General features: G+C 54.5%; 2 protein-coding genes across 2 annotated transcripts; one reads left to right on the forward strand and one right to left on the reverse strand.

Annotated features, from left to right (window-relative positions):
- Positions 1-6,014: 6,014 nt before the first annotated feature.
- On the reverse strand, positions 6,015-46,527 carry HS1BP3 (HCLS1 binding protein 3). Its single transcript, XM_032652972.1, has 7 exons — positions 46,441-46,527; positions 41,566-41,731; positions 33,060-33,267; positions 30,633-30,852; positions 18,850-19,013; positions 17,289-17,424; positions 6,015-13,279 (listed from the first exon to the last, which is right to left on the reverse strand). The coding sequence occupies exons 1-7, from the start codon at positions 46,470-46,472 to the stop codon at positions 13,015-13,017; spliced, it is 1,191 nt and encodes a 396-aa protein (XP_032508863.1). The 5' UTR covers positions 46,473-46,527; the 3' UTR covers positions 6,015-13,014.
- A 17,593-nt stretch (positions 46,528-64,120) lies between these two features.
- Positions 64,121-68,218, forward strand: GDF7 (growth differentiation factor 7). The gene is made up of 2 exons (XM_032653381.1): positions 64,121-64,511; positions 67,260-68,218. The coding sequence occupies exons 1-2, from the start codon at positions 64,121-64,123 to the stop codon at positions 68,216-68,218; spliced, it is 1,350 nt and encodes a 449-aa protein (XP_032509272.1).
- Positions 68,219-70,061: the final 1,843 nt, after the last annotated feature.

Genomic DNA, 70,061 nt, shown 5'->3' on the forward strand with positions numbered 1-70,061 from the left:
TAACAAATTAATGAATAAAAACCATATGATCATCTCAATAGATGCAGAAAAAGCTTTTGACAAAATTCAACACCCATTTATAATAAAAACTCTCCAGAAAGTGGGCATAGAGGGAACTATTTCAACATAATAAAGGTCTTATATGACAAACCCACAGCAAACATCATACTCAATCGTGAAAAACTGAAAGCATTTCCACTAAGATCAGGGATATGACAAGGATGTCCACTCTTGCCACTCTTATTCAACATAGTTTTGGAAGTCCACAGCAATCAGAGAAGAAAAAGAAATAAAAGGAATTCAAATTGGAAAAGAAGAAGTGAAACTGTCACTGTTTGCAGATGACATGATACTATACATAGAAAATCCTAAGGAAACCACCAGAAAACTACTAGAACTAATCAGTGAATTTGGTAAGGTTGCAGGATACAAAATTAATGCACAGAGATCTTTGGTATTCCTATACACTAGCAACGAAAAATCAGAAAGAGAAATTAAGGAAACAATCCCATTTACCATCGCAACATAAAGAATAAAATATCTAGGAATAAACCTACCTAAGGAGGCAAAAGACTTGTACTCAGAAAACTATAAAACACTGATGAAAGAAATCAAAGATGACATAAACAGATGGAGAAATATACCACGTTCTTGGATTGGAAGAATCAATATTGTGAAAATGAATATACTACCCAAAGCAATATACAGATTCAGTGCAATCCCTATCAAACTACCAGTGACATTCTTCACAGAATTAGAACAATAAATTTTGCAATTCATATGGAAGCACAAAAGAGCCTGAATAGCCAAAGCAATCTTGAGAAAGAAAAATGGAGCTGGAGCAATCAGGCTCCCTGACTTCAAATTATACTACAAAGCTACAGCAATCAAGACAGTATGGTAATGGCACAAAAACAGAAATATAGATCAATGGTACAGGATAGAAAGCCCAGAGATAATCCACGCACATATGATCATCTAATTTACAACAAAGGAGGCAAAAACATACAGTGGAGAAAAGACGGCCTCTTCAGTAAGTGGTGCTGGGAAAACTGGACAGCTACATGTAAAAGAATGAAGTTAGAACAATCCCTAACACCATACACAAAAATAAAGTCAAAATGGATTAGAGACCTAAATGTAAGACTAGACACTATAAAACTCTTAGAGGAAAACATAGGAAAAACACTCTTTGACATAAACCACAGCAAGATCTTTTTTGCCCCACCTCCTAGAGTAATGGAAATAAAAACAAAAATAAACAAATGGAACATAATGAAACTTCAAAGTTTTTGCACAGCAAAGGAAACCATAAACAAGACGAAAAGACAACCCTCAGAATGGGTGAAAATATTTGCAAATGAAACAATGGACTAAGGATTAATCTCCAAAATATACAAACAGCTCATGGAGCTTAATATCAAAAAAACAAACAATTCAATTAAAAAATGGGCAGAAGACCTAAATAGACAATTCACCAATGAAGACATATGGATGGCCAAGAGGCACAGGAAAAGATGCTCAGCATCACTAATTATTAGAGAAATGCAAATCAAAATTACAATGAGGCCTTTCTTACCTCACACCGGTCAGAATGGCCATTATCAAAAAAATCTAGAAACATTAAATGCTGGAAAGGGTGTGCTGAAAAGGGAATCCTCCTGCACTGTTGGTGGGAATGTAAGTTGATACAGCCACTATGGAGAACAGTATGGAGGTTCCTTAAAAAACTAAAAATAGAATTACCATATTACCCAGCAATCCCACTACTGGGCATATACCCTGAGAAGACGATAGTTCAAAAAGAGTCATGTACCACAATGCTCACTGCAGCTCTATTTACAATAGCCAGGACATGGAAGCAACCTAAGCGTCCATACACAGATGCATGGATAAAGAAGATGTGGCACGTATACACAATGGAATATTACTCAGTCATAAAAAGAAAGGAAGTTGAGTTATTTGTAGTGAGGTGGATGGACCTAGAGTCTGTCATACAGAGTGAAGTCAGAAAGAGAAAAACAAATACCGTATGCTAACACCTATATATGGAATCTAAAAACAAAACAAAAAGGTACTGATGAACCTAGTGGCAGGGCAGGAATAAAGACGCAGACATAGAGAATGGACTTGAGGACACGGGGAGGGGGAAGGGTAAGCTGGGACAAAGTGAGAGAGTGGCATGGACATATATACACTACCAAATGTAAAACCGATAGCTGCACAGGGAGATCAGCTCCGGGCTTTGCGATGACCTAGAGGGGTGGGATAGGGAGGGTGGGAGGGAGGCTCAAGAGGGAGGGGATATGGGGATATATGTATGCATATGGCCGATTCACTTTGTTCTACAACAGAAACTAACAAAGTATTGTGAAGCAATTATACTCCAATAAAGATCTATTAAAACATAATTAACTTAAAAAAATTACAAAAACCTGTGCAGATGAATATTCATAGAAGAAACAGAAATAATTATCAATGAGCTAAGTCCCTCCAAAGACCAGGCCCAGGAAGGATTACCTTTGAGTGGCAGGTGAAGATGAAGCCCCCGAGGGGGAGGAGGGGGAGGGGCAGGCTGGGGGAGCTGGCTGGAGAGCTTGTCTCCCAGCTCTGTCTTTATTATGGTTGGTCTGCTGTCCTGTTCTCCACATGAGCCTGGAGCCCCAGTTCTTGGATTCAGGCTCTGGGATCCCTCCTCTTCCCTCCCTAAACTTGGAACCCTTGAACCTCAGGTTGAAGGGGGTCCTCCTCAAGCCCAACCCAAAGGCACCAATGTCAAGAAAAAAGTTACTTCAAGAATAGGGAGGTGAATCAGCAGGACTGCTTCTCATTTATTAGCACTAATAACGCTTTAGGCTTAGATTAAGAAGAAATGAGGTGCCGTGTGTAAAGCTCCTAGCAGGTAACCATGCAGGGTGTCTATTCTCATGTCACCATGGGACAACACAGAACAACTCCCCCATCTCTGATCAAAGCCTGCAGCCGGATGAGCCCCTGCCCCACACCAGGACCCCGATCTGCTGCTCTAACAGGGCTGCGTGAGCAGTCTTCCGCTCTCTAGCCCCTGAGAACCCTGCAACAGCACTTCCTTATTCCCAGTAAGCAAGGATCTGTGCACTTTCCAACCCAAAGGGAGAGCTGGTGGACAGCTTTGGCAGCACTGAGACTTCAAAGCTGCTCCAGGGGTCCAGGTGGACCATTGGGTCTCCTCCCAGGAAGGCTCGTTCTCTTCAGAGCCCTTGTATCCCAAGCCCCTGGAGCTTGATGAGGCCTTTGGGAGCACCCTGGGTGTGTTTTCCTGATCCTGAGGCCCTCAGCCTTGTTCCACGAGGGAAGGGAAGAGGGAATCCATGGATCTGTGGAGGCCATCTCACCTACCCCCAAAAGGTACCACCTTGCAATAAGTCCTCTGCATCTGCCTGCCCAGGACAACACAAGGCAACTACAGGAAAGAAAAAGGAAAGTTGGAAATCATGCAGTGGAGGAGAGAGAAGTTTTCGATGAACCAAGGCCAGTCAATGCCTGGGGTTTCCAGGACTTGAGGATTTGGACCTTTCATTTCCCCAGAGGACTCGGGGGCAGGTCCTCCTTTTCATCAGGTGCCCCCTGCTCCTTCCCTCCGTTTTGCCCTTCTGCTGGACCAGAAACTCCTTCCACCACCAAATGTTTGCTGAGCCCCAGCTGGAGCCCAGGGCACCTGAAGGCTATGCGGGGAGCTCACTGAAAATAGGGCATGGTCTGGTGAGGCAGGGCTGGCCTCCTGGTGTGCTGAGTATCTTCTGGGCTAAGGAACTTCCTCACTGTGGCTCCTTTTTAAAAAATAGATTTTATGTTTATCTGTTATAAAAGCAGCAAAGAGTAAAATTGAACAGAAAATGCAGAGTCCCATGTACCTGCTGTCCGCGAACACTCCCAGCTTCCCCCACGATCAACATCCTCCACCAGAAAGCGCATTTGTTATAACTGATGAACATACACTGATACATCATTGTTATCCAAAGTCCATAGTTTACATCAGGGTTCACTCCTGGTGTTGCACATTCCATGGGTTTGGACAAATGTATGATGACATGTATCCACATTATAGAATCATACACAGTATTTTTACTGCCCTAAAAATCTTCTCTGCTCCACTTACTCATTCCCTACCTCCCAGCCCCTGGCAACCAGTGATCCTTTTACTGTCTCTGTAGTTTTACCTTTTCCAGAATTTCATAAATTTAGTATCATAGAATAAGCCATCTTTTCAGGCTGGCTTCCTTTACTTAGCAATGTGCATTTAAGGGCATGTTATGTTTTTTTTCATGGCTTGATAGCTCATATATTTTTAGTGCTGAATAACATTCCATTGTCTGGATGTACCATTGTTTATTCATCCATTCATATACTGAGGGACATCTTGGTTGCTTCCCAGTTTTGGAAATTATGAATAAAGCTGCTATAAACACCTCTGTGCAGGTTTTTGTGTGGACGTAAGTTTTCAACTCATTTTGGTAAATACTAAGGAGCATGATTGCTGAATTGAATGGTAGAAGTATATTTACTTTTGTACTGTGGTTCCTTTTTCAACAGCTTTATTTACGTAGAATTTACAATAAAATCTCCCCATTTTAAGGGTACAGTTCAATGAGTGTTTTTTATAGTCATACTCAAATTTTAGAATATTTCTGTCACCTCAGAATGTCTCCTTGGCGTCACACTTCCCTCTCCCCTACCCAGCCCCAGCCCCTGGCAACCGTTGATCTGCTATAGTTTTGCCTTTGCTAGAATTTCATATAAATGGACTCATACAGTATGTAGTAACCATGTTTTGAGATCCATCTGTGTCATTATATCTACTAGTAGTCTCCTCCCCATTTGCTGAGTACTGTTGCACCGTATGGATGTAACTGCTGGTCTATCCGTTGCCTAGTTGATGGATATTTGGGTTGTTTCCTTTGGCTGGGGGTGAGGGCTGTTTTGAATAACGCTGCTATGAACATTTGTGTATAAGCCTTTGTGGGCGTGGCTTCTTTTCAAAGCGGGTGCTGGACACCCTCTGCCCCACTGCGGCCCGGAGTGAACAGGGGATGATGAGAAGTTGGAGTAGGCCCAAGGCGAAAAGAGGAAGGGGCATGAGTGCTGAGGCACCTCAGTCAGTCCAGTCAGGCCACAAGGCTGCCAGAAAACTCTCCTTGACCTTCCCTTCCCAGCTCCGCCCCACCAGTTGCTCTGAACAAAAGGTCAGGGGCCAGGAGAGGGAAGCCAGTGGTGTTTATTTCCTTGTCTCCATGGTGCTGGGAGAGCTGCACCAAGTCTGGAGTGTGGGGGGCTGCTGGGATGAGCTCCCTGGGGCCACAGCCCCACTGGTGTTATTAGGAATATTCATCAGAATGACATCTTTTTCAGCAGCTCGTTTCCGGCTATTTCCATCTTCCTTAACCTTCCATGGCCCATCCAGATCTAGGACCCTGGTCACCTCCCTGGGGCCCCAGACACCAGGCCCCTCAGCGCCAGGGCCCTTTAGTGGGTCTCCGATGGTTTTGCATGTGTCATCTCTCGTGATCCCCACCCTGTGAGGCACCAGGAGCAGGCTGTGCTCGCTCTCTCTGCACACCTCCGCTCAGAGAGGCCGAGAGGTTGACATAGAGTGACCCACCCTCACACATGATCCCCCCGGCGGCTTCCCTTTCTACCCAAAGGTCTGGTTCTCAGTCTTAGATCACGAGAGGAATCCTAGAATTCCTTACAGCACAATAAGCAACTAACAACTCAATGGAATTTTGATTATTCACATATAATGTGTACCAGGTACTGATCAAAGAACTTTACAAATATTAATTTTCTCCCTATAACTACCCTAATGAAGCAGGTACAATTATTACCCTCATTTTATAGGTGAGGAAACTGAGGCACAGAGAGAGTAAGTAACTGGCCTGGAGCCACACAGCGAGGAGGCTGGAGAGCCAGGGGTTGGCCCACCCTTCCAGCTGCTGCCCAAGGATTTTTTATTTGTTTGTTTCATTTTCCAGTCATTAATTTTCTTAACAGTTTTATTGGGGTAGAATTTAATGGTATAATTTAAAATTCACCCACGTAAAGTGTACAATTAAGTGATTTCAGTAAATTTACAGAATTGTGCAACTATTACAACAAACCAATTTTAGAACAGTTCCCCATCCCCTCCCCAGCCCCAAAAAAGATCCTTTGTGTCCATTGGCCACTGCGTCAACCTCCAACCGAAGGCAACTGCTAATCTACTTTCTGTCTCTGTAGATTTGTCTTCTGGAAATTTCATATGAATAGAATTATGCAATATGTGGTCTTCTGAGTCTGGCTTCTTTCACTCAGTGTAATGTTTTTGAGGTTGACCCGTGTTGTAGCATGTGTCAGCACGTCGTCCCTTTTTGTTGCTGCATAATATTCCATTGTGTGCCTATTCCACATTTTATTTATCCAGTCACTAGCTGATGGACTTTGTGGGTGTTTCCACGTTTGGGCCATGGCGAATAAAGCTGCTGTATTTGTGTACAAGTCTTTGTGTGGACATGTTTCCCTTTCTCTTTGGGTACATTCCTAGTGGGGGAGATGCTGGGTTGTATTGTAAATCTATGTTCAGCTTTTTAAAAAACTGCCAAACCTTTTACGCAAGGTGCTGCAGCATTTTCCATTCCCATGCCTGTGGCTTATGTTATACAGAGAGTGAGGCCAGGGTTCCAATCCTAGGGCCACCCATACAACCAGACCGAGCCTAACTACAGCCCTCAACTGTCTGGTCAGTAGAAGGAAGCCCTCAGACCAGCACCGGGTTGAGCTGCGCCTCTGCTGCTCGGGATGGTCCGAGAGACTGGTAGACAAGAAGTTAGCTGTGCTACTTTCTACTCTAAAAATTGCCCTCTGGGACCGAGAGCATTTCTTAGCGGGAAATGAGCCGAGTGGCTATTAAACCAAAAGAAAAAACAGAAACACACGAACGGAGAAGCCAAGAGCAATCTTGCCAAGGGAAGAAAACCAACTTGAGAAGGCCGAGGCCTTGGGACACCCCCTCGGGCGCCTGGGAGTTGGCCCACAGGTCTCACTCTCTGGAAGCCTTTTCCATCTTCCTCAGGGGCTCAGAGAGAGGATGGTGGGTGTCAGGGGGAGGGCAGACACCTGGGAAAGCCATCAGGCCACTCCTGAGCCAGGGCTCCGAGCAGGAGGCAATGTGGCTCCCCAGAAAGACCTCTAGAGCCCTGCAACCCTCCAGGGAGGGAGTCACAGCCCCCTGTCAGCCAGGACGGCTCTGAGCCCTGCTGAATCTCCATCTTGTGCTACGTGTTGCTCTAAAGAGTCATTCTTACTAAGATTTGAAGTGAAGCGGTTTGGGCATTTCTGGGGGCAGCTGCAAATGAGAGGAATCTAACCCTGGCGCCGGGTAAGTGTCCAACAAAGGTACCTCCCTCCCAGCTCCCTCCCCGACCTGTCCCCTCCTCAGACAGGGTGTGGGGATGACAGGGTATTGCTGAAATACAAGCCCAAGGAGGCACCACAGAGGCCATGGCGTGGACAGGACAGAATGGGACGCTGCCTGCCTCGGCTTACCCGTGAATCTCATCCACTCAGAACACGGGTAATCAGACCTGTTTGGAGCCTACCATTGCCCTGGGGAAGGGTGTATAATGGCCCAGAGGTGTCAGGCCCTGGGGCTCCACTGGTCACATACTCGGTGTGTCCTGCTCCCGCCACTGGACACAAGCAATGTACAAAGTCCCGGGAGGGTTGTTAGCGGTGGGGTGATTTTCCCAAATTTTGTATGATAACAAGGCCCCAAGACCACATGGTACCAGATGGCACCCAATAAGCCCGGAAGATGATACAGGAGATATGAAAGTCATCACTTCTGCACTCAAGTAGCTCAGCCTCAGACCCTGAGGCACTGAACTGGGTGGAACAGTGTCCCCCCAAAATTCTTGTCCACATGGAACCTGTGAATGGGACCTTATTTGGAAATAGGGTCTTTGCAGATGTAATTAAGGGAAAATGAGGTAATACTGGATTTGGGTGGTCCTAATCTAATGACTGGTTTACTTCCAAGAACAGGGAAATTTGGACACAGGCACAGAAAGGACACAGAGGAGATGACTGTGTGAAGACAGAGGCAGAGGCTGCAGTGAAGCAGCTACAAGCCAAGGAACTCTCAGGATTGCCAGCAAGCACCAGAAGCTGGAAGGAGCAAGTGAGGATTCGCCCCAGAGCCTTCAGAGCGAACGCGGCCCCGCCAACATCTTGATTTTAGACTTCTGGCCTCCGGAAATGGGAATAAATTCCTGCTGTTCAAAGCCACCCAGTTTGTGGTACTTGCTACAGCTGCCTTAGGAAATTAACACAGTGACTAAGAGCTGGGGTCACCTTGCATGTAACACTGCATTGCTGGGGGGGGGGCAGAGGGGGAGGGGCAGAGAGGGCTGCGTGGGAGGAGGTGCTTTTCCTAGTTGTGTCTGCTGCTTGGGCAGGAGGCCCAAAGAACAGAACAGAACCTACAGTTCAGCGTGGCTCACGGTAGACCCGGCTTTGATGACTCATGGTTTATCATCTTTGTGTCCTCCATCGTGCCTAGAACAGGTACTGCACCCAGAGGTGCTCAGGAAACATTCATCGGCCAGGCTGGCCTGGTCTCTCTTGCTCTGTTTCTCTTGAGCACCAGAGCTGTGCCGCCTACACAGTCCTTGCCACCCGCCGCTCTGCCCTGTATTTCTCATGCACTTTTCTTGTTCCTTGTATGCACTTATTCATCAAACTGATTGATGCCCAAGCACGATGGGGAGCTTCTAGACCAGAAGGGCTGACCTGCATTTTTCACTACGCCTCACCCACCTGATTCCCCATGTTCCACATGTCATGGTGCCTGCACACAGTAGGTGCCATTAAATGCTTAGTGTTTTCAGATGCGTTCGGCATGTGAGGAAACAGACGGGATTGGCTGGCTGGGCTGGAGAAAGCTACCCCAGCTTTACTCAAAAAGGAATTTAGAGGCTGCTGCTCTTTGCCAAATTAGCAGAGAAGCATCGGCACCTCTGAAAGTTGTCAACAGGGATTCCTGCTTACTGAGGCCATGCGCTGAGCCCATGATCCCCGCTCCAGGAGTGCGGCTTTATCCTGAGTGTGACCTGAGAAATGAAATCCCTCAGCTCTCACCGGCGGCCAGCGCCGTGTTAAACCAGAACCAGAGGTTCAGCCATGAGAGGGATGAGCATCTGTGCTGCACACCTGGGTCCCCTTCACCATGTCTTACGTAGCACAATACCTGGAAGTCAATGTCAGTGCCCGGGGCTGTGGGCGAGGCTGGGTGGAAGCTGGCAGTGCCTTCTAACCAGCCATCCTCAGCCTGCCCCATCTCACTAGCGTGCAGCTGGTCCTGGGCAGGGGTCCCTCTGGGATGAACTGTAGTGACCAGCCCAAGGAAAGTCCTTCAGGCATGAATAGGACGTTACAGCCTACCCGGCCCTTCACATGAACCCAGGGAAGTCTCTTCACTCGGCACTGCAGGGTGAGGGGACATCGGATAGCCCAGCTGGACCGGAACCTAGATCCCTCCAGGCCCACAGAGCCTGGTCCTTTGGTCGGCTACCCCCAACCGTGAGGCCTCAAGGGAATTGTTTAAGTGATGAGGGTTTGCACTGAATGGCACCATCCACAACTTGACACTGAAAGATCATCCACTCAAAGGGGCTCTGAGTGTCGACCACGCCTGCTCTGGGTGGCCTTCAACCCACACAAAGACCCGGCAGCACTGGGGGGTGCCTGCTGCCCAGCCAGGGCCACCATCCAAGTGCCGTGTTGGTGGTTCTTCTCCCTTCTCCCGTCCGCAGGATATGCTCATCTGGGCAGCTGGTGAGCTGGAGAGCCGAACGTGACCTTCCACGCCGGGTCTCCCCAGAGACAAAGGAAAGCCTACCACCACACGGACTGTATCGGCACCAAGCTGGCAGCTGGGCATGACGGCCGTAGGGCCCCCAAATCACCTGGACCCCTGCGGCCTCATCCGCGTCTGCTGTGAGGGCTCGAGCCTCGGGGCAGCCCCAGAGCGCACAGAGGCAGGCTGGGCTCCAGACTTGTGGCACTGATACGGTCACGGGACACCAGAGTGTGGAAGGGTGGGTTCCCCCAGCGGAGCTCGCCTCCCGGCCCGGCCGGGACAGACACTAGGATGGGGACTTTCCAGGAGAAGTGGCTGGAGTTCCCGGCTTCCTGAGAGGAAAAATGGGGGGTGGGAGCGGGGCCCCCAGAGCAGCCGGCACATCCTGTCCACGGGGCTCACACAGCTGCAAAACAAACAAACGCTGCCCCCAGTGAAGTTCACTTTCCTCCCACGGCAAACTCTCCGCTGCAGGCCTGTGGGCTGCGTGGTCCTTCTCAGAATGACCCGGCTGCTTGTCCTTGGGAGCCAAGACCCCCATCTGAGCTTAGCTGCGAGCTCCAAAGCCGAGTGGTGAGGGAGGCCGGCGTGGGCTCGCAGACTGCCCTGCACGGGGCTCCCGGGGACCCATTTCTAGTGCTCTGGGGGACGTCGGCTTGCAGAGTTGTCTGCTAAGAACCTCTGGGTCCCGGGCAGGAAGCAGCATCTCAGAATCTGACCCTGGCAGGAGAGTGGAGGCTAGGACAGGTTTGGAAGCGGATGGACGGGTTTATTCGGCGGGGCTGTCTTGTGTCAAAGCTGAAAGGACTTCAAGGCCAGTTCAAGCCTAGACCAGTCCCTACCCTGAGGAGACAGAGGTGAGGTCTGGAGAAGGGAAAAGTCCTCTTTCCAAACAGGTCCTGGCTGAGCAGTTATTGACGGATGACCCCACCAGGCCGGGGCCTCTGGCCCCTCTGCCTCAGTTCACACAGTGGAATCCTCCCTCTGCCCTCGCCCTGCCCCATCCAGCAGCAGCCTGCGAGGCCTGGCATACCCCAGGTCCTTTGAGGGAAGCGTCCCTTGTTGAGACCCATCAGCCCGGGGCTGTAAAGACAGTGCCCCACACCCATCAGCCCGGGGTCAGAAAAGGTCGCCACTAACAAATGCGGGAATGAGCCACCGACGCGGACTTTGTTGGATGACTGGAGGTCACAGATTGGCTGGTGGGTCACAGACCTGCGGCGCCGCGGAGCATCAGAATCTCTGCTGAGGTGTCCGAGCGCCAGGCCGCCAGGGAGGAGGCCGGGCTAGCAGTGGGCGAAGCCACACCGCAGTGGCAGCTTCCGCCTGTGGCCCCCCACGGGCACCTGCCAGCTGCACCCTCTCCCCTATGTCGCATGCTGGGGGCGGGAGGGAGCGGCCCAGAGGAGAGAACAGGGAGGAGAGAGAGGCCACGGCAGCCCATCGCCTCACCACCTGCTCCTTCCTTCGGAGGCCTTCCTGCAGTCGGCAAGAGTGCGGACCCCAGCGTGACGTGCGGGTGTGAAGGCCTGGCGGCGAAAGAGAAGCGGGGCGGCTCGTGCTGGGGGCTGAGGCTGTCCCGGAGCCAGCTCCGGGCCCCAGGGAGGCTGCCCTCGGGGCTCAGATAAGGCAGAGGGGGAGGAGGAACTAGGCTCTCAGTCCCCGGGGCCGCCTACTTCCTCTCACGCTGGCACCAGTGGAGGGGAAGGGGGACGTGAGACGCGGGACAAACCGGACTGAGCGCCCCCACCTGCCCTGCAGGTCCTGGCACGGGGCAGCAGGTGCTAGAGACTCTGAGGGCAGCCAACACCGGCCTGGCTCCGGCAGAATCCCTGAGGGATCAGGGTTGGCTCCTGGCCCTGATGGGGAACGGCCTGGGGTCCTCATCCCAAATCCTCCTTCCAATCCTCTCTGTCGAGCAGCACAACCCAAGGGACGACAGCGGTTGCATTTTCTTAAAAACCTGTGCTTCCTTAAAAACGAATTCTGAACATGAAGACTGTATCAAAAACAACAACAACGAAAGAGGCATTCTTTGCTGCATTAAACATGCGCCACGCTCAGACCCTGTGCCGGGGCAAGGCGTCGGGGAGAAGCCTAAGGCACTGGCCCTGCCCGGCACAGGGCTCCTTCTCCCGGGAAGGAGGCTCCCACTGGGGGAAGGCCAGTGAGCAAATCCAGACCCTGAGGACAGGGAAGGCCTGGCAGCACCCACCGCTGCACAGACGGGGCCCTTCAAGCAGCAGCCGAAGAGCATCCAGCCCAGGCCTGCCGTGAGAAGGATGGGCACCTCAGCCACAGGCGTCCCTGAAGGATGCAGGGACACCTGTGCTCAAAGCTGTAACGGTGGACATTGGCCCTATGGCCAGAGGCCCAAGGAGGCCGTGGTCTGGCCAGGCCTTCCCTAGGAAAGGAAGAGAGAGGAAGACATGGGGATTGTCAGGCCATCTACACACCAGTCACATACTCGGTGTGTCCGCTGGACAGGGCTGGGCCTGACGTCTCCCTTGAGCTCTGACACTTGGGAAGGCACCGTGCTTAGCACCTGGTAACCGGAGGTGGCTGGGCCACCCCACCTAGCCAGGCTCTCCTGGGCACCCACTCAGCATCCCTCTACTGGGGACCCTGCCAGGGCCTGCAAGCCTCCAGGAGTCATGGTGACTAGAGATTCCCACCCAAACCCCAGGTTGGCCAAGCCCTCCCTCCCGTGCTGGGGCTGGCAGAGCCGGTGGGCACGTGCTGGGGCTGGCAGAGCCAGTGGGCACAAGTGGGCACAAAGTTTCCCGCCCCGAGTGGAGCCTCCCTGGCCCCCCGCGCTCCCAGTCTCATGACATCCTAGGGACTGGGCTCCTGGTTAGCAAGGCATCCCCACAGGCTCTCCCCTCCACATCCACATGGCTGAGACAACTTAGGCTCCACTTCCTATAGTGACCTTGCTCTCTGCATCTTGCAGGATTCCACGAACCCACAGGGCTGAGGAAAAGGAAAAAGGCGGTACAGGGGTCCTATGACCCGGCTTCCACCCTCCCTCTCTTGGGAATAGAGGTTCTGGCCCTACAGGTCCAAGTCTGCACCTCACTACGTGCCTCTCCACAGGAGAGAGGCTGCTGGCTCAGGAAGAGCACAGGGCTTGGGGGCGGTCAGAAGAGGCTGGGGGCAGCCTGGCCAGGCGTGTCGTGGTCCCGGATGTACTGTAAGATGTCCGTCTCGTCCATGGCTTGGATCTGCTGCTGCTGCTTCTGCTGCCTGGCCACAGCCTCAGATGAACCCGCCCTGGGGGGAACAGCTGGTTTTCTGAGTAGCGCTGGCTTAGCTGCCACTGGAGGCTTGGGCTTGGGCTGGGGCTGAAGCTGGGGTTTGGACTCAGCCCCCAGGTTCAGAATCTGGTCCAAGTCCTCTTCGACTCTAGAGAATCAGAGGGAGAAGCCCTGAGCACAATCTCCTGCAAAAGGGACAAGGTGCCCCCTGTCAAGGCAGGCACCCCTGCAGGGCACTGGGCTCGGTCCCCCCGCCTCCCAGACTCGCCCTTCCACCCATCCGCCCCCCCGGGGAGGAACTGAGGGGCAGGGCTCTCCTTCCCCGCAACCCCGCAGCCCAGCGCGAGCAGAGCCGGCCCCCTGGCAGCCTCTGCAGGACTGCTTTTCGGGTGACCCCACTCCAGACAAGCTGGCTCCTTTAGGTGACTTTTCCTTCAACCCTTCAAGAAATAACAGTAACAGCTGTCACATACGGAGCTCCTGCTCTGGGCCACGCACTTTAGACCCATTCTCTTTTGCTATCCTCAACAACCCTTGGGGAGGTACAGCACAATCTTCACCCTGCAGATGCGGACGCTCAAGTCCTAGGAGGCCGAGCCACCTGCCTGAGGTGAAAGCATGTGGCCGGCCTGAGTTGGAAACAGTAAGTCTGACTTGGGATGCTGGGCTCTCATCCAGGCCAAGTTCAGCCAGAGAAAGAATGAATGAGGGGCTCTAAGCCATCGTGGGGTGGGGTCTGCCGGCCCACAGTGTCCCCTGGTGGGCCACCCGGGTGTTCGTTAGACACGGCCCACCGAGGGCTGAAGCCAGCCTCGGCCATCAGCCACCAAGGCTCCGCCACGCCCCGGACCTGACAGCCTGTTGGTGCAACTGAAGGCCGCAGCAGTGCGACGGTCACTCAGGACCAGCCCAAGTCCTGAACAGCAGGAAAGAAAGGCAGCCCCGCTCTGCCCTCTGCCCGAGGGAGCTCTTGCTGCCAGCTCCTTGTGCAAGGACTCAACTCCTGCAGACCAGATGCACAGCGAAAAGACCCATTCAACCCATCCCCCAACCCGCCCACCCAATCAACGTTGGGCTGGGTACCTACCACAGCCGGCCTTCTCCGCATCCATTAATTCATTGAGTAATCACAAGACACTGTCTGGTAGCAGATGTTAGCTCCATTTTACAGATGTGAAAACTGGGGCACAGAAAGATGAAGGGCCTGGCCTGGGGCCCACAGCTAGCTGGGGACAGGGGAAGGAGGGCAGAGGCACTGCAGGCAGAAGACCGGTGGGCCTCGTGCAGGCCACTTGGCCTCTCCAAGCTTTGGTTTCCCATCTGCCAAATGGGAAGAGCGGCATCACCCCACAGGGTTACAACCCCGTGTACAGAGACTCGCAGTGCGGCAGGCGGAGTGCGGTTCCCTCCCTCATCCTGCTACTCCTTCGGTGGCCTCAGCCCACCCCACCTGCCTGGTCCTCCGTCTCCCTATCTGGGAATGGGCTCCAGCTCAGACCGCAGCACGGCTGAGTAAAGGCAGGAGCAGAGGGGAGGCACCTCTGGCCAGAACAACTCCCGGCACCACAGGGCCTGGCAGAGGTCTACATGAGGGTGGAGGTGCCCTTCCCGGGAAGGGCTGCCTGCCAGGTAGCAGCTACTGAAGGGGCAGTGGGTCACCCTGCCTGCTTCCTGGGTCAGCCTCCTGTGATGCGGCATAGGCCCCAAGGGGAGAATTCAGAGCCTCCCACAGATGGCAGAGAAGCGAGCAAAAGGTGTCCCTCCAGACCCGGAGGGACTGACCCAAGCCAGGCCTTGAAAGAGTGAGTTCCAGGCAATCCCAGGAGGCATCACCCTGGGACAGGCTGGCTCCTCCTGGCAAGTTCAGCTCAGCTGTGTCCCCGCTCCCTCCAAGTGCTGCCCTTCCCTGAGCCCCCCTGGGGCAGGTGCTGGCTTGTCCTGTGTCCTCCACTGGAGGCTGGGTACCCAGGAAAAGCTCTGGGGGACTGAATCACCCTCAAACAGGGGCCCTTAGGGAAACAAAGCAGCAGCTAAAAGCTTGTGTCGGAGTTCAGGATTTATACTGCTTGGCAAAGCAATGACTCTTTGGAGCGAATCAGGAGCTGGATTTGCTCTGAGGCAGAAGGTGGGGCAGTCACACCCGGGATAGAGGTGGCCACACAGCATCTCTTGCCAAGCACCCTATTTCCAACTGGGCTCCCTGAGTCACGGGTAAAGACAGGTCGCACGGACACAAGGTCCAGCTCCCCTCCCTTCCAGGCCCTGCAGGTGTGAGGTCAACCACTGAGGCCACTCCTCTTCCCCAGGTCTCTGCAGAACTTGACTAAAGACCCAAACTGGGGCCCCAGAGCAAGAGGGAACGGGGGTTTCTCAGCCTCCAAACCCAGCTCAAGTGCCCCTCCATGCTGCCTCAGGATGGGATGGCAGATGCCAGTGGTGGAATGAAGGGGTGATGAAAGCACTGATGGATGGATGAATATTAGAAAGTTTATCATAAGGAAGCCCGGTTACCACCTGCATAGTCCCAGGACACACACAAAGAAAAATAAAATATGGTTCCTGCTCTCAAGAGGGTAATTCTTTCTTTACCAGATGTCTGGCAGAGCAAAGGCAGGGTCACAGGACTCACATTCTCTAAGGCAGTGACTCCCAGAGAGCCCTGTGGGATGTAGGAGGCCTTACAAAGGAAAGGGTCCCAGGGACCAACCGGAATGTGAAATGCTGCGTTGGCATCGCCCTTGAGCCACGCGTGCCCACACACTAAAGGCCTGGAAAGTCCTGCTTAACCCGGCCATCTGGCCACAGAAACCATTTGAAGGTAACACCTTTCAAACCCCCCAAACCGGCATTCTGCAGAACATGGGCTGGAAAGTGCCAGTGTAATGGATTTAATATAAACGACGCCCCAAGGTCCTACTGGGTCTGCCCCGCTAGGACATGCTGAGTCCTGGCAACGGCAGAGGCTCCCCGGGGCTGACCTGCTTCCCTGGGCCTCAGTGTCACCCCGAAGCACATAACAACAGTCCCAGCTTCTCCCAGGGAGCACTGCTGCCTGGGTGTCAGCGGTGAGGACACAGGATGAGCGTGAACAGCTGCCAGGGGCCATGGGGAGATGTAATGACAAGGAGCTGTCGCTGTGACTCAGGCTCGGCGGGCACTCGGAAGGCTAACAGCCCGCGGTTGCTAACGAGGGGGGGTGGTGACAGCCTCCTGGGATCGCATGTCCAGCGCCACGTAACTCTTCCTGGAAAGAGAGAGCTCAGAGTCCCGTAGACGGCCAGGCTCGGCCTGCCTCCTGGGGACATAGATGATGCGATGCAGAGACGCACAGTACCCAGCGTGCTGAGGAAGCAGCAGCACGAGCAGAAGCCCAGGGAGAGCCTGTCGGCCCCGGGGTGGGAGGCGGAGCTGCCAGCCTCTCCTCCTCCAAGCGCTCAGAGTTCTGGAAGGTGGGAGGATGGGACACAGGCAGGCTGACCTGGGTTCCAATCCCCGCCTGTCACCTGGGAGCTGGGGGCCTTGGGCCAGTTACCTCTCCCACCCTCCATTTTCTGTAAAAAGGAGAAAATAGCACCTCCGTGGAGGGTGAGGGTGGGAGGCGGCGCTGCTGTGAGGATTAAATAAGATAACATGTAAAGAGCCCAGCATACTGCTTGACACACAGCACACACCTCGCGGCGGTCAGGTGTGCACATGTTCTGTCAATCGACCTCCACATAACAGGCTAAGCCTCGCTCTCCCCTCCATAAGGCCTGCCGACGGGTGCCTGCCACTGCCCAGAACATCTGCACTTTGCTCCCCCGACGTGCGCTGTGTGCTACCAAGTCAGTTTTATATATCTGTTCCCAAACCTGCTGATGCCAGTTATACTTGCTCGTGCAATCACATAATTTATTCTTTATATACACTATTTGTATACATGAAGTCCTGTCTTTCTAGAATCTGATGAGCTGCTGACAGCCCCCCACCCAACCCTTTCATCGCACCCCATTTGCTGCCTCCTGGTCAGCTCCCACCCACAGGCTCCTGTCTCTGATGGGTCGGGATTCCCTCCCTCAGAGCCCAAGGATGGTGAAGTGCCCCCAGACTGGATGGGTCCCTGGCTCTGTCCAGGCCACTCTCAGACCTGGTAAAGCAGCACTGGGGACAGATGGTACCTGAACAGCTCCTCGGAGGCCTCCCTGCAGCCTGGGCGGGACGTGGGTCCTCCACCCCCGTGGGCGGCTGGCAGCAGTAAGGGGTCACCCAGGGGGACGGCTCCGCCGAGGTCAGGATCGTCAAACAGCTTCAGGGCTGCGGAGAAGACAGCAGCAGAGGGGTCAGAAGAAGTCCTAGCCTGTCCTTGGCTGCCTCCGGGGTGCAGGGTGGAGAGAGTCTGGCCCAACCTCCTGGCACAGCCAGGAGACAGGAAGCAATATTGTCGCTTCGGTCTGCAAGGCAGATTGCAGAAGTACCAGAGGAATGGGGCCACGTGGGGCAAGAGACATGTGCTCACGGGGGCCTGCAGCCCCGGCCCCCGCCTCCCTCCACGCTGGGCCAGAGCCACCTGATGGCACCCCTCCCGGTTTCAAGTCCTTGCGGCCTCCCCACTGCTTTTAGGAGGAAACAGCCTCTTTAGCTCACACCCCGGGCTCCCCATGGCCCCGGCCAGTGGGATCTCTTAGCTCAGCCCCCAGGGCTGCACCCCAGTCTTCCTACAAGCGCTCACTGAGCGCCAACCACCGGCCCGGGGCTGCCAGCTCTGGGATGCAGTGGTGAGCAGACACGGCTCTGACCACAGCCTCTGCCTTCGAGGAGCCGGGGTCTACTCCCCACCCTCTCCCCATCTCCACTGCTCAACGCTGCCCTTCGTGAAAGGTAACTGCAGCTTCTTCGCCTGGAATGTGCTTTGTCAGCAGCCCTGGCAAACTCCGCTGACCTTTCAGGATCCAGCTCAGGTACAGTTCCTCCACCTGACCCTCACCCAGGAAGCCTTCCCTGGGGTCCCCACAAGCACGGACGTCCTGCTAAGACCTGTTACAGGCCCAGGCTAGCCTCTAATGGTCAGGAGATGTCCTGTCTCCCTCAGGGAGGCCCTGAGGCCAGAACTGTGATTCCCTCATCCAGGTGTTCTCGGCCCCAGCACAGTGCCTGGCCGTCAGTGGGCGCCTGGTGCAGGCTGAATTAATGGGTGACATCAGTTCCCTACCCTGGATGCAAACGCAGGCGGGGATAGGAAGGGTCAGAACAGGCACGAGTGTGGAAGTCCCAAGGCTGCTCAGCTTCCCTGGTCCAGCTCTGCGCTGGACCCTCCCTCGGGGTCCCTGCAGGGGACACAGAGCCTCTCGTTAGACTCCAAGTCATGCAAAGCCCCAGCAGGCCGGAGGCAGGCCAGCGTCCACTCTCCACCTGGTGCCCACATCTGGCTGCAGAGGTAACAAAGGTACTTCTACACCAGTCACAACCCACACTTTTCAAAGCAGCGAAGAAAACCACTCTTTGCTTCTGAGGGATGATTAGAATAAACATACAGCCCTGGAACGTTCCAGGCGATGTGGGGACACAAGGTGTGAGACTAGATTTCTCCAGCAGAAAATCTCTCCACTGACTGCATCTGCAGCGTGTTGACAGGCGAGCCGTCCTGCTCACGTGTGGTGGGTCCAAAGCCGCTCGCAGAGCTTGGCTGGGTCACCCGGGAGACACCGACAGTGAAAGGAACACCCCCGGGGCTCTACTTACAGTCCCTGGGGGGCGCGTCCTCTGCGGGGCTCCGGGGAGAGGGCTTCCCGCCCGGGCCAAAGAGCCCCTCGTCGGGGTCCACCTCCTCATCAAAGATGGAGAGACAGGGCGAGGGTTTGGGCTTCACGGCCACTTCCTCCGGGCGTTTCTTGGGCTTCTTGGAGCTGGGGAATCACAGACAGAATTCCAGGTTAGCACCTCTCACAAGAGCCCTGCCGGCCAGCCACACAGGCACTGGGCAGGCTTGAGCTTGTGTCGCATAGGAGCTCTCCAAGGAGCGACAGTGAGCTGGGGACACGCTGCTACATAAGCAGCCCAGCCTTGCGCCCATGGCTGCTGTGGGGTATGTGGCAGGCAGGAGGCTGTCTGGACTACACAACTGACTGCAGACGACTCCAGCCCTGAAGGGCCAGCAGGACAGGCCACAGGCCACAGGCCGTGCCCTCCTTCCGGAGCTGCGAGGCCACTCCACCTCAGCACCCCGGGGGCCAGGCTCATCACAGAGCCACCGACAGCCGCTCGGACACAGGGATGGATGCACGTGAGGCTGCACACCTCAGGGCCTGGACCCAGGGGAGAACAGAAGGCAGCCTTGGTCAATGCTCCCTTGTTTCCACCCACACATCCCCCCTTCCCTTGAGCGGTCTAACCTCTGTCGTTCCAGAAAACACTTCAGTCCCACTGAGCCAACATCACCTCCTTCGGGAAACCCCTCTGGCTACTCAGAGCCCCAGTCGCCTCTGCACCCCTTGGGTCCCTTTGCGTCTCATTCATCGACTGGCCAAGGTCCTGCTTGGGGCCAGACACTGCTGTGGGAAACCAGGAGGGGACTCGAGGAAGCTTCGGGCCCCAGGAGGGCTTTATTTCCCGATCCGGGTGGTGGTTACACAGCGGACATGTCAGCCTTCAGGGAGCTGAAGACTGCAGATCGACACACGTCACTGGAAGGTATGGCGCCAGGAAATAAACAAACTTGGTTTTATTTTAACAAGGTGATCCGAGCCCTGCTGGTGGTGCCTAAATTAGCCATTTTAAGCTTCCTGCAAACAACAGAAATAAGCTTCTAACTGGAAGTGGGGTTTCCGTGCGCCTGTCTGCCTGGAGGGCCGTTCCACTGGACCGAGGTCACCAGCTGAGCCCATGCGGGCGATACTATGCAGTCAAACTGGGCTGATACCACCGTAAACAACGCACAGATTAACCAGCAGCAGATAAACACAGCAGCAGGACGGCCCTGGGTGTAGGAGGCCAGGGCGCTCAGAGGTGGCTGTTCCCACAGTCTGGATTTAGATGTCTGCTAGAATTTCAGTCTCCCGGTGGAGGTGGGGAGAAGCTAGGAAAGGTGAGGCTGCACCTGCTGGAAGGCCGCGGGACCAACACTTCTCGGCGCTCAGGGCCAAGGCCCCAGCGGGAAGATCTCTCTCAGCAGACGAGGAAACGGTGGTTCAAGAAGCTGGGTGTCTGCTCAAGGCCACACGGCAGGCAGGGCCAGGGACTCAGTGGCCACACCCCAGTCCCTGCACTTTTCTCCATCTCGGGCACAAGCCAGATGGGCTCAGGCCACAGGCCACCAGGGCCACACCTCCGCTGTGGTGCCATCCCCAGGCCCTGCCTGTGGTGCTGGACAAGGTGAAGGGAGCCTGGGCTTCTCCAGAAACTTCATCTGCGCTTCCTCACACGTCTTAAGGAGTCAGGGTGTCCTGCTCTTCCTGGGGTGTCTTCCCCTTCTGCCTCACAGAGCAGGCAGGGCCAGCGCCGCTCTAATGACCCCTAGTAAGCGGGTACCGACGCAGCCCTGGCCTTCGGGGCAGGCCAGCTGGAGATGGCCATAGCCAGCCGAGACCTGCTGAATGAGAACCCCAGCAGTAGGCCCCGGGAGCTGCTTGTGTCCCTGTGGACTCTGATGACCGGCCGTGTTTGGGAGCCACTGGACCAGCCAGGGGGCTGCGGGCTCTGTCCCACGGCTGTCCCTCAATTACCCGTCGCAGCCGCCCTTTGCTTGGCTGTGCTTCTGCACCCGGCAGGGGCTGCAGCAGTGAAGGGCGGGGAGCCCCCAGCAGGGAGCTCGCAGCCAACGTCCGCAGGTCCACCCTGCTCGGAACTGGAACCGGCAGCTCTGAAACCACCCGTGGGGAAGGCACACACACATCCTCCCCAGCAGACTGGCCCCCTGGGGCAGGGGCTGGGGGCTTCCCACCGACCAGAAATCAGAGGGAGCACAGAGAGAAGGGAGGGTCTGAAGAACAAAGGAAGTAAACGGACAGACGTGATTAATTATCTCTGGAGGAGCCAGGCAGAGATTTCAATGATTTCCCTTCTTGCACCTACTTCTGGTTCGGAGAGCACAAATTAGGCCTGGCTTTCCTGCTATGTGAGTTTTCCTCTCAAATCCGATGAATGTTCCTGTTTTTCTCCCTGGAGACATTTTTTATCTTCTGTGTCTCGAACTGAAATAAAGCGACTCTACAGCCCATGGGGCTGCTCAGTCAGGCACCATCTGAACCCCACCCCGTTCCTCCCGGGCCATCCTCCGTCTCCCCGACTACCCCCGACCCGTCTCCAGGGGAGACAAAGAAGAAGAAGAAACATGGAGCTTTGATGGCTGAAAGCCCCAGGGTCCTGTCCTGGTTTAGCCCCAAATTCTGGGGACTCAGCAGTGTGCCTGGTCCAGAGCAGACACTCAATAAATATTAGACAAAAGAACAGATGGGTGGAGGGGTGGCGCAAGGATGGACAGACAGACAGACGGATGGGGGGAAAGGGAGTGAAGAGAGAGGGGCGGCCAGCATCATCTCAGACAGAGGCCTTCTACCCCACGGCTCCTCCTCCAGGGATCTCGCAGGCACCCCAGCTGGTCTCTCCAGTAGCCCCTCGGCCCTCCCGTAAGAAAAGCTCATCCTTTCACTCGGAGTGAATTCTATGTGCCAGCGCTTGGGAAGTACCTCCCATGGGCAAGAACCTGTGCTGGGTGATGAGGGCACAGAGGTGAGGAAGACCTGGCACTGTCCCCAGAAGCTCACAGCCGAGCAGGGTCACAGACATACACCCGTCATCACCACACAGGGCACTCATTCCGTGATAGCCGGAGCCCCAAGGAAGGAGCCAACCCAGCCCGAGCGCTTCCTAGGGGAGGTGGTGTAGAGGTGGGCAGTGACCTGTGGGGCTGAGGGCAGAAGACTGACACAGGCAGAGAGACCCTCAATCTGTGAGGGGCTGCGGGACTGGGCACCACCGGGAACCCAGTGCCCCGTGGAAGCTTTGCTCCTGGTTCCTGGAGGAACGACCAGGGCCCGGACTGGGGAAAATGAGAGCAGGGAGGCCGTCAGAAGGCAAAGTGCTGATAAATGTGGACTGCTGAAGTGACCCGTGGGCAGAAGGGACAAGTTTAGGATGGTGCCAGATTCTGACTCAGGGACAGGACAGGCATTTCAATGTCAGGTGAGTCACTCAGACTCCAAGCCCGTTCCCTCCCCTCCCTCACACATCGTGTGAGCGTGGACTCAGACTGCACACACGGCTACGGTCCTGGCGCCCCCTCTGTCCCCCCTCAGCTCCTTTCCACCCGCATCCACCCGGGTGCCCGCAGGACACACCACCCAGTTCTGCTGTGCCCGCCACCAGCACACCCTCTGCACGGAGCCATAAATGATGCCCCCCCTTCTCCCTCCTCCAAAGGAAGGCTGGTGCGATCACACTCCTGTCACCAGGGATGGGGCAACTGAGCATCAAACAGTGGGGTCTGCAATGGACGGAACTGCAGCTGCCGACCTTGTGCGGGTTCCCGCACAGCACGGGTTGCAGGAGGTCGGGGGTGGGCGGCGGTGGGGGGAGATCCCTGGACTGGTGCAGGCACATCGAACCGCGCTCCTGCAGTGCACACGCGTGTGCACGCGCAGACGTCAGCTTTCCTGCTGTGTGTGCCTGATAGAAGACAGATGTCCAGGCCAGGCCACATCCTGCAGGCGGGCGGGGAGCGCGCATGAGTTACAGGCAGCAGGTGCCACAGCTGACAGCTCTGACAGGCCAAGGCGCGGCCCTGCTCCACGGGGCTCAGGCGGCTCTGGTGACAGGGACTGACACGAGAACGTCCTCCCCTCCGGCCACCCGGGGGGCTCGTGTCAGTGTTCCCGGATGCACCTGCCCCTGTGACAGATCCCCAATGGGGACCAAGGGCCCAGGTCCTGAGTACACTTGAGTCGCAGAGGCATCTGCTAGACTAAGCAGAAGACGGTGGATCCTGCTGAAGCCAAGACTCACAGACAACATGACTGTTACCTTCAGAGCCAGGGCGATACTACATCAGACACGGAAATCAACTCTGTTCCAAGCGTGTAACGTTCCTGCTTCAAAATACAGCACTTTTTAATCTTAAATTCACTTTTTTTTTTTTTTTTCCATTAGCGAAAATTCTCGGAGTGCCAGTAAATGAACTTGTGACGTTCATTCCAGGACAATGTGATTTGCAGCAGCGCTAGGCAACGGGCTTCCGCTGCGACCCGGCCACAGGAGTCGCGCCAATCACGGAGGACAGGCATTCACCCTGTGGGCCCACACCAGCCTCGCTGGGCCAGGGGATTCAGGGAAGCACCGGAGGAAGGGTGAGCAGGGTTGGGAAAGCTGTGCTCCAGGCAGAGAGAAGACACCCGTGAAAACGCTGAGGTGGGAAGGGCTTGGTATGTTCAAGTGCCCAACAACTGGACGGCAGGTGCATGGAGGGAGGAGGGGGAGGGTCTGAGGGGAAGTCGGGCCACATCCCGCAGGGCCGGGGATGGGGGCATTATGACCGGTCTGAGGGAGGACCCCCTGGAGGCGGATGCAGGAGAACCTGTGTACGACCCCAGGCCAGTCATCTCACCCTCTGAGTGTCTCCTTATCTGTTCAGTGGGAATAAGGAATGATCTGGAAGGTGCAAAGTGGAGCCTGTACGCTGCTGGGCAAAGCAGAGGCCTGTGATCACAGGCGCTGCTTGAGGATGTCTAGCTCACATTGTGTTTTGTCCCAACTGCCTCCATTCTGGGCTCTACAAAGTAAACCGGCCAGTCCAGGTAGCTGCCCTGGATGCCCATCATTTGCTCCTTTCCCACAAGTCACACTCTCAGCGGCCCCAGCCTGACTCTCCAGGCCGCTGGGCACCCACCGCCCCGCGAGGGACCAGGACCTCAGGGACCTCTCTCTCTTCTCAGCTTGTGGGGGATGACATTTCTCCTTCTCTGCACAGGGGCGGCCAAACGCTGCCCCTCACCCACCACGGCAGCAGCACCAAGAAACCAGGGCGGCCCGGCTGAAGGGGCTCTGCCACCCCCGGCTTGAAAGGAAAACTCCCAACCCTGATCACACCCACAGCGGCCCCGACAGACCGTATGAACAAACAGGCAACCGCCAGGCCAGATATAAACAGAACCCACAACCTGCAGCCACCGGCCCAGGAAGCCACACGGCAGTCTCTGCAGCTATGGCCCCAGTGGCCGGGCCTTGATCGGTAACTGCCAGCCTCCCTCGTCTACACCCTGCTTCCCGCTTATTAGGCCCAGCGACAGGCAACTATGCTCCCCAAGCGAACACGCAGGCTGCAGGCCGCCCCACTTCTGGTTAGGCCTCTGGCTTTCACATGCCAATAGTCTCCAGTCAGGCAGACCCGAGCCTTCCCCTTCTGCCACCAGAAATCTTTCCCGCTCCCCGCCTGCCTGTGAGTCTCTGCCCAAACGCAGGTGATGGTGGCTGAGCCCCCTGCTATGGCCTGCTCTGAATAAGTGGCCTTTGCGTGTTCTCATCTGCGCAGTCTTCGTTTATTCCAATACCCACAACGATACTCCGAACGCTGACGTGACCAGTGGACGCTGGTGGTCCTTGCGGCGAAGAACACCCATCCCCTACATCACCCGCCATGGAGAGCAAATGGACCGGGGCTGTGAAGTGGGCACCTGGCACAGGTGGGCGTCTCGGTCTGGGGGTGATGGGGTAAGTCCTGGACCAGTAGTCAAGAGGACGCAGCTCCGGCTTGGACCATGCCCCAGACCGTGTGATCTTGGAGAGGCTCCTCAATTATAACCACAAAGACGCTGGAGGTGAGGCAAAGGCCCTTGTGTGCACAACACACGAGGCTGATATCTGCATGACGACAGGAAATGGAAAAGCTGCCTTTTCCATTTCAATTGTGTACTTTAAACACCCAAGGGCTTTTTCAGAGCAAAGTAAACCTGAAATAGTGTTAACATCATACAAAGGAAATTTCCTGTACTTCATCCCGTTTTACCCTTACAATCACTGGGCCTGGACTTTAATTTACAAAGAGAGAAACTGTGGCTTTTGAGAAGTTCAGCAACCCACCCAGGGCCCACCGGCTGCTAAGTGGCAGAGCCGGGACTTGAACCTGGGACAGTCAGCCGCTAGCCCTGCTCTGGGGTGACCACACATCTTAGGCTTTCCTGCTTTTCCATCCAGTGGCCTTCAAACCACGCTCAGGGGCCCTGGCCTTCTGCAAAGCTGCCCAGGGCCGCCACCGAGATGGCCTGAGGCTGAGGGGCAGAGATCCAGTCCCCACTCCTGTCCCAACCCAGCCAACTTTACTTCTGTCTGTTTTATATATCAGGGTCCTGTATGAGATTTCTCTAGAACCAAAGCGTCTTGCTACTCAGTTAGAAAAGTGGAAGGCACTGTTCCATGTGTTTGTCCCTGACACTTCTATTCACTCAGGACAGACTCTGGGCACTGCCGTGGATGGGGAAACCCATGCCTGTAGGGGGTGCTGTGGTCACCCCTAACGGTAGCTGATGCTGCAATCACCGTGACAGCTCTAGGGTGAGACGAGGGGGCCCACCGTGCCCCCTGCACGCTCCTTGTTTGGACCCAAGACGGGCCGAGGCTAAGTGCTGTGCGTGGAGGTACAGCGCGAGGCCGCCAGCCCTGGCTCACAGCCCCGAGAGTGATCAGGAAGAACGGCCCTCCAGCAGGAGACCAGAGAGGGAGACCCGAGAGACAGTGGTGGGCCGCGGGCTGAGAGTAACAGGAAAGGCCTCCCTGAGCCCGCCTACTGGAACCCCTGTGAGTGGCAGAGCCTGGCGGCTGGTGGACCTGCTCTCTGCATCACTGTCCTCCTGCTTCTCCAAGACTTCTGCTGAGCTCGGTTTGGGGGCTCCTCAAACATGAATTTGCCTGTGGAGCATGCCAAGAGCTCGTTAAAAGACAGGTTCTTGGGCCCCATCCAGGTTCGAGGGAGCCTGAGGTAGAATCTGCATTTCTAACCAGCTCCAGGTGGTGCAGAATTCCCGGCCGGGCTCTATCCTGGAACCCAAAAGGGGCCGTAAGCTCAAAAGGGACAGCCGGGATACTTAGCAAGAAGCGTCCGAGGAGGAGCAGCTCCTGGGGCACCTCGTGAGGTGGGGTGAGGCCAAGCTGTCCCTGCAGAGCTCCTGTCCCTGGGGGTCGCCTCGCTTCTCTATCTTGGAGATGGTGGTGAGGCGATGGCTGGCCTTACTGTGGTCATCATGTCACACTACACAGGTGTATCGCATCATCACGTCGCGCACCCTAACCTTACACACGCCACACGTCAATTTCATCTCAATAAAGCTGGGGGGGAGATAAGTAAATCTTGGGTTAGTAGATCTGGGGGCGCCTGGCAGCGTGCCGGAAGTCTTCAGAACCACAGAATGATCCCAGAGTAGCCGTTCCATCCAAATAGAGGAAGCAAGATATTTTTATACTAAAACACATACGGTTATTTTATGAAAGATATAGCAAAATCTGTATAAATATTTATGACAAAACACATGATTCACTTTCCAAAGAAACGTCCAGCTTCACCACTTGAGGCCACGGCACAGGGCCCCGGGTGCTGGCTCCCCCTCCTTTGAGCAGACAGCAGGAAGCCCAGTCTTACAGGAAAGCGTGATCCTGCAGGAGCCAGCCTGTCCCTTGGGAAGCTGAGGGTCCTCAGGGACCTGGGGCCTGGAGGTTGGGGAGCTCCCTGGACACTGGGGGAAGAGGAGGGGGCAGCGGGCCTTGTGGATGGGCAGGGTTTGGAAAAGCAGGGAGGACTTCCCAACACAGGGGAATTAAGTCCTTAAAGACCCCTTCACTGGAGAGGCACAACCAAGACCCCCAGCAGAACCTTTTAGGACCTTGCTCTGGGTCAGGTGACTGGGGGGAAAGCTCAACAGAATAAACACTCCATACATGATCAAGTTCTTTCATTGCCTGTAATAGCAAAAACCTACGGAAAACACCACAGTGTCCCCCAGCGGGGGCCTGGGAATGCCATTTACAGCACATCAGCCTGATGGGCTAGCACCAAGTTAAGAATGTACAAGTCTCTTTACTGATCCGGAAAGACCCAGCATGTAAGCTGAAAAAAAGCAAATTATGGAATGGCGCACATAACGCAGTTCCATTTTGGTAGTAAAACATGAATATCCAAAAGTGTATACCTTTCACGATGAAAGGGCTTTTAACGGTGTTTTCAATATTCCTACACTAATCATACATTATTTGAGTTACAATTTAAAATGTTCCTCGCAGAGTATTTCCAGCAGAAGGCAACACTATTATGGGAGAGCTTCACCTTTCTCAGGACTGTGAAGTCTCTAAAATAGAAAGTTAAACATGAAAACTGTGTTCCACATGGAAACCGATCGTGAGGACAGTAGTTCAAGAGCGGAGTGGAAAAAGGCATGTGTACTATGTCTGCAGTTACATGGCCTGGCCGGGACAGGGACACACAAAAATTCCGAAAAGAGGAGCGTGGCAGCGAGGGATCTGGAGGCGGCGAGGGCTTTGTCTATCCTGAGGCACTTTCTAAGCGTGCAGCAGTGCGTCCTTCCCTAATCAAAACCAGGTTTTACAGACAAAGGAAAGCCAGGCTTTGTGCCGTGGCCCCCGCCCGTCCAGCAACCCCACAGTGGAGAAACAGCGCCCCGGCGCGGCCACGGCAGGAAGGGCCAGCGCCTGCCGCCTGGAAACGTGGCCGCTTGGGGAAGGCCGGCATCCGGTCCAGATGGGCGCTCAGGGAGGTGGGGGGCTGGGAGAGCAAGGATGCCGCAGCCGCAGCCGCAGCCGCACAGGAACTGAGGGCACAGGATGGAGAAATACGCACGCCAAGCATACGTCTCCTGCAAAGAACAGAGTGTTCCTCACCAGAGGGTCGGGTAGGCAGCCGTGTACAAAGAAGTCAACAGGCCCACCTGGGAGTCCCAGGAGAGGCCAAGGGGACACCCTCACTTCAAGGCAGGGCCCTGCCACACACAAGGCACTGGCCAAGTCCCCATGCAACTCTGTCCTCAATTTTCCCATCTCTGAAGGGGGTATAATTCTAGGGTCCTGCCTGCCTCCCAATCTGCTGGGAGGCTGGAATCCGGGGACAGGGCAGGGAGGTGACACCAAGTCCTGACTCTGCCATCTGGGGCTGGATGAATTTGGATGAGCTACTTGACTCCAAATGTCAGCTTCCTCACACACAGAACGAGCCCGGTGCCAGAACCCGCTTCCTAGGGCACCATTTCCCAAACCAGACCCACAGTGGATCTGGAAAGCAATTTGGTTGAGTCATGACCTTTTAAAAAAAAAAAAGAAATAGAATAGAAAATATCTATTCATGTAAATGCTAATCAGTTCCTGGCATTTAATAAACTCTCAAAAAATGTTAGCTGTTATTATTCCCAGTGGAGACAACAGCACTGACTATTGTCACATTGGTATTAAAAGAAAGACTGGCAGAAGGTCAAAAGCCTCCGGGATCCCTTTTAGGTGCTCAGCTCTCCTCGGATTCAGAAAGGAGGTCCCCGAGTGCAGAGCTGCGGATGGTGCTGGGGCGCAGGGGGTCCCCTGACAGCCAGCACCTCACCCAACCATTTGCTACTGGAGTAAGCAGGGAATTAAAGGCAGCCCTTGCCAACCCCAAAGAGCGTTTTCCTACCCAAAAAAGGAGCTGCTTTGCTAAGCACGTCCTTTAGCCAGAGGCTGGCACAAACCACGCAAGCCCATAGCAGTCTGGCAGCAAGTAACATGTGGTTACTCAGAATAACAGAGAGGCTGAGTTCAAACAAATACAGCCCAACAAGGCCCTCGGGTCGCACAAGGCTGATAAGGAGCAGCTATTACGAACTTCTCCCGACATAACCTCACAGTCACTCCCACAGGCCGTTGACCCCCTCCTAGGACAAGGCCAGTGGGGGTGGGAGGTGCTGTAAGGGCCTGACACCTGGCACCAAGGAGCTGCAGGACCTCCGGCTCTGGCCCCCGTCTCCCCAAGCACCTGGGATCTTTCCCAAGTCTGACTCCTCGTGCCCTCCAGGCTGGTCTCACAGTGACCCTGCAGCCACATGTCGTCACGTGCCCACCCTCACACACCCCACTAGGAGAGGAAGGCCTGCGGGTGGTGGGCAGTGCTCTCTGGACTGTATTTTTCATGCTGTTTAAGTTGAACTTGTCCCTGCCTGATTTCTCTTTGGCTCTAATTTCTTTCTGGAACAGGACCTGCGAGACAGGCAGAGAGAATGTCACTCTGGGTCTGTGGTCTGTCCACCTCTGCAGAGGTGGTGGGGCAGAAAGATGGGGCCATGACGTCTAACTCACTTAATTTTCATGAGAGCGGCAAAAGATGGGTGCTATCATTATCCTGCTTTCCTTGCAGAAAACTGAAGGAAAGGGGTAAATTGCCGGGATTCTGGTCCAGGGAGTCTGGCTCCGCAGTCCAGGACAGGACCCTGAGCTCGGTTTGAACCCCAGTACCATTAGCCACCAAGCCATGCCTCGGGCAAGGCACCTGGCCTCTGCAGACGTCAGTTTCTTTAATCTGTCAAATGGCATAGTAACAGCTGTTTGCGGGGCAGGCTGCCAATGAGACACAGTAGACGAAGTGCAAAGTACAATGCCAGGCGCGTATTAGGTGCTCAAAATCAGCAGTTCCCACCTTGTTTCTTGGTCATTTGGGCCAAGAAGTGAGGGTCCTGGGAGGCGGGCTGAGTCTGTCAGGCTCCCCCTCATCTTCTGGTCGGGAGGTCCTGCCCAACGCCTCAGCCTGTGCCCATCGGAGGGGCCTGGGGAGCCTGGGGTCTGGCTCTCCGGTCTCATCTAGCCTGCAGCCCCTCCCCCAGCTCAGGGTGCTCCCCCAGTGGGGGCTCAGGAGCAGCTCACTGATTGGCTAAAGGCAGGCAGAGGGACAGGAAAGGAGAAGGAACAGGAAGGTGACAGAGTCAGGACACCAAGGGGCCATCAAGACCACAGCTAGTTGCCTCTTCTTCTCCAGTGTACGTGTGTGTGTACGTGTGTGTGCAAGTGTGCACGTGTAAAGGGGACACAGTCTACCCTGGGGCTCACTCTATCTCCTTCCATCAGTCAGCAGCTTAGGGGTCACCAGTCCCCCCAAGCCTTACAACCGCCTTGGGGAGGCAGGGCCAAGGTACACAGCAGCTGCCCCAGGGCAGCGGGACACGGCCCAGGGAGCTCCAGTCACGCGTCACACGTCACAGGCTGTCAGCGACGAGCTGGACTGAGAACCCAGGCCTCCTGGGCTGCTGAACTGCCAGGGGTGGGGGCAGCCCTGCCTGGTCTCAGTGCAGAACTGGGGGGCGGGGGGCCACCCTGTGAGCAGGGAGGGGCAGGAGATACCTGGGCTGAGCCCCAAAGACCCAGGTGATGTTGGGAGGAGCAGAGAGCCAGTTCCCTGAGTACCAGGCCCCTAGGGGCAATAACCCAGGGATACCGGTTTCCTCAGACTCCCAGGAGGGAGGGAGGAGCCTGGAGAAAGCCAGACCAGACGGGGGGGCCATCCAGAAGAGGAGACCTACCGCATGATGCCCAGAGGGTCCAGGGCCTCCTCTGCCTCGTCCTCTGAGGACTTCCCTGCATCCTGGCCCTTCTGGTCCAGCGTGGGGAGACCCTCACTCTCCACTCGGTCCTGCTGCTGGAAGAAGTCGAAAGCATCCCCATCGTCCCCCCCTTGGCTGTCTGTGTCCAGGACAGAGAAATCTCTGCTGCTGAGATCCGCAGCCCCAGGGGATCTGGTACCTGTGGAGGGAGACAGAGAGGGCGCCTGACACCCACCACCGGGCGGGGTGGGGTGGGGGGGACGACGACGGACGGGACGGGACGGAGGCACTTCCTGGCGCGCAAGCTCCAGTGCCAGCACCCGAGGCTGGGGGCTTCCTGCAGCATCCTGGGACCAGGATGGTGGGTCTGAATGGGGGTGGCAAAGCCTGGGGTGGAGCAGTTACAAGTGGGAGCCTCAGAAGACAGAGGGAGCAGTTCCTGAACCTCTGCAGCCCAGGGCCTGTTGGGACGACAGGCTACAGTCCTCGGGCTGATGGCAGAAGCCAGCCAGTGTACGTGGGTTCCCACAGAACAGTTCCAGAAACGTTTTGCAGTTGCGGAGCCCATCGGGGAGCTCTGCCAACCACGGTTGGAGACCTGCTCCGAGGGTCTGGGTGATTAGACTAGGAACTCAGTGACTGCTCAGCGAGCACATGGAAGATTCGAGAACGCACTGTGATGGCTTCACTACGAACTGGCTTACATAAGCGCTTCTCAAAGTGTGGTCCATAGGCGGGTGTCCACAACAAGGTAACTACAGAAAGGCGGAGCAAGCATCCAGAAACGTCCACAGTACCTCAGAATGCTGTTTGTGACAGACTGGGAATAAAAAAGTCAGTCCTTCCCCACAATGGTTTGAGAAGCGTGGGTTTAGACTACTTGTTTATCTCTATCTAAATAGTTCATTGAATAGCATATTTTTGAAAGCAGTTACTTACAAAGTATATGACCCTGTGGGTAAAGAAGCCACCTATATGCCCCAGAGTGCCTGGCACATAGAATGTGATATGTATACTGACACAGTATGTAGAACTAAGTGATAATGATTACGTTGCATTATATTATGCTTTGTTATTTTATTGGGACAAATGTAAAAATCCCATTCAAAATCTCATGAACCGTCAATTTCATGGAGTAAGCATCATGTAATAAAAAGTTTTACGGGTACAGATTCATTTAAATACTGCAAAAATCCCACGTGAGAGATCCTATCTGTTCCTCCATTTTACAGATAAGGAAACTGAGGCATGGAGAGGCTAGGAAAGTCAGACCATCCTATCCTGCTTCCCCGTAACAGAGAGGGCCAGGAGATGGGGAGTTTCTTCCAGCTACGGATAGGCTGGGGCCCCCTTCCTACAGTCAACGCAGACCCAGAGAGAGGCAAAGGGCGGAGGGCTGTGACCTCAGTAAACAGGAGGGCCGGAGAGACCCCAGCCCGAAGACCCTTGTGGGGGGCGTGGGAAAGGAGAGAAGAAAACCGGTGCTGCAGTCTTACCAGGCTCGGCTTTCCGTGCATTCACCTGTTCCGCTTTTATTTCCCCACCTTGTTATTTTTCAAAATTGGTTTATTTCCTGTTAATTTTCTTCTGAAAAATTCCCATCTGTCTTGGGAAACTAGGAGATTCACGGTACTCGGGAAAAGAGTTAAATGCGGTGAGTGCCCCGCACCCCCGGATGGGAGCCCTCCCCACGCTCCCCCTGCCCTGGGGTGTTGGTGCAGGACGGGGACACGCCCGCAGCGTTCTGAGTCCAGTAGGTGTGAGTGGGGGTGAGACGTTAGCCATCGCTTCTACAGCGCCTCCTGTGTGGCGAGCTCTGCGCATGTGACTCTCACCAGCACCTGTTAGCCGGGCGACTCCCATCCAACAGACAGGACTAGCGGGAAGACAGGAGCCCGCGGGACCTGGACTGCAAGTGCTCGAGGTTCCCATCACTGGGTGGGAGGGGCTGCCTGGAGCCACGCTCCAACCCTCTCGGTGAGGGGTACCAGCTGAGTGAGGTGTCCCCAGGGACCAGGGCACCAGCCTGGCTGTGGGAGCACAGCCTTCTCCGGACTTTGCAGGCCCCCAGGCCTGGCTGGTGGGAGGCGGAGGCGTGTGTACGGGTGGGGGGAGCTCTGGAGGGGGCTGGCTAGGCGGGGAGTGGCTGGGCTCAGACTACAGAGAAGGGCCCTGGGTGAGCCCCATCCAGCACCCAGATGGTCAGTCCTCCAGGGCTGGGTCCCAGGCCTCTTCCACCCACCACCCTGGCCCAAGCACGGCAGTAAGGCCCATGGGCCTCAACAGCCTGGCTGAAGCTTCTGGGCGGCAGCGGGTATGTGGACCCCCCTCCCGCCAAGCCAGGGCAGGGAGGCCTAGTTCTGGGCCAGCAGAGACCTCAGGAATTTGAGACAGAGCCTCCCGTACCTAAGAATTCTAGCAGCTCAGGGCTGCCTGCCAACTCAGCATCCTTTGAGACACAGCGCAGGATCTCATCGAACATGGCTCTCCTCTCCCGGATGTCACACTCCCCAACAAAGAGCACCTTCCTGGGGAGCGGGGGAAGGCTGGCCGCTGGGTAACGACTGCTGAGTTTCTGGTAAAACTCCTCGATGTCACTGTACTTTCTGGAGACCTGGAATGAGAGGAGCACATGGTTTCCTGAGTGAAGAGGGGAAGGAGAGAAGGCCGCTCCTCCGGCCCCAACAGAGGTCCCGAGGGCGCCGGGCTCTTGGGAGAGTCGTCCCCTAGGACCAGCCCCAGGAAGCTGTGCCTCCCTCCGGACGCTCCGCCCAGCTCCCTGCCTCAGGCTCCACTTCCTAAGCCTCCTGGTCAACGCTGGGTGCTAATCCTGAAAGTCCTAGTGGCCCAAAGGAAAGATGCAATCGTGGCGGGTTCCAGGCACCATCACAGGTCTGGGTAGAGACACTTGATTACAGAGACCTGGCCTGCAGGTGACCGTGACTCATACCTCCATTCCGGGCCTTCAGTGCATTAGCAGGGTGACCTCATGGTCTGGCCCCTGTTAGGTCATCTTCCTGCAACAACGGGTCAGCGTCTTGCAGGGTCATTATCCCGTGAACTAGCAGCTGCCTGTGACAAGGTGACACCTTACAGTGCTCAGGTGGCGGAGAACCAGACACTGCAAAGCTGGTTTCTGGCCCTGGTGCCAGCCAGGAGCCCACTGCACACCAGGACCCTGGGGAAGCTGGCCGGGGGTTCCGCTGGAAGGTGGTCCTCGGCCGTCACAGTCATCCTGGGGTACCTGGCTTCCTGCAGAGCTGAGGGCTGACTGCTACCGCCTCTCGATCTTTCCCCAGAACTCCCGCCGCAGCTTAGGGCTCGTCCACTCACTGTCAAGCTCTTGCTGTGCGTTTACTCTGTATGAGCACACTCAGTGTGGTCTCTGCCCCCGAGGCTCCAGGCCTCCAGTTAAGGGAGCAGCGGTAGCACAGCAGGTCGATGCCATCACTGTGGTCTGTATAAGCCAACACAGGCGCTCAGAGAAGAGTCACTCACTCCACGCCATGCCCCACCTACAGCCCAGCGTCCTCCCTCATCTTAGACTCCTCTGTGCTCTCCCCGCACGTTTGGCCGGTCTCCCTAACTCCTCCGTGGGAGCATCGATTATGAAGACAGATATTCCCACTTCTCCCAAGCCAGGGCCATGCACACAGCACACCAATGAAGCACTGGTGTAGCTGATGGGCTGTGAGGCGTCTGCATGCGTTCAGACGAGGGACACCTGGCAGCCCCATCGCACAGCTCTGCTGGAGCACGCAGCAGCATCCTCAGAGCCCCCAGCCTGTGAGGGTTCCAGATGCTGGCAGGTGGCTGGGGCACTGGGGGACTTCAGGAACCCCCCCCTGGGGAGTTATCCGGGACAGGGGACTGTGGCCTGCAGTTGTCAACACAGAGCCTTGCTCGGGAGCTTTCCTGAGAACAGCTCTCAAGGAAAGGTAAGAGCGTCCTTTCACAAAAGTGACGCAGGCTCCCAACTCCTAGTGGTCCCGAGAACCGAGAACCCGAGACTCCACCAGGTGGGGGCGGAGTGCCCTCTGCTGGCCTCACTGCTCCATGCAGGCCTGGCCACCGGACCCACCAGGACCCGGCTTCTGGGAGCTGTGGGTCTCCAGGGCACTGGCAGTATAGGCAGCCAGGGAGCTTTAAGTCTTGGGTGCTACCCCACGCAGGGCCCACATTCACCAGTGTTCCAAAGCACGGGCTTCTACTCCTTTTGAGGAGTAGAAAGCAAAATGCTCATTCGTTTTTTAAAGCTAAATCGTGAAACTTCAAAGAAAGTTCAGGCGTGGGGTTACACCCCTAGACCTCACAGGGAGTCAACGCGTTCTTTGCCTTTGCAGGTGGTTCAAAATGTTTGGGAAGAACCTCCACGCACAGGCACCTGTGCACCTTACCCGCAGGGCAAGGCAAGTCAGGAGAAAGCAGCACTGGTGTGACACATGGAGGTGTCAAAGAAGTTCCCACACACCCTCGCTCATAAGGCCAGCCAGCACCTTATCAAGGGCCCCCGAGTGCTGCCTCTCTGTCTCGCCCACAGACTTGGGTCTCAGATACTTTCCTCTTTGCTCCTGTCCCTGAAAAACATGGGTGCGTTGAGCTCCATCTGGGTCAAGTCAGATTACCAGGAGCTGCAAATCACCTGGTAGAACAAAGCAGACCCAGAACCATCACCTGCCATTACATTACACCTTGGTTCTCAACAAGAGTCTGTCCAAGAAGCAAACGAAAAACATCACACTCTGTTAGACACTTTCCAGGATGTGCTGAATGTCTCTTAACGAAAGAACTGTGCCATAAACTTTGATCACTTAGAAGCTGGTGTCTCCAAACTGGAAAAGGATATTTGTCATGCAATAAATATAAAGAATATATAAAGAATTCCTATACATAGTAAGAAAAAGACAGCCAATGGTTCAGAAGGAATTCCACAGAAGAAACAATGTTTCACAAACATTTGAGAAGATATTCAATCGCATTAGTAATCGAGGAAATGCGGGCTAACACCTACCAATACAAGATTCACAAAATCAAAATGTCAGACAACACCAAGTATAAATGAGCATAGGAAACAGGGGCATTACACTGTCTGCGATCTGGTAGTGACCTCTGGAAAACAGATGGCCTTGTTTGATGAAGTTAAAAGTATGCATGGCCATATGGATCTTTTGCCTAAAACATTATGCTTTTTCTTAATCTTACTAAAAATATCTTTTCTTTTCTTTCTGAATTCTCTCTTCCTTTAACTACAACATTGACTTGTTCATTTCCATTTTAAATCCATCCTTCTTATTCTCTTCCGATAATGGGATTTGACTTTCTCTTTTTTAATGGGGATTTATTATCTCATCCAGCTGATCTTAAACACTTTAGTATCAAGATCCCATTAAAAATTTATTGAGGACCCCAAAGAACTTTTGTTTATGTGAGCTGTAGTTATTGCTACTTCCCATATTAGAAATTATAACAGAAATTTAAACACAAAGAAAAAAAGAATCTTGTGTCTCTTCTGGTAGGTCCCCAGGCCTGGGTAACTCACTCCTTGCCTTTCTGTCTTGGCTGCCAGGAGACGCAGAACAAACCAGCCGGTTGCTCTGCTCTGACCCGCAGGACCCTTGCTCATTTTAAATTTCTCTCACAATCCCGTGGCCCGTCTCTCCTGGGCACGTCTCCAGACCTTTTCACAAGAAGCCAAAGGTAAATACTAAACGAGTGAGTTTGTGGTCTTGCCCCTTCCTGAAATTCTCAAGCCCCTGAGGCCCCTCTCTTCCCTCGGCCTCGGCTTCTTCTCCCTGACTGTCCCGAGGTGCTAGCGTCCCCAGGCCTTCCTCCTCAGCCAGAACCTCCACGCCCACATCCACTCTCTGGGCAACTTCATCTGCTCCCAGCCTTTCAGCATCACCTGCAAGCTGAGGCCTCCCAAAGCAGCCCCTTGGGCCTGACCCGGCCCCGAGTTCCAGCCTCATGTATCCATCAGGCAAACACTTCAGGCAAACGTCCTCCTTCCACCTGCCCCTCCCTCCACTGAAGCCCTTTATCTCAGAGGGTAGAAACAATCAGCCGGTTAATTATGTGCATGTCACCTTGGAAATACTTTCAACTCTCTCTGTCCCTCCTGTACCACCCACCGCTGGCCTGCCCCCAGCCCCAGGCGTTACTCTACCAGCCTCCTCACTGAGCTCCCTGTCCTCGGCCCTGTTCCTTCCAATCCAACTCCACTCTCCACCAGACAGGCAGTGAGAGACAACAGGACCATGTCATTCCACTGCTTAAAGCTCCTGCTTGACTGCCAGACAGGTCGGGCCCCCTGCATGCCCTCAAGGACCTGGACGCTGCCGGCTATCACCCTCCTCTTCTCCCACTTCATCCAGGACGATACTCAGCCGCTCACAGCTCCCCACATGATACTCTGTTTCTAGCCTCTGTGCCTTTGCTCGGGCTGTGCCTTCTGCCTGGGGCACCCTTCTCCCCTTGCGCTGTTCTTAGCTCCCTCTGCTCGTTAAATTGTTGTGGTTTTTTTTCTATTGCAGTGACACTGATTTATAACATTATACAAGTTGCACGTGTACAACTTTACATTTCTACTTCTGTATGTGCTATGGTGTGCTCACCTCCAAAGGTTTAGTTTCCATCCATCACCATACAGTTGATCCCCTCTACCCATGTCACCCTCCCCTCTGCCCCTTCCCCTCTGGCAACCGCTACTCTGTTCTCTGTATCTACGTGGTTTTGTTTGGTTTGTTCACGTTCTGTTTTTTATTTTTTATATTCCACACATGAGTGAAATCATACGGTATTTGTCTTTCTCTGTCTGACTTGATAGGATACCCTCGAGGTCCATCTGTGTTGCTGCAAATGGCAAGATTTCATCTTTTTATGGCTGAGTAGTATTCCATTGTATATAAGGACCACAACTTCTTTATCTGTTCATCCACTGATAGGCACTTAGGTTGTCTCCATGTCTTGGCTATTGTAAACAGTGCTGCCATGAACACAGGAGTGCATGTATCTTTTCAAATTAGCGTTTTTGTATCTTTGGAAATACCCAGAAGTGAAATTGCTGGATGATCTGGCAGCTCTATTTTTATTTATTTATTATTTTTTAGCCATGCCATGCGGCTTGTGGGACCTTAGTTCCTCAACCAGGGATTGAACCCGGGCCCTTGGCAGTGAAAGCATGCAGTCCTAACCACTGGGCCGCCAGGGAATTCCCTATTTTTAATTTTTTAAGGACTCTCCATACTATTTCCCATAGTGGCTGCACCAATTTACATTCCCACTAACAGTGTTGGAGGGGGTTCCCTTTTCTCCACACCCTCATCAACATTTGTCATTTCTTACCTTTTTGATAATTGCCATTCTAACAGGAGTGAAGCGATAGCTAACTCTGGCATTTCCCTAATCATTAGTGATGTTGAGCATCTTTTCATGTGCCTATTGGCCATCTGTATGTCTTCTTTGTAAAAATGTCTATTCAGCTCCTCTGCCCATTTTTAACTTGGATTGTTTGGGTTTTTGTTGTTGAATTCTATGAGTCCTTTACATATTTTGGATACTCTTAAAATGCGTAATATGGGATATATGAGTTTTATCTTCTCCCATTCGGAAGCTTGTTGTTTTGCTTTGTTGATGGCCATTTGATTATTTTTGCTTTTTGTTTTCCGTGCCTGAGGAGACATATACAGAAAGATATTGCTAAGACTGGTGCCAAAGCTAATGCTGCCTATGTTTTCTTCTGAGAGTTTATGGTTTGGGTCTTACATTCAAGTCTTTAACTCATTTTGAGTTGATTTTTATGTATGGTGTGAGATAGCGGTCTACTTTCATTTTTTGCATGTGGCTGTTCAGTTTACCCGAAACCATCTATTGAAGAGACTATCCTTTCTTCATTGTATGTTCTCTGCTCCTTTTGTCATAAATTAATTGTCCATTTGTATGGATTTATTTCTGGGCTCTCAATTCTGTTCCATTGATCTATGTATTTGTTTTTCTGTCAACACCATGATGTTTTGATTACTACAGCTTTGTAATACAGTTTGAAATCAGGGAGTGTGATACCTCCAGCTTTGTTCTTTTTTCCCAAGGAAAAACATTTCTTGGACTATTCAGGGTCTTTTGTGGTTCCATATAAATTTTAGATTTTTTGGTTCTATTTCTGTGAAAAATGTCCTTGGGATTTTGGTAGAGATTGCATTGAATCTGTTGACTGCTTTAGGTAATATGGACATTTTAACAATGTTAATTTTCCTAATCCATGAGCATGGAATATTTTTCCATGTGTTTGTGTCTTCTTCAATTTCTTTCAACAATGTCTTATAGTTTTCAGTGTACTTGGTTAAATTTATTCCTGGGCATTTGTTGTTGCTGTGGTGGCTGTAAATGGATTGTTTTCTTAACTCTCTTTCTGCTCACTCATTGTCAGCACACAGAAACACAACTGACTTTTCTTAAAAATAAACTTATTCATCTATTTATTTTTGGCTGCGTTGGGTCTTCGTTGCTGCACGTGGGCTTTCTCTAGTTGCGGTGAGCGGGGGCTACTCTTTGTTGCAGTGCATGGGCTTCTCACTGTGGTGGCTTCTCTTGTTGCAGGGCATGGGCTCTAGGCACGTGGGCTTCAGTAGTTGTGGCACGCAGGCTCAGTAGTTGTGGCTCACAGGCTCAGTAGTTGTGGCTCATGGGCTCAGTAGTTGTGGCTCGTGGGCTCTAGAGTACAGGCTCAGTAGTTGTGGCTCACGGGCTTAGTTGCTCTGCAGCATGTGGGATCTTCCCAGACCAGGGCTTGAACCCGTGTCCCCTGCATTGGCAGGCAGATTCTTAACCACTGCGCCACCAGGAAAGTCCACAACAGATTTTTGTGTGTTGATTTTGTGCCCTGCAACTTTAGTGTATTCATTTATTATTTCTAATAGTTTTTGGTGGCATCTTTAGGGTTTTCTATATATAGAATCATGTCATTCACAAACAGCAAAAGCTTTACTTTTTTCTTTTCCAATTTGCATGCCTTTTATTTCTTTTTCTTCCCTAACTGCTGTGGCTAGGACTTCCAATACTATGTTGAATAAGACTGGAAAGTGAGTGGAGCCTGGTGGGCTGGAGGGAGGAAGGGAAAAGAAGGGGCAGGAAAAAAAAAAAAAAGAGTTGTGAGAGTGAGAATTCTTGTCTTATTCTTGACCCTACAGGGATAGCTGTAGGTTTGTCATATATGGCCTTTATTAATGCTGAGGTACATTCCTTCTATACTCATTTTATTGAAAGTTTTATAAATGGGTGTTGAATCTATCTCTATCTTATCTCTCTCTCCTGCTTCTGGGACACCCATTATCCTAATGTTCCTCTTCCTAAAAGACTTCGATAATTCTCGTAGAATTTTCTCTCTCTTTTTTTTTTTAGATCTTAATTTTCTCTCCTCTTCTAACTGTATCATTTCTAGATTTCTATCTTTGAACTGGCTAATTCTCTCTTCCATATGGTCTGCTCTATTTCCAATCCTTTCTGATGCACTCTTCATCTTGCTTACTAGGTTCTTCAGATCTAGAATTTCTGTTTGGTTCTTTTTCAGAGTTCCAGTCTCTTTGGTAAAGTATTTCTTCTGTTCATTAATTCCAACCCTGACATTCATTGAACCGCCTTTCTGAGTTTTCTTATAGCCCGTTGAGCTTCCTCTTGACAGTTGTTTCGAATTCTCTATCAGATTGCACTGTTCTGTGACTTTAAATCTGGTTTCTGGAGAATCATTATTTTATTTTTGTGATACAGTGTTACTGTGGTTCTTTATGGTGCTTGATGAGTTGTTCCTCTGCTGGTACACATGAAGCAGCAAACATCTTTCTTCTTTAGGTAAAGCTTTTTTAAACTTGATTCCAACTATTCAACAGGTTAGAGGCTTTTGTTTTCTTTTCTTTTCCCTTAGGTGGCGCTACAGCACAAGTTTTTGGTTTCTCTTACCTGAGCTGCCTCTGGTTATATTAGAGGATTGGCACTTTCCAGCCTCCACTGCCCTTGTCAGAGGTGTTGCCTGGTGCCCGCATTGTCACCGCTTGTGCCTCCATGGTTGCTGCTGTCACTGTTGTTGCTGCCTGGGTCAGCGGGGTGGTGGGCATTTCTGCTGTGTCCAGAATCTTGAGTCACAGGCTCTGCTTCCACTGCACAGGGTGGAGCTGGGGTCTCGGCACCTCTGCCGTGTCTGGGGTTGTCAGGTTTAGGGATGCCGCCACTGTGGGTCGGGGAGAGGGGGCCAGACTTGTGGGCAGCTCTACAACTGGAGGGACGGTGTTGCAGGCCCTGCTGCCCAGTCCCCTGTGGCTGCAGGCGCGGCTGAGGCCTGGAGGCTGGCGTTGTGCGTGCCGCCTCCCTGATGCGGCTGGGTTCTCTGGGGCCGCGGGCTATGTCTCCGGGGCTGGGGATCTGGGACTGCACACACCACCTCAGTTCTGCCTCCGTTGTATGTTCCAGTCCGCCCACCTCTAGATGGACAGATGTGCAAGGCTGTTTGGGATGTTTCACTGGCTGTAGACTGAAGGGGAGTGAGAAAGGGAGGGTCTCATCCGCAGTAATGCTGATGTCTCCACCTGCTCTTCAAAACCCAGCTCAGCCCTGACTTCTTCCGAGACATCTTCCAGAACCCTTTCCCTAGGATGGGTTAGGTGCCCCTTCTCTACACTACCACAGTCCTCCCCTCCCCTTGGACTCCTGTCTCTTTACAGGTCTGTCTCCCCACAGCCTGTAAGCATCTGGTTCACCGGTGTCCTTACCGCCAAAACGCTCTGGCACTGTCAGGCCGAGTGAGCGTTGGCTAGAGCACTGCTCGCACCCTGATGCTACTTGCACCCTGGTGGCAGGTGTGTTTGCCCAGCTGGAACCCCGGACCCTGGGCACCCTCGGGAGCATCCTGGCGGAGCCCCCAGCTCACCAAGAACTGGACGACATCCTCAGGCCTGTGCTTGGCCGACTTGAATGCAGCCAGCCGGGTTACCACCAGGATCTGGTACTCCACATGCCCTGACATCATCTTGCCCCGTACCTCCTGGTGCTGGGGCACGGTTAGGTCCAGGCCTGTGTGGACATTCTGAACTCGCCTGCCAAAGGGAAAGAAGGCAAAAGAAGCTCAGGTTCAAGTCAGCAGGCTTCTTGAGTGAAATGCAGGCCAGACCTCAGGTGGCCCAGCAGGCCTGGGTGCAAGGCTGCTCCACTGGCCGCTCTCTGTGGTCCCGGCTACCCACCCCACCACAGCCCAGCCCCTCATAAAGCCTGGCTTCCCAGGCCCCAAGCCTGGGCCCTGCCTTTGGGTCACTCAGGAACAATGGGCTCTCACCAGCAGGAAAACAGGTGACAGCAGAGAAGGTGGGACTCATGGAAAATCACAAACAGCTATAGTGTCTGACACAAACCCAGCACAAGAGCTCCTGTGGGGTTTGTGGGGATGGCATTCCAGGGCTTCTATTCAAACCAAGGGAAGTGCCTGGCTTTGGGCACACAATGCAGGAATGAAACCCCACCAGGAATCCGGAGAGAGAAACGCATCTCTTCAGCTAACCAGAGAGCAGCAGAGCCGCTACAGAACCTGCCCAGCCAGGGGAAGATGGAAAGGGCACTGGATACCAGGCCATCATTTGCCCTGGGGCCTCTGCAAGGCACTGATAAGGCCTGCTCTATGAGGCTTTGAGAGGATACTCGGCAAAACATTACAGCTCTTGGAGGATTTTTAAATGCTATACAAATGTAATGAATCACACGATGAGCAAAGAAGTTATGAAATGTTTCCTCCGAGGTGAGAAAAAAGGTTAAATGTATTCTTCGTTCTGTGTAAGGGTATAATGGAGACCCATGCACACAAACATACATCACACAAGCACCTATGACAGGATATGCCCAGCATACAGTTATCAGGGTCGAGACCTACTATGTGCCGGGTGGGACTTTCAGAAGATAGGAAAGGGGAGGGCCCGAGGGGTGGGGCTACTGGTGCTAAGACTGTGTCTGGGGCAAGGCCCTTTCCGTCTCTGCAGCTACATCCCAATCCATCAGATGACTCCCTGCCCCCAGCACTCCTTCCACACAGACTCCTCCCCTTTCCACACCAAGCATGGGCACTGTCACCATGATGCCATTTGTCACCAACTGGGAGGACAGCCCACCACGTAGCCACATACTACTAAGCATTCAAACCCTTACACACACAAACATATCCACAGGGTGTAAGGTATGCGAAAACGAGCATGAATCACTTAGAAAGGCCCGGGCGAACCCGCCTTCAGGCAGGTGTTGAATGAACCCAACATATGCGCGAGACGGAAAAACACCAATCAGCCCTCTTTTCCTTTTGCCAGTAACCAAATGAGCGTCCCTGGCCCTGCACCAGGTACAGACCCGCTGGCGCTGCGCGCCGTGTTACTGTCAGGAGCGCAGGAGAGCGGAGGGGACTGAAGTTGAAGCGGCCGCGCTACCGCGGGCTCTGTTCTAAGCACCTGCCTGTCTGAGACACTCCCGCCTCCCTCAGCCTTACCGAGGGTCACTACCGCTCAGACCCACTTAAAGTCAGAGAAACAGACACAAAAGGCGAGTCACCTGTGCTTGGGCTCAGCAGGTCAGAGGTGGAGCCAGGGTTCACTCCAGGCTGCCGCCCCCCTCCCCGCTGACTGGCGCCTCCCATCAGTCCAGCTTGCTCCTCCAGGACCTGCCTCCGTGACCCCTCCCCCTTTCCACTGTCCCCTCCCCCACCGTCCTGTCGCGCCGCCCCACTGCTGGGATCACACCCTTGGCCTCAGCTCCCCTGCCCTCGCCCCTAAGCCCTCCAGCTCTCCGCGTCCCTCGCACCTGTGTCCGGCAGCTGCACATCACTGGGATAAACGCACAGACGTGCTGACTGGTCCCACCTGAAATTCACGGCCACAACCTGCAAGCTCCAGCGTGGGGCCTGGCAACCCCACCTTGGTCTCGACCTGGGGTTCTCAAAGTGTGGCCCCTGCAGCATCAGCATCACCTGGGAACTTGTGAGAGTGGCAGATCCAGGGTGCTGAATCAATCTCCATGTTAAGAAGTCACCTGAGCCTAACCCACGCTCTCTCCCACTCCCCTAGGCCCCCAAGGAAACTTTTCCTGTAAAGGGCCAGAGAGTAAATATTTTAGGCTTTGCAGGCCATAGGGTCTCCATTACAACTACTCAACTCAGCCACTGTGGAGCGAAAGCAGCTGAAGACAGTACATAAACTTTATTACAAAAGTTAAGTGGTGGGCAGGATTTACACAAGTAAGTGGTGGGCGCATGGGTGTAGTTTGTCCACCTATGCCCCAGACCAAACTTCTCACACTGTAAAGTGCATCCAAGTTGCCTGGAGATCTTGTCAATGTGCACATTCTGATCCAGCAGGTTGGGGGCAGGGCCTGGGAATCTGCATTTCTAACAGCTGTCATGTGATGCTGATACTGGTCTACGTGGTTAAACCCTAAGGTTAATTCTCCCTCTCCTCTTACTCCAGCGGCACCTGACAGTCCCTCTCTGCTCCTTGAAGCTCTGTCTTCATTGCTCCCAGGACCCCCACCCTCTCTCCGTTCTCCGCCCTCCCTGGCCACTCCTGCTCCGCTTCCCTGGATGGTCCTCCGTTCCTCTTTCTGCTCCGGACTCTCCCCTCAAGGCCACACTCCTTCTCCCAGCTGCCTGCCCGACATCTCCGCTTGGCTGTCAACAAGCTTCTTCATGAACGTGTCCAGACAAATGGTGACTCTCACCTTTCCTAAACCTGCTCCATCCATAGTCTCCCGAATCGGTCCATTGCAACCTCCCTCTTTCAGGAACTCAGGGCAAGTCTTGCAGTCAATCTTGACTCCTCTTTCCTGTTCTCGCGACCCACATCTAATTATCAGCAAACCCTGAAAGCTGTACCGTCAAAATACAGCCAGAACCCAAACATTTCGCACCCCCTCTGCCACCATCAGCTCTCACGTGGATCACTGCCAGAACGGTCTCCTTGCTGCACCCTGCTCACCTACCTTCTGCTCAACACAGCGGCCAAATGACCTTTGTGAAATCCAAGCCAGGTCCCACCTCGCCCAGAGCCTCACCTCAGCCTGGGAGGCCTGTTCTGACTGTCCCCTGCCTCCAAGCCCCCAGCTCCGCACCACATCACCTAATGCTCTCCGCGGCTCACGGCACTCCAGCCACCCTGGCCTCCTCGCTGGTGCCCAAGCACCTCTCTGCCCCAGGACATTGGCTCCTGCTGTCCCCTCTGCCTGGTACACTCTTTCTCAAGATTTCTCTTGCGTTTGTCAGGAGTCTGCCCAACTGCCACTCTCTGTCAGAAAGACGGTCCTGGGCCGCACCATATAAAACAGCACTCACTCCTCCTAGCACCCTATTTCCCTACCACTTTATTTCCCTTCATACCATTTATCATCCCTGACACACCACATATTTACCTATTGTCCGTCGGCCCCAGGAAAGCTCACGAGAGGGACTTTGTGTTGTTCACTACTGTATCCTAGAACCACTCTCCTGGCCTTCACCACCAGCACCTGCATCCGTTAAGGAGCCCTGCCCAGGTGTGGCAGTGAGGGAAGCCACCCACGCCCTTCCCAGGCTCCCAGCACCAAGGTCACACCCCCACTGGTCTGCTGCTGGCGGCCCTGCTCACACCTGCCAACCTCAAAGCTCCTTTTTGCAGGAAATGACACTGAGGCTCAGGGAGAGGAGGTGATTCGTGCGGCCCTGGGGAAACCTCTTCTGCCAGCGAGGACACGACCAGCAACCATGCAGAGGCCGAGCAGGTTCTGATATCAGGGTCCACTTAAAGAATCACACATACTTTTCTAGACCTGAAGCCACAGGGATGTTCAGATTACTGCTGGAAAAATAACATTCATTTATGTAAGAGATTGATGTCTTAGCCCAAGATTCTGGGTAGGGGGAACAAGGGCGGAGTGTATGAAAATACTTGAAGTGAGTCACTTGACAGATGTTAGAAAGGGGGAAAGAATAAAACCATGACCATCCCAGCCTTTCCAGGATCCATCTTGCACTGGGTCCCCCAGGCCTGGGTCAGGGTGGGGTGGGTCACCCTGCATCCTCTGCCCCCAGGGACCCTCCGCAGGCCTGGGCGGTAACTGCACTTTTCCTGAGCTACCTGTTTGAGCAGCTGCCCCCTCTTCTCTCCCTTCACCTCATTAACCTCCACTCCTCCTGCAGGAGGGGGTCTCATGCACCCCCTCAGAAGCCGGGGTTACCTCCTGCCCTGTGTTCCCATGGCAACCTGAACCCACTACCCCCCATTCAGCATCTGTCTCCCGAGGGTCTGCGTTCATCCCCGTTTCCTCTGCAGGGCCGAGCCTTGCCGGATTCACCCCGTCCCCAGTGCCGTGCCCGGGGCCTGGTGCACGGTGAGCACGGACAGGATGCATAACTAGATCTTCGAAGAGAAAGGAAGACAGGTGGACAGGAAAGCGGGGAGGAGAGCCCTCCCTTTGCCTGCTGGCCGGGACCAGCCAGTCCAGGCCTTCCACTGGGTTTTGGGTGAGTTCGTTACCCTCTAGGGACCTCAGTTTCCCCATATGTAAAACCGGGGGGGTGGAGCGGGGGGAGGGACTCGCCGCCGCCCGCCTCTCCCGCTGGGCGGTGGAGGGGCCGAGCCCAGGTCAACGGCCGGCGCGCTGGGGACGCCGGGGGGCGGGCGGGATCGTCGGGACCGGCCGCCTTCGCCGGCTCCTCCGCCCCGGGCGCATCGGGCCACGGCTCCCGGGCACCCGACACTCCACGTTGCCCGAGACGCAGCGCCGGGCGCGGGGTCTGGCTCACCTGGAGGTGACGAGCACCGCCGGGGACTGCATGACGGCGAAGCTCCGGGCGGGGCGCGCGGTCACGAGACCCGCGGGCGCCGGCGTCACCGCGTTCCGGGCCCTGGCCCGCCGCCTAGTGGCCGCCGCGCTCGGCCGCAAGCGGCCGCGCGTTTCCAGGCCTTTCTGGAACTCTGGGCGGAGACTCGGGGCTGAGAGTCCTGCGCGGGCTCGTCGCTGCTGGAGGCCCCGTCGGAGCTGAGCGCTTCCCCCGCGACCGAGTGTCCTGAGCCATCCAGAGGATTGGGTCTGAAGTCCCAGCGTTATCAGTGACAGCGCCCGTTTCACTCTTAGGAGTGCCCAGAGTGTCCCGGTTCAGACACTCCTGAAATTGTTTGCTTCTCCTTCCTTGGGGAGAATGCCAGGGAAACAACGCAGCGGTGCTCACGGCCCCAGGGATGCTCGGAGAGAGGTTAGGAGAGTTCAGAAAACAAGATAAATCAGACCCCTCTGTGGAACTAGGGGTGGTGATCCAAAGAAGCATCAGCCTGACCCCTGAGGCCTTCCAGTGGCTTTTCTGTAAAACGGCCTACAGGGCCTTCCCAACAAAAGCTTCTGAGAACTCTGTGTCTTTCTTCTCGCTCACTAAGGAAATGTTGTTCTGACACTTGTTAAAACAGTAAGGAGGACTTTAGTCAAGACTGTGGCAACAGGGCTCAAGACTGACGCAACGGGGAGAGAGTTCAGGCTCAACCCTGAATACAGCAGACACCGGGGTCGATAGCCACGGAGTAGGGAGGGGCCGACAAGGGTAGGGGGATTCTTGCTGAAAGCAGGCCAAGGGCTTAGACATCAAAGGGCGGGGACGAGGAACTTGATCAGAGACCAAGGGTGATCAGATATCAAGGGTGGGAATCCTCTCTAAACTGACTTAGCAGGATTCTTGCTAAGACTGGGCTGGGACCAAGGTCAAAGGCCTAGCTGAGAAGAGGGCTCAGAGGAGCCTGAAGTTTGGTCAAGGAGAAGGTCTTTGTTGCCCAAAGTTTCCATCTCAGAGAGCTGCAAAAACCCTCTCCCCCGCTGTGCGTGCAGACCCGAATCTCCAGGTACCCACTCTTCCTTTCCTCTGCCCCTAATGACACCCGCTGCCCATGCTGCTTCCGGCCCTCTGGCAAGAGGAGGTGGGGCTTCTGCTTGACTGAATTTTCCCAAAAATCCAGCCCCTTGCCCCACCTGCACCGCCCTGGAACTCTGATCAACCAATGTCCCAGCTCTTTGCAACTACCTGTAAAACACTTAGCTCTGGGCTTCCCTGGTGGCGCAGTGGTTGAGAGTCTGCCTGCCGATGCAGGGGACACGGGCTTGTGCCCCGGTCCGGGAAGATCCCACATACCGCGGAGCGGCTGGGCCCGTGAGCCATGGCCGCTGAGCGTTTGTGCCTGGAGCCTGTGCTCGCAACAGGAGAGGCCACAGCAGTGAGAGGCCCGCGTACCGTAAAAAAAAAACCCCACTTAGCTCCGCCTGGCCCACAGTGACATTTAATCAGTGCGAATGTTTGTGTTGCTCTAATGTTTAGCAACTAAAAAGACAGGTCTGGGGGCTTCCCTGGTGGTGCAGCGGTTGAGAGTCCGCCTGCCGATGCAGGGGACACGGGTTCGTGCCCCGGTCCGGGAAGATCCCACATGCCGCGGAGCGGCTGGGCCCGTGAGCCATGGCTGCTGAGCCTGCGCATCCGGAGCCTGTGCTCCGCAATGGGAGAGGCCACAACAGTGAGAGGCCCGCGGTCCACAAAAAAAAAAAAAAAAAAAAAAAAAAAAGACAGGTCTGTCTGCTCTGCTTCTGCTACTAGTCAGACTCCATCACAAAACTACTCTCCTGGCTCCCTCATGGACTTCCCATTCATTCATTCATTCAATTGTTCGTTCATTCATTCAACATTATCTACTGGGCTGGACCTGTGTTCTGGGCCCTGTGGAGGCTCTGGAGCCGCTTAGTGACTAGGACGCTGCAGCCCTGTGCTCCCACGGTGCGCCCACGGACCTGCTCCCTCAGCTTCCCCTTTCCGAGCCTCTCTTCAGGGTCTTCGGGGAGCCACTGCCTCTGATGGCTGCCTTTGGGTCCACAGCTGGGGTCAGAGCAGTGAGGTCAAGGGGCCAGTTTCCCTCAGAGAAGCCTTGGGGTAGAGGTGCGCCGGACATAATAGACCCTCTCATCAGCGATTCAACTGTCCATGGGGTGAGAAATGGAGGTTGTATCACCTGCCACAGTGGCCCAGAAAGAGAAAAGCTCAGTCTGGAAACAGGGCCAGGAGAAAAGTGCAAATCGCCACAGGTATTCTGTGCTCTGTCCATGAGAGCCCCACTGACAGAGAACAGATGAAGCTGGGCTTAGCGGCATCAGATGCGCGATGGGGTAACGTGCACCGTGTTTCCTACAGGAGGGGCAGCGCGGTGTCCCTGTGGGCCTCGGCTTCCCACCCACCGCCCCACCAGCATCGTTATTATCTGTATTTGACTCATTTTCATGAAGAAATCCTACAGTGAAAAGTTTTGGGAAATGAATCACTTTCCCCACTTTATCTCTGTGTTTTTTTTTTTTTCTTGGTTTTTTTTTTTTGCGGTATGCGGGCCTCTCACTGTTGTGGCCTCTCCCGTTGTGGAGCACAGTCTCCGGACGCCCAGGCTCAGCGGCCATGGCTCACAGGCCCAGCCGCTCTGTGGCATGCGGGATCCTCCCGGACCGGGGCACGAACCCGTGTCCCCTGCATCGACAGGCGGACTCTCAACCACTGCGCCACCAGGGAAGCCCTCCACTTTATCTCTTGAATAGATATATATGTTCATACACTTGAATAGCTCGTTTCCAATTTGTAGACAAGATGAGCAATAATGAACAGAAGGATGAGTGAGTGAAAGGGCTGCGGGAACACCCAGTCTGCTGTCTGCTCTGCCTGCCCACCTGCCCGTCTGTCTGTCTGCAGGGCAGAGTTTGAGGTAGCAGACGGCCCCCGTGTCTAGTTTAAATTGACATGCCCCACTTCAAAGCAGGCAGAAAGGGTGTGAGCCTCGGCACCCCAGGAGTCTGGCGCAGCTCAGCCCTTGGGAAGGGCCAGCCGGTCAAGCGGTCACCACCGCACAGACACTTGTGGACCAACCACACACCCTGTGCTGGGCACTGAGAGTACAGTGAGCGAGGCGCGGTCGCTGCCCTCAGCAAGCTGCTTTGCCCTTAGACTTGGGGTGGGATAGGGGTCAGAGAGGACACTCGAAAGGAGCCAGAGTCCAAGGTTAACCTGAAGAGATGAGAAGGAATAGGATGGGGTAGAAGGAACATCATCTATGAAGTCCTGGCGACAAGAAGAAACGGAATTCAGGGAACAAGTTGGGGAGGGAGCTCAAGGGGGAGGACAGACGTAGAGACTCACGTGTGCCAGGCTGAGGGCTTCACGCTGACCCTGAGGCCAACTCGAGGCCACCGCCGGACTGCAAACATCGGAGCGGCCCGACCAGCTCTGCTGCCGACATCGGTTTGGAACACGTGATGCTGGAGGTGGGAAGGTGAGCAGAACTGCAGAGCAATCCAGACTGGGGACAGTGGTGGCATGAATTGGGGTGAGGGCCCCCCAGGTGGAGAACAGGGCACAGGTGACACAGAGACTTAGGAAGTGGAACTGGACAAGACAGAATCGAGTGCACATGTGCGGGAGGAGTCAAGACGCTGCTTCAGTTCGGCTCCTGGGAGTAGCCGGACGGTGGTCCATTCTCTGGGGCAGGGCACCTGGAGGAGGGACACGTTCTGGGTGGGATGATGAGTTCTGTGTTGGACAGCTGGTGTTTGAGGGTGTGGGGACATTGAGGTGACTGTGGCTCTGGCCCCCGGGAGGCTGGCCTGGCTGGAGACCCTGATGCGGGGGTCACAAAGCTATTGGAGCTGAGAGTAAGGCTGAGCCTGAGGAGAAGACAGCCCAGGAAGGTGCAGAGAAGCACGCGTGTTCCAGGGCAAGCACAGGTCGGGGCTGCGAAGAAGGGGACTCTGCGTCACCGCTGGGGCTGGTGGCACGCTGGTCACCCATGACTTGCAGACAAACGAGCCTCACCCCTGGCACCAGGGTTCCCGAGTGCGTGCCACAGGGGGACTTGGCACACCTGGTGCCTGCCGAGAATCCCACTGGTTCCCCTTGAAAGAGTGACCCCATCCCCTAGAGCAATCCCATTTTCTGCCTCATTCCTTCCGCCCATACGCACTCGATTCCATCTCATCCAGTTCAAGCTCCTAAGTCTCTCCCTCACCTGTGCCCTCTTCTCCAGCTGGGGGGCCCCCACCCTGATTCGTGCCACCATTGTCCCCAGTCTGGATTGTCCTGCAGTTCTGCTCACCTTCCCACCTCCAGCATCACATGTTCCTCTACTGAGGCAATCCCATTTTCTATCCCATGTGCCCCTGTGTGGCTCCAGCGGATAATTGTATACAATGCATGGAATGTGGAATCTAAATCTGATATGTTCTGCTTCCTGCCTGACTCAAGGAGCCCCTTCCATGGCTGAAGCCACAGTAACGCAAACCACATTGCCCGCTGCCCTGGGAGGAACGCTCCGGGCCTCAGTCATCCCCCAGGGAAGTCGCTGGACCTCAGGGCAGTGTGGTCAGTTAGAGACACCACAGCCCACAGGGAGACTGATCTGAGCCCTGGTCCTGCCACACACCAATGTTGTCCTGGTTTCTGGTGGGGTGGGTCTTCTGGGGACCTGCTGATTCGTCTTTGTCCTCTGTAGTGATGCTCTAGTGCTCCAGGGGGCTGAGCACCCCAAATCTAGCAAGACCACCACCTCATTTGTCACTCAACAAATGCTCCTGGGCACAGCTCTGGGCCTGTGACCTCTCCAGGCCCTGGGGATGCAGAAGGCCTCCCTGGCGGGGCTCACATACCACTCAGGACAGTTGGAGATATCCAAACGAGTACAGGCCCAGGGTGCATGGAGAAGGGCATAATATAACCAACTCAGCCAGGGGTTGAGGCATACAGGGTTTCTTCCAGGAGGAGGTGGTGCCAGACTCAGGGCATGAAAAAGTGGGTGCTGTCTCTTTGAGCCTTGGTTTTCTCATTGGTGAAATGGGCATGATGGAAATCTTTAATTCACAGCACTGCTGTGAGCTAAATGAGATAAAATGTGACTGAAATGAGAGGAAATTCAGACACTGTAGATGAGCTACCCAAAAGCCATTCACAGCCCCTTCCTCTTTGCCTTACTACCATAGAGGCGAGACAGTTAAAGCACTCATGCTCCCAGCCTCCCTTGCGGTTAGAAGGTGCCATGTGACATAATTCTGGCCATACACACAAAAGTTCCTGCAGAGGTTTCACCTTGCTAGGAGAAAGCTCTTTGTACCTTTCCTATCTTCTGCCTAGAAAGGAGATACAATGCTGGAGAGACAGCAGCCATCTTGTGACCATGAGACACAAACGTGAAACTGGGGCCTACACGTGGAGGATGGAGAAGGCTGAGGACCTGATGGCACATGAACTACCATACCAGCCCTAGACTTTCTTGTGTGAGTGCTTAAACCACTCTAAGTAGGGTTTTCTGCAATGGATCCCTTATTGGTACAGTCATGAAGTACTTACATGAGGCCTGACCTAAAAACTGTCCAATATGGGGTAGGGATGATTGAGAAGGAGGAAAAGAAGAAGTAAAGTATGTTCTAGGTGGTGGTGCAAAGCCAGGGTGTCTTCAGAGAACCACCGTGTGGTTGGGGAGCTGGGGAGAAGCGAGTAGGGAGGGGTTCCCTCCCGTGTGGGGAGGGAAGTGTGTGGGAGACGAGCCCACACAAAACTCTTTTGTGTACCACTCAAAAGAGTTTACATTTATCCTGAAGCAGTGGGTGGGCTCACAGAATAAACAAAAGGGCAAGAGTATTTCAGGGGGACTGGGCTGTGATGAGCCATGTCTGCCTAGGAAGATGACAGCAGAGTCAGGGAGGGCCCAGGAGGGGACTGGAGGTGAGTAGGTGAGGACAGTGAATGTGGCACCCTCTTCCAGAAGCTTTTTTTTTTTTTTTTAATATATTGTTTTATTTTCACAATCACTTAAAATATTTTATTAAAGTAACAAAGCAACTGAGCCAAAAATGTTTATTAAAGGGGACAACATATAGTAATATAGTTAAGGCAATTGACAAAGTTTTGGCATTAAATCTCGAGAAAAGAAATACAAATTATCCCAGTAGACTTCGGAATCTATTTCATTAGTCCAACTAGGTTGTTTTTTTCTTTTTAAATCTTTATTTATTTAGTGGCTGCCCCATGTCTTTAGCTGTGGCATGCAGGCCGTTCAGATGCGGCATGTATGTGTGATCTAGTTCCCTGACTAGGGATGGAACCGGGGCCCACCTGCATTGAGTGCAGAGTCTTAACCACTGGACCACCAGGGAAGTCCCTCCAGATAGTTTTAATACAATGTTTCAATAGCACCGGATAACGCACCTCAGATAAGGCACAATCTTCACCATTCAGAAGCTCAATTCTGAAGCAGAGGAGGCAAGCCTAGGATTTTCTAGAACTATTATACAGAGATAATGCATGCTTGTTGCTGAAAAACTAGAAAATATGGATAGTAAAACATAAAATAGGGCTTCCCTGGTGGCGCAGTGGTTGAGAGTCTGCCTGCCAATGCAGGGGACACAGGTTTGTGCCCCGGTCCGGGAAGGTCCCACATGCCGTGGAGCGGCTGGGCCTGTGAGCCATGGCCGCTGAGCCTGCGCATCCGGAGCCTGTGCTCCGCAACGGGAGAGGCCACAACAGTGAGAGGCCCGTGTACCGCAAAAAAAAAAAAAAAACAAAAACATAAAATAAAATAAAAAGCACCTCTCATTTGATACCAGACATAACAATTATTGTTTTTGTTGTTCTTGCCTTCCTGACATTTTTTCTATTCCTATGTATAAGAAATTAGCTTTGTTTTGGGCTACATTGGGTCTGCGTTGCGGTGCGCGGGCTTCTCATTGCGGTGGCTTCTCTTGTTGCAGAGCACAGGCTCTAGGCGCATGGGCTTCAGTAGTTGTGGCGTGAGGGCTCCGCAGTTGTGGCTCACGGCCTCTAGTGCATAGGCTCAGTAGTTGTGGTGCATGGACTTAGTTGCTCCGCAGCATGTGGGATCTTCCCAGACCAGGGATCGAACCCGTGTCCCCTGCATTGGCAGGCGGATTCGTAACCACTGCACCACCAGGGAAGTCCCTAGCTTTTCTTTTAAATGATACATAATCTTACTGGCTGTACTGTTTTGTAAATTGCTTTTTCATTTACTACCCTGTAAACATCTTTCCATGTTAAATTTCCTCCCAAACCATCATTTTAAATGATTACTTAGAATATTGTGTGCAAATGTACTATAACTTACTTGGCCAGTCCTTAAGCTACGATGGAAAGGTGATGTGTGGGTGGTGGGAGATGGCTGGGTGAGCTTTGAAATGCTGGCTGATGTTTGAGCCAAATACATGAGGGGGAAGTTTGGAGGGAAAGTGCTAGAGTGTCAGAAAACACTTTGGTGAGTCTCTGTGTACTTTGTTGAGGGAGGGAGGGTCTTGGGAGATTGGAAGAAGAGAAATGAGACCCAGAGTTTAATATCTGTGTTATGAAATAAAAGAAATTTGGGGGGACTTATCTACCTGAGCTCTGGGAGAGATGAATGGGGGGGCCCCCAGCCACGTGGAGAATGCACGTTCTGCTCTGTAACCCAAACCCTCACAAGCCACCATGCACACCAGTCTTGGGGAAATGATCTTTGTAATAAGGGAAGGAAATGGCACCAGGTGTGGGATGCAGAGTTCACAGCAACACAGTTCCAAAAAGTGACAAGTCAGCAGCAATTAGGAAGGAGCATGGATTGAAAGGTGACTGTGGAAGCACAGGCTCCAGGGAATCCTCAGGAATTCCCACTGCCTGGTCACAGCAAATCCAGCCTTTTTGTTTGGATATTATGGGAAAGAGGACTGCAGAAGGCTGAGAACGTGGGCACACAGGGTTGCAAAATTTATTCCATGGCTTTGACATCTACCACCGAACTGTCCCAGAAAGGCTGGATGCAGTGTGCCTCCCAAACCCTTTCCAGCCCTGGATTCATTTTCTTAAATCCTCTCGACTTTGTTAAGTGAAAAATGATAGTTCTTGTTTTAGAAGTACATTTATTTGATTACTAGTGAGGTTAAATACATTTTCACCAGTTTATTGGTCTTAGAATGTTTCTAACTCTCCTGTTTATTTCCTTTGCACATTTAAAAAAGCTCTTATTCTTATTGATTTGTAAGGATGCTTTATATATTAAAGGTACTAACACTTTGTGATATTATCCCTTATTTATTTTTTAATATTTTCCCCGTTTATTTTGAAAAAGTTTCAGATTCACAGCAAAGTGGAAAGGTTCCTACTACATCCGTACACCCTTCACCTAACTTGGGTTCTATCTGAAATGGAACCAGCAGGAAGGTCACCTGGACGTAGTGGAGGTAGGGGGCTGGGTGGAGGGAGCTGAGTGTGATGCAAACACAGCAGAGGCCCCAGCCTATTGCAGGGGGAGCTGGGCTGAGACGAGGGAATGGACCTTTATACTCCGGACATCGGACATCGACCAGTCTCGGATGTGGGCCATCCCAGGAGGGGCCCGACCTTGGATAAGGCAGCTCTCTTCAGCCAAGATGAGCCCCAAGAAGGACTGAGCAGAGACCTGCCAGTACTCTCAGCAGCAGGGAGAGTGGGATGAGCACTTCAGTCGTGGAGAGGGGAGTGGGCTGCATGTCTCAGATGCACTGCAGAATTGTTAACATTGCCATGTTTGCTTCATCCTTTCTCTCTGTCTCTGTCTCTGTGTTTCTCCTGAAACATTTAAGAGTTGGCTGTAGACATCATGCTGCTTCATTCTATTGACAAATGCTTCAGCGTGTAATTTCTTAGAACCTGAACGTTCTCCTTCATAACCACAAAGCCGTAGGCAGGAAATTTGACATTGACACTATACTATTACCTAACATACAATCATATTCCAGTTTGCTCAGTTGTCCCAATAGTGTCTTTTATTCACAGCCGCTTTCCCCTCCCTCCACTGCCCATCAAGAATTGGATGGAGGGCTGTGCATTGTATTTAATTGTCATGTTCCTTTAGTCTCTTTGATTCTAACAGTTCCTGGGCTTTTCCATCATCCATGACGCTGCCATCTTTGCGGGGCCCACACCAATGGTTAGGCTGCTCCTGGGTTGGGATGTGTCTAATTAATTTCATGGTTCGATGCAGGTTACCATCTGGCAGGAGCACTATGCTGGTGACCCCATCAGGTGACACGTGATGTCAACGTCCCCATGATTGGTGATGTTGAGTTGGGTCAGTTGGTCAAGGTCCATTCTGTTTTTAGAGTTTTTTTACATGCAGGTTTTAAGATTTTTATGTAGTTCTAACCGTGGACATTTCTCTTGGTGGTTGGTTTTACAATGAAATTATACTTAGAAAAGTGTTCCTTACCCCAGACTGTATAAATATTCACATATTTCCTCCAAATATGTTTTCTCCAATCAATTCCTTGATTCACTAGGAATTAATTTTGGTTTATGTCAAGAGACAAGGGTCATTTTCTTTTTTCTCAAAATACTTAGTATCATTACCCAGTATCATTCATTAGTAAGTTTTATTGAATATATCATCCTTTCCTCCATTGGAATTGTCACCATTATTGTATTATAAATATTTACAAACATCGTGATTTGCTTCCAGACTCCCTATCCTGTTGTCCTGATCTGTCAATTCCACTTCAAGTGCTACATGGGAATTCGTTTATATTGAAATCTGATAATGAAGCCCTCCAAGGAGGATTAATTGTTTCATGATGTAAAAATGTGAATCTGTTTTTAGACAGAGCAGAAAGAAGTGAGAGAGATCCCTGAGGAGGTAAGAGGGCTGGGATACAGAGCGTGGGTGGAAGGACAGTGACAGACACAGTGACACCTGGACAGACACACGTCCACCAGTGTGGCTGGACCATTTGCATGGGTAGCTGCGAGTCTGCTCCTTGCTCTCTCTACTCTGCCCTCCTTGTATTACAGCATTCAATATTGCGGGCATCTTTCTGTTGCACAGAAAGGTGCCCGCAATCTAGCTCATTCTTGTGATAGGGGAAAACCAATCCACGTGAGGGTGTATCATACTTTATTTTGTCATTACCCTATTCAATGCCATTTTGGTCGTTTCCAGTTTTCACTATTACCTCAATTTTAAAAATCCTTGTATGTTTATCTTCACTTGTGTGAGTATACCTGTAACAAATTAAATTTCTACAACTGAAAGTGCTGAATCAAAGGATTTCCTTCTTTAAAATATTGCTGCTATCACAGTGCTCTTGGAAAAATCTCTCTGAACTTATATTCCCACCAAGGGTATGTAGAATGCCCACTTGTTTCTCCTCTCACCAATAATGGATTTTACATTCTTCAGTTTTACTGACCCGAGAAGTAAAGGAAAATGGCACCCCACTATTCTTTTAATTTGCAGTGATTTGCTGGCGACTTTTGGGATTTTGATTTTGTCACCCTATGTTTTTCTAACTCTTTCAGATTTGTGCCCCCAGCAGTCAGGATAAGCAGTTTAATCAGAGTTCTCCAACTCTTTATCCAAGCCAGGAAAAAATGTCTGGGAGGACAGAACCCATCTGGGGCTCTGCCCTAAATTAAGGTATTACTTAGAGGTGGATCAGCTACCTAGGCATGTGGGAAGCACACGGGGGTTGCTGTGGCTTAAGGCCAAGTCCCCAGTTTTGTAGGTAGCCTCTCACCCTTTGCAGGGCAGCCTCAGAGACTAGCCCTCTGAAGAGCTCACAGATGCCTTTGCCATGTGGGCCGGAAGACCTGAGACAGGCCACCCAACTTGGTGACACCAGGTCCCTGGCTCAGCCCCGTCATGCTCCTGCCCGACACTCTGCTGTGGGAACCATGAGACATTTTGGTCCCAATGTCCTCATCCTCTGGGGCGTCTGCAAAGTCTCACATCCTGGACTGGGGGACACAACTTCTGGGTCCTCCAACTCTGCTCCTGACATCTGTTAGCACCTATCTTCCCAGGCAAAGAGGACAGTTTGGTTCCCTACTCATTGTGTGTCTAGAACAGAAACCCTGGGCTCCTATCTGACCAAGATTGGAGGACTGGTCATTCCAAATCACTGCACATTCTAAGAATTGCCAGTTTTTATTCCAAATGGAGTTTGTTTTGTTTTAATCTTATGTGTCCACAAAGGTCTCCAAGAAAAATCTAATGGAGACACAACTTCAGACTAGTGATACTCATAGAGGGGAAATGCCTCAAAGACAGTGGCCGTACAGAGGAGACTGGATGGACAGGTTAGATTAGCCTTCCACCTGGTTAAACCAGGGCTTACTTAATTAGAAAACTGTAAAAGCCACCATTTATTGAGCCAGGCACTATGGTAAGGACTTTACCTACTTTGTTTCCTTTATTCTTAGGCACACCTGACAGGTAGGAATCCCTGTCTCCATTTAAAGATGGAGGTTGACTGGTTAATTAACTTAATCAAGGTCACAAACCTGGTGCACTGCAAAGGTAGATTGGAAGCCAGGTCTTTATCATGACCCCATATTCTAGTTTCTTTCCTGACCTCAGCGGAGGTGTGTCATCCTTGTCCCCTCGACTCCCAGGATACCTTAGAGCTCCAGGTAAGCTGGTTCAACAGCAGGGTGCGGGTGCGGGGGTTCCTGAGTCTTCTCCCAGGCTGGCCTGGTCTGTAAATCCGAGCAGGGGGGAGTTCAGCCACACTGTGATGCTGTTATACCCAGTGACCAGCAGATGGCAGTATCCGCCAGCCTGCTGCCATTTGTCCCAAACCCAAGGAAGGGCTCTGAGAGGTGCCCCGTGAGACTTCTGGAAAAGAAGCTATCTCACTCCCTTCTTCTCGGTCCCTTCCCCTCCCCACTCAAAGGTAGGCCAAGCCTGGGGCCGGGGGCCAGGCTGCAGCCAACCCTGGTGTGGATGCCAGAGCCGTTGCCCTGGATAACCTGGGGGGAGGCAGCCCTCCACTGAGCATGGGAAATGCTTCTGAGCCTGAGGAAGCCCAGACCCGGACATCAGATGGGACTGAGCCAGAACCCTGATGGGATCTCCCCATACCCACAGCCGCATCCCTGGTCTTTCTGGGGGAGATGGCTGCAGCCCACGTCTGGCTGAATGGAGAGCAACAGCACCAGATGTGCTGGTAGGTGGCTCCCTCTGAAGTCTGTTGTCACCATCTTCCCTCCCCCGCCCTCCCAGGGACACCTTCTTGGGGCAGAGCCACAGGCTAACCCTGCCTCCTCACCTCTAGCCCTCTCCAGCTCTGAATCACAACGGCCATGGTAGGTCCACACTGCGGGCAGGTTCCTGGTTAGGTCCGTGGCACTGGGTCCCATCCTCACATGCTCTCCACCTCTCACAGGTGGACCCTTGGTGGACATTTGATTGTCAACCTCACTGTGCCTTTAGGGATCGAAAGCCAGGAAGGGCCAAGGGACTTGCGGTCCAAGGATAGAGGCCAGATTTGAATTCTGGCCTCTTGACTCTCGGGAACCATCAACATCATAGCCAGGGGGGGCATCTGTTTTACCTTCCACAATAGTGCTGGGCTGCAGGGACCCAGACCCCTAACAATGGACAGGGTGGAGGCTGAGCCCTCATCCATCCTCTTCCTCACCTCCAGGGTACCCAGGGCAGAGCTGGGAAGAGACCTTCTGAGCTGCACAGAGAGCAAAGGCACAGGATCACAGAGGGGGCCCATCATCCCTGGTGGCTGTGATGCCAAATGACAGGGTACCGATCCCTTTCCCTCCTTGGGGGCTTGGATGCCCTATGTGGGCAATGCAAGGTGTAGAGCAGGGCATCTCTAAGGAAACCTCGGATGCTCTTGTCATCAGACGTGGGGCCTCGTGCCTGGTGTGGCAGGAGGCACTGGCTCTAGACTGAGTAGGCTGCAGTGGGGTTGGGGGGGGGTTCCAATTTCCAGTGGTTCAAGCTGGGAGAATCCAAGACTAGCTTCCTAAGTGGCATCAAGCCAGTGTGCCAGCTCATGTTCCCAGGTGGCGCGTGAACTTCCATCAGCGGAGGTGCCTTTGAGAGGTGTGGTGGCTCTCATGGATCTCATGTGCAGACTCCCCCACCTTCAGAGCTATCAGAAGGCTGCCTGGGATTGGGCGGGAGTTCCCATCTCTTCAGGTATGCAAACACAGGCTGGGTAGCAGTTTGTGATGAATCAGGCATAACATGAAAAGTAGGTCCAAATAATCCAAAATATTCCTTCAGATCCTTGGATTCTAGGACCTGAGTCAGAAACCTGGTGGTCAGAGAAAGCAAACAGCTTCTGCAAAGGACGGATGAGCGGCAAAGTGCTCTCTGAGGGAAGGATCTGGGGATGAGAATGTGGGGACAGCTCCTGCCCACCCCAGTCAAGAAACACCCCGCCCCCAACCAGGCTGCTTTTCCTCTCCTCCCCCTGTTGGAGGCAGTCTCATCTCCCCTCTCTGAGGAGCTAACAGCTGAAGTCTGGCGCTCTTGGGAGACTGGGGGGTGGTGGTCTTCAGACTGATAAAGAACGGAAGTTGGAACTCCAGCCCCAGTTTTCTCCCAGCCTTCTCTAAACTTCCTGCACCGGCTCCTGAGCCTCATTCCCAGCTGCACAATGACTGCTGGGGCGACACAGAGCCATAGGAATCCACCTTCAAAGTGCACTTTGCAGCAGGTAGGATACAACTTCCGGGTCTTCGGGCTGGGAACACTAGCTCCCTCCTGCCTGGCCCACCTACCAAAGGCTCCCCGTGTCCCCCCAGGAGGAAGCCCCAAGCGAGCCTGGGCCAGCCTGACACTATGGCCCCAAAAGGTCACCTGCTCACCAGAAGGGCTCAGCTTCACAGAGTCAGGGATAGAGGGCTGGGAACTCCTGGTCCCAAGTTCCTCTGCACTCAGGGAGGGTGCTGCCTGCACTCCAGACTGATGCTCAGTCATGGGTCCCAGGGAAGCTCTGGACAGGGCATCCAGAGTCCTGGTCAAGTCAAGCCCTCACTGTGGGCCTGACTCGCTAGGCCATCATGTCACATCATGTAAACTTAGCCATTGGAACACGTGCTCCTACTAGCCCGTCCTACTCTGAGCTCCGTGGCTTTTCCAGTCACGGCAGGCCTTGGTGCTGGTGATGATAGAGTATGTTCAGTGGCGGGTGTTGTGAGCTCCCAGCTGATGCCAGAGGCAGGAAGGAGTCCCTAAGACGATGCTTTCATAAACCTCACCTGGACCTGAGAGTTCTTTTTCTGCCAAGAATTTTCCAAAGAGCTTGCAAGGAAAGCCAGGACCCTCTGCCTCTCCACTGGAGTTGGGGAGAGTGTTGCAGGTCCAGTCCCCCACAATGTCACCTCCCCTCTGGGCAGCCAGAGGTAACCCTTTGCCCAGCCAAGTGTGGCTGACTGCAGGCTCTGCCACTCACTAGGTGACCTGGGAAAGGGGTTAAATTTCTTTGCGACTCAACTTTGTCAATAAAATGGGAATAATAATACCTACCTCACAGGACACAGCAGTGGTGAGAATGAAGTGGCATGAGTTACGTTAAGCAGTTGGCAGGACCCCTGGCACTTGGAGAAGAACCATCATAATTTGGTTAACAGTGACCATTATTAATAGTTATCATCATTATTTGAGAGGAAGGAAAGGGAGCCAGACATGGCCCACGCTTCCCTCCCTCCCTCCCCTTCAGTGTGGCTGGTCAGAAAGGCCTCCCATCCCCCCTTCCCATCACTTTACTTTGAACCACCTAACAGCGCACTGTACATTCACGCGCATTTATGGATTTACGTGTTTCCTGTCTCTCCTGCCCTTACAAAAGCTCCATGCGTTTGTCCTGTGCATTGCTGAATCCACAACACAGGGAAGGCTGCTCACGGTATTTACTGGAAAGAAGGAACGAATAGAGGGATGGATAAACAATGAATGAATGCATTATTGCCTCATTTTACAGACCAAGAAACACAGGTGACAGCAGCTAAGGCCTGGCTCAAGCACACGCAGCTGGTGGGTGTTGGCTCAAGCAGCAGCATCCCACACCCCCCGAGCAGTCTCCTCCAGAGCCTTCCAGTGCCTAGAAGCTACTTCTCTCTTTGGCCATCATCTCCCTGGGGACCCAGAACAGACTAACAGACGCAGGGCGACTGAGCCTCCTCTGTGCCAGCCTGTTATCCTGGACACACACCACCCTCCTGAAGTGAGAATCTCCCCGTTTTATAGAAGAGGAAATTCAGTCTCAAAGAAGCTTAATGGCCTGCTCCCACAGGGACAGCAAGAGCACATGGCCCCCAACCCGTCCCTAATTCCTAAGTCCCAAGGTGACCTCAAGGTGGAGGTATCATGTAATTAACAAACGTTTATTTGGCACCTGCTGTACCCAGCCTGGGCCGGGACCCTTCCATTTTCTCCCTCACACAGCTGGAGAAGTCGAAGCCCAGATGATGCAAGGGACTGGTTGTTAAGAGCAAAGCCGTGACCAGAACCAGGGCTACTTGACCCCAGCTCAGGGCTCCTAGGGTGTTTGTGCAAATCACAGACGAGATGACGTGCAAAACTTCCGAAGACTGTGTGTGGCTGAAGGAGGAAAGGAGGCCCAAGAAAGACAGCAGGGACGCAGCACCGGCATGAGCGGAGAGACCGGTGGCTGGGCGGCCACTATTTTGACTGACCAGTGTCTCTAGGGGGCGGCTCTGCCAGACATCCTGCATGGGTTCGTGCAGGGCCGCTTTGTACCGGGACCACGCAGAGAGGGAGACCCGTGACCACGACCTTGTCGGGGCTCTCTGCCCTCGGTCCCGAAGGCAAGGTGGGTTAATGCAGCCCCGGTCATCCCAGCCTCCCACCTCTCTTCCTGCCCAGACATTCCCTCGCGACCTCAGGCCTTTTTCCTCCGCCCCCCTGATCCGCCTGGGGTCCGAGAGTTACGACTTTTTGCCAGGCCTCTCCTGCTCCCATACGACCCCGAGAGGTGTGTGGCCCAAATTCCCCAGCTGAGCGGGCGCTGCATCTCCGCGGTGGTCGGCAGGGCGACGACTGAGGAGCTCGCTTGGGACGAAGCAGCGGGTGTTGGGGAGCTCAGAAGCCTGGGGCCGCAGTCGGCCCAGGAGCTCCCCGAGCCGGGCGTCTTCCGTGGGTCAGAGTGCGGGGCAGCCGGGCGAGAGAGGGACTCACGCGGCTTTGGGTCCGGTGGCGTCGGGCTGACGCTGATCGCCCACTCAAAGTAACCGTGACGCACTACCCCCGCCTAGATTTCCAGTTCAGTAGCAAATATAATTTTAAAATTAAAAGACGCGCCTGCCCTGCTACGGGGATACGTCCCGCTCCAGCCGTCCGGCTCCAGCCCTCCAGCCGTCCGGCTCCAGCCCTCCATCCGCGCAACAGCGGATTGTCCATCCGCTGGACTTTCCCTTATTTGAGGGATGTCCGGGCTGCTGGTGGAGCTAAGCCGACACCCGCCGACGACCACCCTCCCTGGCGCGTCTCCCTGAGATGTGGCCTCCCGGGACCTACCCCTGCGGGCTGCGGACCCAAGTGCCAAGCTGCCCGCGCGACTGCGGTCCCGGGCGCCCCCTCCATCCATCCCCCGCCCTGCGGGAGAACCGAGGCCCGGGAAGGAAGTACAGAGGCGCCACCCCGAGCCTCTTCACCGCCCGCCCTCCCGGCTCTGCCCGCGCCCCAACATACCCGGTAGCCCGTTTCTGTTAGCCGGGCCCCTGGGAGGCGGGCGGAAGGTCCTCACTTTCGATGCACAGACGAACTCGGGGAGCCGCTCCTGCGCGGGAGTCCCCTCATCACCCTGGGGCTGCCTTCGTAGTTCCTGAGCTCCTTTAAGATCCTGGCTCCCGTCTAAGCGCATGTTCCGCGCCCAAACCTTTGATTTTCGACCGTCGGTCCTTGTCCCGCTGTCCTTCCGGCCTGCCCTTCCAGCCGCTAGCCCTCTCTTCCCTACGGGTCTCCTCCCCGGCTCCGGCCTCCCGCTCCGATCTTTGGAAGCTGTGCCAGGGTGGGGAACCGCAGAACCGGTGATCAAAAACGCGCTTTTGTGTCAACCCTGCGCGCCCTGGTGGCCTCTCTGTGCGCGGTGGCCACGGGATCGGGGCACTGACAGGCGAGGCCGAGCCCCTCCGCGGCCGCACTTCTGGCGTCTCGGGCGCCTGCAGTACTGGAGCGGGCGGGGGGCGGGTGCTTCTCCGCAGGGGAGTAGGGAAGACGCTGGGCGGGTACGCGCGATATGTCGGAGCCTCTGACTCCCGAGGGCGCATTTGGCCCGGGCGCAGCGAAGGCGGAGGGGGTCACTTTGCCCTGGGAGAGCGAGGCGGGGCCCCGGTTTGTGGCGGGAGCCTCCGGCCGGTGACACTCGCCCAGCGAGAGTGGGGGCGAAGCGCTTCGGCTGGGGGAGGAGGCTCCGGCCCCGGGCTCAGCGTTAGGCCGGAGTAGGGGGCGCGGCGCTGCCGCTCGAGTGTTCAGCAGGGGGCGCTGCTCCGGGCGTTGGGCGGGGGTGGGGTGGGAGAGGAGGGGGGGCCGCAGCTTGCTGCGCACACTTCCCCCATTATTAAACACTATGTTCAAAAGGCGCCGGGGGACTTCCCGAAGCCACGGAGCCCGCGCCGCCCGCCCGCCTGGCCCTCGGAGCCCATGGACCTGAGTGCGGCCGCCGCGCTGTGCCTCTGGCTGCTGAGCGCTTGCCGCCCCCGCGACGGGCTCGAAGCGGCCGCCGTGCTGCGAGCGGCGGGGGCAGGGCCGACCGGGAGTCCGGGGGGCGGCGGCGGCGGCGGGAGGACCCTCGCCGCGACTGCGGGCGCCTCCGCTGCCCCGGCCGCCGCGGCTCCCGGGCCCCGCGCCGCGCGCCGCGCCGCGGGCTCCGGCTTCAGGAACGGCTCGGTGGTGCCGCACCAATTCATGATGTCGCTTTACCGGAGCCTGGCCGGGAGGGCTCCGGCCGGGGCAGTCGCCGCCTCCACCTCGGGTTCTGGCCACCACAGCCGCGCGGACACAATCACCGGCTTCGCAGACCAGGCGACCCAAGGTACTCACACCTCCACTGCGCTAGTTCATCCTGTCGGGTCCTAGGCTGAGGTCAGCGCCGGAGCCTTCCTTGTCCCGGCACCATTCCATGCGGGGGGCCTTGGTCCCCGCACATCCCAGCCTCAGGTGTTAGAAAGTTCGCTGAGGCCCACGCACCCGAACCCGCAGCGCCTGGATTGTGGCTAGAGCCGCGGCAGCTTGCGGGGCCCGGCCCCGGAGGGCTGAGCCCGTCCCTCTGCCGGGCTGCCCGGGCCCTGCCGGCCGGCGGGTCCCCTCGAGGAGGCAGGCTGTTTTGGAGATCTGGAGAAGCAAGGAGGGGGTCCGGCCCAGAGGGACTGCGCAGTGGTGGTGGCGGCGGCTGCTTCGTTGCTCTGCAGTTCCCAGTCTTGCGGGGGGCCGTACAAACTGGGGGAAATGAGGGGAATGCGGGAGACAGCAGGCATCAGACTAAAGTAAATGTTCTGGAGAGGCTGGTGGCATCACCAGGTATGGGGAGGGCCCTTCTAAGCAGGCTGCGTCTGGGTAGAGGTGTGTAGCTATGGGTGCCTGCCTTGTGCTGGGCCCCTGGGGGAGCCAGAGGTGAAGGACTCCGGTTGTGTAGAGAGGAGAGGAGGGCCAGCGACGTTGCAGGAATGCAGGCCTCTCTGGGACCTAGTACCCCACCTTACTCCGCCCTGAGCCCTCCAGAGGTAGGACTTAGGTGAGACTGGGTGGTTGGTGAGTGTCATCTGGATTTTATTAATCTCTATTGAAGCCATTAAAACAGACAGATAGGGAAAATTTAACTAATTTCAGGAGGAAATGCAAGTAATTTCGGCCTTAATTCTATCCAGCCAGAGACCCAGAATGGAAGGCAGAAAGGAAAGAAAGGCAAATAGGGCCGGAAAGTTAAGTGCTGCTGCAATCCAGGTCCTGCCTGGGAGCCACTGGGGGTTGTATATGCCCGACCCTAGCCTGGGAAAGCAGGTAGAGGCGGGGCAGAGATCAAATCTCTCGCCCCCTCCAACATACACATAACGTCTACACAGACTGCTTTATTTGGGATACAGGGGCATCCTGGGCCCAAATGGCCTTATAGTCTGGTGGGAACTTTCAAGCATTCTCCGAGGGCCTGGCATGCATCCTGGATGGGATGCTAGGGTACTCATAGGGAGCCCAGGTCCTGGTGTACAGAGCCAGGGAAGGCCCCAGTCCTAATTCTGCAGAGTGGGCTCCCAGCTGTGGGAGAGGTGAGATGTGCAGCTTGTAGAGGCACCAGATGTTCTTTCTTAGGTCGAGTTAGGCCTTCAGTGGTCTCAGCCTGAGCTAAATCCTTTCCTGGGGAGCTCTGCTTGGTTGGCAAGGCTAGTAAGGCCGCCTCTCCTTCCTCTCTCTGGAGGGAGAGGATACAGTGGCAGCATCTCAAAGCTGAGAGAGGCTGCGGGAGAAGCTCAGAGAAAGTGTGGCAGCGAGCAAGCCCTTGGGAGAAAGCACGGGGGAGGGGTGGGGAGCACTTGCCCAGTGCCTCTCCTGCTTCCCTCTCCACCCTGAGCCTCAGCTTGGAGCAGGGCTGCCTGAGGTCACCGCAGCACCCAGACTTCAGACCCCAGGAGTCGATGGCATGGCATCTGTGGTTGGTGAGCAAATCTCCAATAGTGGGGGGAGTGTGCACAGTCTCTTCGCGTTTGGGGCAAAACGAAACCATATGACCTTCTTCAAAGGGAGCTCCTTATCTGCTGCTTGGTGGAATTTCAACTCTTTTTTCCTTTCTGAGCCCCAAAAGAAAAAAGTGCCCACAACCAGAAGTAAAATCCCAAAGCCCGAGTTGAGTCATAACGGAGGGAAAGAATAAGTCTGCGAGGGGACCAGAGGGTACTGGCGGGGAGACCTCACTCGGTTTGCTGCCCTCACTGCAGCAAGGCAGTCCCGGATGCCTCAAACCCTTCCCAGAAGGTTGCTTGCGCTCCTTTGCCGCCTTTCCCCTTCGTCGGAGGTGGCGGAAACACTGGGAGAAGCTGAGCCTGGAGTTCCCCATCGCGACCAGGGGCTGAGCCGGGCCCCTAATCTGGGCCTCAGTTCCCCTTCAGCTAAGCGAGGAGGCTGGAGGCACTAAAGGGTCTCTGCAGCCCTGAGGGCGCGTTCCCCTTCTAGACGAGCCCCCGCCTGCATGGGAGATCGTGGCCGGCTGGAATGTCCAGGCTGGGCTGGGGAAGAGAGGTAGCAGAAGCAGTTTACAGGGGACAAGAATTTCCCGTTTTCGCACAACCGGGACTCCGAGGCTCTCTTGGCGGCTAAGCAGGGCCATAACCAGCAGTCCCCTTACCGCGGCCGGCCTGGCCTCCAGGTCTTGAAGAGGCGCACGACCTCTGATGCGCCCACCGGGCCTTCTTTCTGCCAGCGGCTGAAAATCTGGCCTCCGACCTCGTCTTCGAAAACCCATGGCTCTGGGGCAGGCAGTGGACTGTAGTGGCCTTAAGTCTTGGTCTCGGGTGAGGGGGTGCGTTCAGTTGATGTCCGTGGGTTGTCGGAAATCGTTTGGCTCGATGAACGAAAACCCAGATCCAGATAATCTGAACCTAAGGCTCCCTTTCTTCCGGACCAGGCTGGCGGCTTTCCGGCTGGAGCCGAGACGCCCGGGCAGGCGCCGGCTCCAGCGAGCCTTGTTCTCACGTCCAGGGTAGTTGCTATTTGCAGTTAGGAGGCCCCGCGGCCAGGCGTGCCGGCTTCGCTCTCACACCACTCTTTCTCTGTCTCTGCCCGTCCCCGGCAGACGAATCGGCAGCGGAGACCGGCCTGAACTTCCTGTTCGACGTGTCCAGCCTTCCCGACGCCGACGAGGTGGTGGGCGCTGAGCTGCGTGTGCTGCGTCGCGAGTCTCCGGAGCGGGGCCCCGGCAGCGCGACTCCCCCGTTGCTGCTGCTGTCCACGTGCCCCAGCGCCGCGCGCGCGCCGCGCTTGCTGCATTCCCGGGCCGCCGAGCCCCTGGACACCGCGCGCTGGGAGGTGTTCGACGTGGCGGACGCCTTGCGGCGCCACCGCCGGGAGCCGCGCGCCACCCGCGCGTTCTGCCTCTTGCTGCGCGGAGTGGCGGGTCCCGCGCCGGTCTCGCTGGCACTGCGGCTGCTGGGCTTCGAGTCGCGGGGCGGAGGCGGAGCGGCGGCGGAGGAGCGCGCGCTGCTGGTCGTTTCCTCCCGCACGCAGAGGAAGGAGAGCCTGTTCCGAGAGATCCGCGCCCAGGCCCGCGCGCTCGGGGCCGCACTGGCAGCGGAGCCGCCGCCGGATCAGGGACCTGGCATGGGGTTGCCGACGGCGGTCATCGGCGGCCGCAGGCGGCGGCGGACGGCGTTGGCCGGGACTCGGGCAGCGCAGGGCAGCGGCGGGGGCGAGGGCCGGAGCCACGGGCGCAGAGGCCGGAGCCGCTGTAGCCGCAAGCCCCTGCACGTGGACTTCAAGGAGCTGGGCTGGGACGACTGGATCATCGCGCCGCTGGACTACGAAGCGTACCACTGCGAGGGCGTTTGCGACTTCCCGCTGCGCTCGCACCTTGAGCCCACCAACCACGCCATCATTCAGACACTGCTCAACTCCATGGCGCCGGATGCAGCGCCGGCCTCCTGCTGCGTGCCCGCGCGCCTCAGCCCCATCAGTATCCTCTACATCGACGCCGCCAACAACGTGGTCTACAAGCAATACGAGGACATGGTGGTGGAGGCGTGCGGTTGCAGGTAGCATGCGGGCCAGGCCGGGCCAGGGAGGGGGCAGCCGCGCCACCAAGTACTCCCCGCTGAGAGCAGCCTCGGGCCGAGCCTGTCACCTAGCGTGGCTGCGTGTCGGAGTCTGGCCCGGCGGCCGCACGGAGGAGGAAGAGCGCACGTTCACACACCAACACTCACACCCACACACTTCGTCACTCATGCGCACGTTTACGGTGGAAGCATCCGAAAGCCCTGGGAAGAGATGACCTTGACGCTACCGAATGACACAGTCATGTGTATTTTGCAAACAGATCACCATTGCGCCCACCGCCCCCTTTTGGGGAGAGGATGGCTTTGCATTGCTGTTACAGTAACCGGCACCAAATCGGGTGGAAACGGGTTAGGGAATTGGGGGCTTCAGCATGGGGGAGCTAAAGGGATACTTGAGTCTCATTTCACCCCTTTTTGTTTCCGGCTGAGTGTGGGGCACGGCCCGCTGCGGGGCAGAGTTCCCGGTGTTGCACCTGAGACCTACGGAAGGGCTGTAATGCCCTTTCCGAAGGCTTGCGTTGCATCGGGGCCATTTATTCTGGGGAGGAACCGCTGCAAAAGGCCTTATCTTTTTCCTCGAACTTTCAAAATCTAACATTCTCCCAGTTTTGAAAAGGAACATTTGTCGGAAAGACTGCATTGTGGAGCTTCCCAGATCTCTGCAACGGTCAGCACCACCTTTTTTAAAAAATACAAATTCCAATTGGGAATGATCTAGAAAGTGGAAAGAAAATTTTCGGAGGGGGGAGGTGAGATGGGGGAGAGGTTTTAAAGCGCCAGTCTGACCTGACATGTCATCGGGTCGGGGGTGCGCGGCATCTGTCAGTTTCTGCAGCTCCTAAGCTGGGTAGACCGCGGTGTCCGCAGTGCCTTGGGGGCGCGCAGGAGGAAGCTAGTGCAATGTCTGGGGATGGGGAAAGGGGGCGCTATGGCTTTCCCTAGAGACCTGCCAGGAGGTTTTCCTAAGGAGCTGGGAGGAGGCTCCTAGGGTTTGAAAGAGGCCCGGAGGTGTCCTAGGGCGGACTCCTGCAGAGGACTGGGGCTTGTCTGCCGGGTAGGCACAGCCCCCTCCAAATGGTGCCCTCGAGTGGCCAACACGTGCTTGTGCTTGGCCATCAAGGCTGTGTCGGCTTTGACGTGCTTTCACTGTATTGTTGCTGTGGTTTTTGGCAGTGCGATAGTAACGGGAAGCGAAGCCACACAAAAGTGCTTTTGTGAGATTTCAACTCCCCACAACCCAGTGGTTCAGAGCAGGAGGCAGGTCGGCCGCTCCCCTACTTGCTCCGTGGACGGGCATTTGCAGCTCGGCTGCTGTGGCCCCTTTAGAAGGGTGGTGGTATGGGGGCCGGAGGTGGAAGCCTATCCCCCAGTCTCTGTATTTTGCTCCCAGGATTCTTGCTGATGGTGGGAGTGTCTGTCCATGTAAAAGGGAGGTCGAACATGCCAGACTTCGTGGTCCTGTTTGGTTCATTTCTGCCTGGGAGTCCTCTGTGGCCTGTGTAAATGGTTGGGAGAGGGAAGAGAAACAAGTTGGATTCCACCTGTCTGGGGCTCCGAGGGCTTCCTTGAGAAACCCTGCAGCCCTCCTGGGTCCTCCCGTTTATGGCTGTGCTGGGCTTTCTCCTTTAGGGTCCCCAAGAGGCATTCATCTTGCCCTTCTTGTCTTGGATGCTAAGGTCCAAGACAATTTATACAAATTTTAATTCTCAGTGATTACACTCTTAAGAGAGAAAGAGAAAGTTGAAAGATTTAGATACAGCTACTTTATTTAAGGGTCCCACCTGAGTCCTTTTTATCCTTTAAAGTTCCCCCAAAGGAGGAGAAAG

The sequence above is a fragment of the Phocoena sinus genome, chromosome 13 (genome assembly GCF_008692025.1).
Source record: "Phocoena sinus isolate mPhoSin1 chromosome 13, mPhoSin1.pri, whole genome shotgun sequence".
NCBI lineage: Eukaryota > Metazoa > Chordata > Mammalia > Artiodactyla > Phocoenidae > Phocoena > Phocoena sinus.

What these genes read in the sequence shown, in the direction of transcription:
- HS1BP3 (XM_032652972.1), bottom strand. Translation starts at nt 46,472, where the DNA reads ATGCAGTCCCCGGCGGTGCTCGTCACCTCCAG. An exon ending in GGACGCGCCCCCCAGGGACT is followed by an intron (nt 17,425 to 18,849) that starts GTAAGTAGAGCC and finishes TCTTCTCCGCAG; the next exon opens with CCCTGAAGCTGTTTGACGAT. An exon ending in GCCTCCGAGGAGCTGTTCAG is followed by an intron (nt 13,280 to 17,288) that starts GTACCATCTGTC and finishes CTGATTCTCTAG; the next exon opens with AGTCGAAGAGGACTTGGACC.
- GDF7 (XM_032653381.1), top strand. Translation starts at nt 64,121, where the DNA reads ATGGACCTGAGTGCGGCCGCCGCGCTGTGCCTCTGGCTGCTGAGCGCT. An exon ending in CGCAGACCAGGCGACCCAAG is followed by an intron (nt 64,512 to 67,259) that starts GTACTCACACCT and finishes CGTCCCCGGCAG; the next exon opens with ACGAATCGGCAGCGGAGACC.